Source organism: Syngnathus acus, chromosome 6 (assembly GCF_901709675.1).
Source record: "Syngnathus acus chromosome 6, fSynAcu1.2, whole genome shotgun sequence".
NCBI lineage: Eukaryota > Metazoa > Chordata > Actinopteri > Syngnathiformes > Syngnathidae > Syngnathus > Syngnathus acus.
In genome coordinates this window covers 13,908,406-13,969,353 of record NC_051092.1, presented here as the reverse complement: position 1 = coordinate 13,969,353, position 60,948 = coordinate 13,908,406, and the positions used below count along the sequence as shown (strand labels likewise).

Here is a 60,948-nt window from a genome sequence, read left to right as displayed (position 1 = left end):
CATTTTCTAATAATCCTCCATCAAGTCACTGGCTGTAATTAGAAGGCCAAATTCCAAATGTAGCTTTGGAGTAATTGGTGTTTTATGAGCCTATCACGTGTGGCGTGACGGCACCTCCAGGCGATTGAATTGTACACATCCCTCCCATTAATAAAACAGGAATGGCTGCATGCTCCGAGGCCCAATCAATCCCTCACATGAGATGTGTCACGTGCTAAAAAATATATATTTTAAGGATGCAAGCTGGAAATGAAAACCAAGCTTCCCTTATGCTTACAAGAGAAGAGATTCTCGAGTATGAGCAGCAGGCGGCTTATTTGAAGCTTTCATCTGTGCTTACTTTCTCGTCCTACTGAAACATTTATAGTGAGCAAACAGGAGAGCCATAATGCAGTAGGGAGCGTTTGATGAAGGTTTTCTTTGAGACCAGCTCGACTTTTTTTTTTCCTCCCGGACACTGAGGCATCCAATGTGTTAATTTTCTTCCTGGCTCAGATCCCGTAGTTTGTATGTAAGCTCATCTATCACAAGTTGATCCACTTCCCCTCCCCCATATCACGTTAGGGTGACAGTTTGATAGTGCTATGCTCTTCTCTGCAGTGTGTGTTCATATTGGTATCGCACACGCCAAGACAAAGGGATGAGAGGCTGATAAGATTTTTTACAAGATAGCCTTTGTGCTGGTGAAGAACTTCTGATCACAATGTGGATAAAATGTTGAAAGAAATGTGTTGTGCATCTAAAAAAGGGACAGTAGTAAGGCTACACAGGAAAAAAATCAGTACAATTTATATTTTGTTTTGGAATAATATTCTTGTGTCCAACGAACGCTAACATTTTGGTGTTTAAAGGGGAAGTCAATCGACAGATTTTATTTGCAATATTGTATGTGCCCCCCGAGTCTAAACAAGGCATTCTGATTCATGAAAAAAAGTTTATGGAATATGAATAAAGCAGCAAAATCTTCTTATTTTTATGGAGCGGACTGACAAGAAAATATTGACAACCTGCCCATACACAATGGCTTAGAATGCACGACATTACTTACCGTATGAAGTATTCCCGTCAAAGTTGACATTTTGGAAGATACCCTTACATTTGTTCAACCTAAAAAATTACAAAAATATATTAGAGTCAAATAATTATTCAGATTGCATGAAATGCAACAAATTACAATGAAACATCTCAAAATGGATAGTCGTGTTTTTTTTATGCACCAACTGCGCTTCTGCAAGCGCAGCACAGCTTACTGGACAGTCTGATGGGTACTTTGCAGAAATATTCCTTAAAAAAATTCTCCAGTAACTGTGTAAAGGAAAATAAGACTTGCTTAATGCTTCTGAGCGTGGGACACAGGTGTGAAGCGTGGCCTCCTCACACCCATTTTTGTGATCTGTCACTGCGGGGGCAAGACAAGGCCAACGTCGGAGCGGCTTAGGCACGTGCCAAGGGAGGGCTCTAAACCCGCACCAGCCCCCCCAGCCAACCCGCCCCTATTCAAAGCACCAGATGGGGGCTGGAGTAGACCTTTAATGAATGCTATCCCTCAGCAAGCACAACACCCTCCACTTGTCTCCCTGCCGTTTATTGCCACACGCTGTCACAGAACCACATAAGGGGCGGGAGGGGGTAGAAAGAGCTTTTCTCTGAGGACAGTTCATTAGGAATAATCAAATAACAAGCAATATTTCCTTCCTCTAAACGAAGTTAACTGATGCAAACGTAACACAATCATCAAGAGTGGGCATCATTATCAGCTATGGTATTGAAGCTCATTAAATTAGGGAAATCATTTAATTTTTAAAAATGGGGCAGTCACTTGGTTTGCTGTTGACTAAAAACGACATCGCAGTTGCTGAGGGCTCAGGTAACGACAAATCACGGCTCAGATTGAGAATGTCACATGACCAAAAGCAGAAGGAGCAACTGTGACATCATTTTCAGCAAGTGGCAAAATTTTCATTGGACAAAAATGGCATGTGTTTATTTTGATACACAAGATTGATAAATGTGAAGTGCAACAAATAGACAGAGGTAATCATGTTTCAACATATTGCATGAACAAGCAATTTTAAAAAAAAAAAAAGTACAATTGTCAGTTAAAAAAAATACTAAATTTTTGTATTTTTGATTTTGGTTAAAAAAAAGCTCATGAAATTTGTGACAAAATATTCCCAGTCACCAGGGTGTTTGAGATGCAGTTGATGCTGCGAGACTACTTTCACTTTTCAAAAACCTCAAGTGAAAAAAAAAAATCTAAATTGCTTGGAACCATTTCATATCATTTGAGGTGTATTTCTTTGTATCTGGGGGCTGACATTACTCATCACCATGACTACATTCCCGCTGCGCATCACGTGTGAGGCTGTAAAACAAAAAAAAGACGCTCCCAGGTAACGTGTAAATTGCCATTTGCTCTGCAGAATTACCAGTGACCTTTTGTTTGCTGCATCCACATGACAAAAATCCAATTGGGAACATTTGCATGTTTTTACAACAGAGGAGCAGGTGAGACCCCGTTTAATCATGGTGGCTTCCCCCTTTTGTCTGCCACATATGTTCCTCCTGCCTCGGAAATAAATTGCTTGTGTACACGCCGGCCGTTACTCGGTGACCCTTGTCTGTCACTGCGTGAATTGCTTTCATGGCGTGTTAAACGAGCCGTGGCTGTGTTGGCGTTTGCATGCACGCCATGTCGGGGCCTCTAATCCGCGGTGCAGCGCATACCGGGTTTTGTGCAGCTCTTTGATTGAACACACAGGATGTGCCTAATTGATCCCTTGCCACAGAGGTGCTGTAGCCCAGAAGCAGTCATGTGAATTAGTATTCAAGTCACTTGAACAGCACAGAACCAATCACGCTTGTATTGCACAACACCTTATTGGAAGTGGACTCTGTCAATGCAGAATACTCCATTGGATTCTTTAAAAAAAAATTGAGCACTGTTTTTTGTTTATTTTTTTTTAAAATCTGGTTTAATTTTCCTATTCTCTAAACTCATTTTAAACATTTTACAGAGGAGGGTAAAAAATGCAGATCGGTGGCTAATATTTTAAAATAAATAAGCAGACAACCTTGACAACATTTGTGAAACTATTGCTCAAGCTATGGGTGACACTTGTGTATTTCTGCCAGGAGATCTCCCCACACACTTAGTCCTCTGACATCAAAGTCTCCATCGGATATCCTCAAATCATTCAGTTCTCTTTCTACAGTGCTCTTCAGAGCGGGACATACTTTGAACAAGATCACAAAACGCTCAGTCACTTCCCGCAAAGACACTTTGGGACTTGTGCTGCTTTGCACCCATTCGCCATCATCTATGCAGTACTCCATATCTGCAACCCACTTTTTAAGTACACCACCGTACATGTCCCTAAATTTGGGATGCTCTTTGGCCAGGTCCTTAAGAAGAGATGTAGGCAGTGTGAGGCACATTTGTTGAAGCAGGCTGTGTTTTTGCTGGAGCCAATCCTGGAGAAAATCCACTGAGGCAGTTTGTGAATGTGCGTTTTCTGCAGTCAGCATAGCGTCAGCGAGGACCAGACACAAATGTTCTGCTTCTTTGCATCCCTGGAGGACTGAGTCAAGAAAACACTGTGCCCGGCAGGCTTCGCCGCCTCGGCTCAGCAAGGCGTGAAGGCTTTCCATCAACATGGCAGCCTGCACCTCGGCACCGGCGCCCGACTGACCCGTGAGTGGACTGAAGATTTTTTGAGCAGATTTGCATTGAATGATGCGACTGCAAAGTCCAGTGACATCCTGATACTCTCCTGGTATGACATGAGCCGGTTTTGTGGAGTCAAAGAGTATCTTCATGATGGAGAGGGGCAAATGAGGGTTACTCAGCAGTCCTGTAAGCAACAGGTGCTGGCATTGTGACAGGTCCATTAAAGAGAGCTCAGTGTAGTCAGCAAAGACAGCTCGCAACGTGCTATTAGTTTGCTGCAGTTGCAACTCCATAATCCCTCTTATTTGGGGTTTTTGGTGGAACTTGGAGACAAGGTGCTCGCAGTAGAAGGCCCAGTGGAAAGCCCGAGAAACAGACTTTCGCTCCCACAGACGCACGTCACTACTCCGCGCCGCAACCGCCAGCAACTCGACCGTACTGGATAAGTTCTTCAGCGCTGCCTCCATGCGGCGCTCTTGGCGGGCACAGGAATACCGGCGAGCAGCCTAGGTGCTCCGACTTCCACGGAGGACGTCAGAGTTATCCCCGAAATGTTCTCCTTATGACGACCAACGCCGAAGCTACGCGCGAGCTAGCACGAACGGGCTAGCTGCAATGATACCATGGTGAGTTCGAACGTCGCGTAAATCCCACACGCTTTAAAAACATTTCTGCTATTAAATACACACATGTCTGCGCGAAATACATCATTAGTTCACAGTATAGACTACATAAACTATTAAACTCACGCTCCTTTCGCCACTTTAGCCTTTAACTTGTTTTGAATGTGCCGCTGGAACTGTTGTGCGCATGCGCAAAAGAGGTGACGTATAAACTTCCAAAAATAAATGCCGCTCTTACTGCATTCGATTGGTACTGTATTGTTAGTTCTTAAATACATGAGTAACACAAATCCCACGAAAGGGTAAATTTGATATAGTTAAATACCTGGGAGTCATTTGCTGAAAGTTTTTTTTTTTTTTGAAATTATAGTCAATATTTTCACTGTACAATGGCAAAGTGTGTGTTATTTGTTAAATAAAAAGTCTCCACAATTTATCTGGTCATGACACAAATGAAATGGCACAATGAGCATGGGCTACTTTATCGAACTGTTTTATTGAATGTAATCCAGATATGGCATAATGAGACCGCCTGTTAGTGAGGGGGAGGTGGGGAGATCAAACTTCCCTCCCATCAACTGTGTGAGCGTGTGTGTAGACAGCTCGTTGTGCAGAGCTCTCTGGTCTGGTCCAGTCTGTTGAGTAACCTGTAGGAGGGTGCACGGCAGTTTAAAGCATGAAAAGTAGAAACACGCAGCTCAAAGGACGAGTGAGAGGAAGGTGAGCTCCCAGCAGCTGAACTCTGAAAGGTGAGCACTGATGATAAACTGCCTTCTTGGACACTTCATGCACTCTTTGTCTTCTGTTCACAACTTGTTTGAATTTAGCAACTGTTAGGATGAAATAAATTGTTACTTAATGACAGCTAAAAGCCGATAATTGATATTTAGTTAGAGGTTCTATAGCTGTTGGGATGTTTTTAATTAAATAGTTGACTCTTGAATTTGTGTCATGACTCATCACCCTTAAGCCTGCATCCCGACTGGCGGATTATCTGATGTGGCTTTTTGATATTTAGCAACTGGTGGTGAATAGAGATGTTTTTAATGCCAATTGCAGTTGTAAAGTGTAGCAGTTAATCCGCTGCAAATCTATTCAACTGAATTCAGGCACAGCAATAAATCATGTGCGGTGCAGGAATTTCCACATGAAGTCATCCATATGTTTTATGAACTTAAATGTTATTTATTGACAGTGTATGTGAAGCACATGGTTTAGTAAAGGCCTGATGTATCCTGTTTCAAACTGAATGAACACAGGCTAAACTGGCACATGATCCCAGATGAGGTTTTATGGCTTGTGGGCGAAACACTTATTGCAAGTTCAGCTTGTTGACTGTTAAATATAACAGGTGGTACAATTTGATACACGGCACACGTAACGTTTACATGTAAACAACACTGAACTTTTGCCCCTGTTGACAAATCTTGCTCCAGATCTCAAAAAGGAAGGATTAGAACAACACAGACACTCTTGTTTTTTTTTTTTTGTAATTGATTCAGTTGCTGAAGTTCCCATCCGTTTGCTATTCCCGCAGCAATCTACAGCTAGCCACTATATATTATGTTCCTTTCATGGCAGTCACAAGGCCTCTATTCTGAGAAATGTTTACATTTATATCTTTATATATTTGAGCAGTATTGTGCAGGTCTTCTGTTCCTAATCCCGAGTCAACATCTGGATCTGGAATCTGACTCTGGGAAGCTGTAGCTGGCAGGTTTAGTAGGATGTATGCGTACAAAAGAGTCTAGCAAGGTTGGGTATGTTTTTTGACCTGCTCTTGAGGAGGTCAGGCAACAGCGTGGTGCCAGGCCAGAACAACAATTGGTTGTTTCTTTTAAAGATATTTCCCCAGGAAGATGTGGCTCAAACCTCAATGAGATGTTGAGTCACATTTCTGAAGAACAATGCAGCTTTTGAGTTAAATGAAGACAAATCAAACGAGCTACAGTATGTCAAATGACACTATTGTGAGGTCAGTAGCATTTTTTTAATCTTTTTACACGGTGGGGTCACCAACAGTTAAGGTTATGTGCTTCGACTCACAATATCTCCAACAATAGCAATCAATGTACTAAACAGTATAGTGAACAAATATCCTGTGTAATTTAGTACAAAATAATGTCACAAGGTCAATTTGTGTCAGCTCGTGGCCGTGTAGTAATGTCGATCATCAGACTTGATCAAATTATTTTTTGTGCCCAGCCAGTTGCTGCCAGTTTCATCCACTGCCTTGCTGACTTTGATCAGATGGAGTCCCTTCTTTTTTTGTAAATGGTGCACACCAGTCATATTTGTCTAATTCATACTGTTTCCTTAGCAACTTGGGAAAAAGATCTTTAGAGCCTTTTCTTCTGCTTCGGTTTCTTCTGTTATTCTTCAATCAAACATGCTCCGTATTCCTTACAATGTCATCATGTCTGCACAGCCGCGCTACCTCCTCCTCCTACTCCAAGCCAGCAGTCTTAATGGTGGAATTCCCGACTTGAAGCCTGAGCGCCTGTGGAGTAGAATGTGAAAGATTTTCAACACTTGGCAAAGGTGGATATTGGAAGGTTGCGTTTAGTGAAGGAAATCACATTACAGGCGCAGAGGAGCAGTTAAATATGGCTTTGAATATTGATGGCAAGTGCAGTCCCTCGCCAGGCCGCATTAATAAGGCCTGCTGCCTTGTTGAGTATCTTGAAGTGACTTAAACTACACACGGTGGACTGAATGCAAGACGCTTTTTCGGTTTCCTTCTATCCAAGCAAAATGAGTCCAGCTGCGTTAATGTGCTTCTTTTATGTCATTGATGTCATCAGATGTACTAAAAACCAAACCGCTATTTGGCCCATAGGATAAAGTCTTTTGTCTGTTGTTTTCTTTGTGGGAATTACAACCCAGAATGTCAGCTGTTAGATCACAACTTTTCACCCACAAATCACATGTTAAAATCTCGTTCAGCTTTATTTTACATGACACGTGCCATTTCATTAGTAACAATCTAATGAGATCCAATCATATAATTGGGCCATTGAGACTCACTGTGTGAAATGTATTATGTGTTATGGTTACTATTTTATTGTATGTAATGGCATGACTATTGCTAAAAAAATAGAATAAAGTCAAAAGAATCCAAGCAAACGGACAGGCTGGAAGTTTCCTTTCCAGATGTTCATGCGTCCTGTCTTCTGTCTCTCACTGCTCTAGGTTATCCATAGGAAACCATGTGCAGCTCCCTAAGTCCCAAACATCCGAGCAGCCCCGGCCTGACAGACATGCAACAGTACCACCAGTGGTTGGCCAGTCGACATGAAGCCAGCTTGTTGCCTATGAAGGAAGACCTCGCCCTCTGGCTCACCAATATGCTTGGTGAGCGTGCACACTAACCACCCCACCAGTCACTATCAGGTTATGTGTAAATTCTAGGATACAAAGTTAATTGAATTAAAAATAGCTCACCTTCAAAAAGCCTTAAATCAACTGTTAAGTTGTATTACCGTATTTTCCGGGCTATAAGGCGCACCGGACTATAAGGCGCACCTTCACTGAATGGCCCATTTTAAAACTTTGTCCTTATATAAGGCGCACTGGACTATAAGGCGCACCATTAATGCATCATGTCAGATTTTTGATCCAAATCAAATCATTCTCCATTTTATCTTTTTTATTTCAACTTCAGACGCAACAAATTACTTTATAATCACAAAATAATGATCCACAGTCTTTTTGATTCATAGTCTTCAGCGGGCCACTTATGATTGATTTCATGACACAATGCTTCGGGAAAGTTTAAATTTAGGAATTTGGTCCATATATAAGGCGCACCGGACTATAAGGCGCACTGTCGGCTTTTGAGAAAATTTGAGGTTTTTAGGTGCGCCTTATATATAAGGCAATATAAGGAAAATACGGTACTTTAAATTTAAGTAAAGCTGAACCACCAATCTTGCACGAGTCCTACATAAGCTCCTATAGATTTGCCTTAATTGAACAATGGGCATCATTACAGCTCAGGGAGAATGCCGCACCTGTGGTAAGGAGTCGTGGAAGAGCAGCAGCAGGCTTGCTATTGTCTAATAAATCACTGCGTGTTCTCTGTTAAACAGCAATGCACTGACAGAACAAAAGCATGAATAACATAGTGGCTCTAATGTGATTTAAATCTGCCATGTGCTTATAGTAAACAATACGAGTAGGCTTGAGAAACGATGAGTAAACTGGGTTTGTGTCTTATATGAGACATGAAAATGTTAATTGCTGTCACGTTTATGTCTAACATAGTAAGTATGGGAAGACTGCAAAGTTGTTGTTTTCTCTCACCAGTAAGAACCACACTATGTATAAATAGTAAAATGACTGATCTAAAACAGGGAAAAGCCCTTGAGCAAAAAGAATGAATAAAAAGTGGCACCATTGCAAAAATACAAAAATTATAAGTATAGTAAGTACCGTATTTTCCGCCCTAAAAGGCGCACCTAAAAACCTAAAATTTTCTCAAAAGCCGACAGTGCGCCTTATAGGCCAGTGCGCCTTATATATGGATCAACTGATGAATTTGTTGATCCATACTGGTTGTACACAGTGCTCTGCCAAAATGTTTCAGTATGTTTTAGTACGACTAGTAAATTACAAGGTCGCATCGCTTCCCAACATTACGGCAACTGTAGTCAGGGGGCGTCACCGAATAGCTGTTGTACCCGCGAGGCTATTTCATTTAAAAATAGGCTGCTCTGTTAATGTTTCGAGTAAATCTACGGATCGATATGGAAGGGAAACATAGGTAAGTAGTACCAATGCGTTAGATCGAACTTTAGTCAGTTCCGATCATTTTATAGGAGATCGTTTGAGAAACGCGATTGTTTACACTTTGCTGAGGCTCATGGGAGATTGCGAGCTGAGGCTCGTGAGACTTTGCGGATGGCCAATGCTATAACGATAGCTGCTATACGTACCAGGCTATTTCATGTCAAAATAGGCTGCTCTGTTAATGTTTCGAGTAAATCTACGGATCGATATGGAAGGGAAACATAGGTAAGTAGTACCAATGCGTTAGATCGAACTTTAGTCAGTTCCGATCATTTTATAGGAGATCGTTTGAGAAACGCGATTGTTTACACTTTGCTGAGGCTCATGGGAGATTGCGAGGTGAGGCTCGTGAGACTTTGCGGATGGCTAATGCTATTGCGATAGCTGCTATACGTACCAGGCTATTTCATGTCAAAATAGGCTGCTCTGTTAATGTTTCGAGTAAATCTACGGATCGATATGGAAGGGAAACATAGGTAAGTAGTACAAATGCGTTGGATCGAACTTTAGTCAGTTCCGATCATTTTATAGGAGATCGTTTGAGAAACGCGATTGTTTACACTTTGCTGAGGCTCATGGGAGATTGCGAGGTGAGGCTCGTGAGACTTTGCGGATGGCTAATGCTATTGCGATAGCTGCTATACGTACCAGGCTATTTCATGTCAAAATAGGCTGCTCTGTTAATGTTTCGAGTAAATCTACGGATCGATATGGAAGGGAAACATACGTAAGTAGTACCAATGCGTTGGATCGAACTTTAGTCAGTTCCGATCATTTTATAGGAGATCGTTTGAGAAACGCGATTGTTTACACTTCGCTGAGGCTCGTGAGACTTTGCGGATGGCTAATGCTATTGCGATAGCTGCTATACGTACCAGGCTATTTCATGTCAAAATAGGCTGCTCTGTTAATGTTTCGAGTAAATCTACGGATCGATATGGAAGGGAAACATAGGTAAGTAGTACCAATGCGTTAGATCGAACTTTAGTCAGTTCTGATCATTTTATAGGAGATCGTTTGAGAAACGCGATTGTTTATAGAGGGCTCGTTGGTTATTGGCTAGTGGATGCATACCGCAACCCTAGTCAACCTCAGTTTGATGCAGTATAGCTTCTATTTATGCGCCTTATAAGCCGGTGCGCCTTATATATGGACAAAGTTTTAAAATGGGCCGTTCATTGAAGGTGCGCCTTATAACCCGGTGCGCCTTTTAGGGCGGAAAATACGGTACACATTTTTTCCATTTTATAAAAATAATTTCTGAACATAACATGTTAGCTTTTTAAAATCATTACAGTGGCTGTAGCTAAGATAGCTACATAACTAGATAGTGAGCTAGCTAGCTATTTAGCTAGATAGTGAGCTAGCTATAGATGGATAGATAGATAGATGGATAGATAGATCGATGGATGGATGGATATTAGTCATTAATGTTGCGATCAAATACATAAATAGTAATATTAGTTTCAGCTGTCTTCTCGAGGTTGAGCGCGTTTAAAGCTCCTGAAGGGGCTGTTATGGTAAGCAGAGTGTAGGTGGGAGGAGAAATATGGCGAAAAGTCTACCGTTTGAGTGGGAGGAGGACACTCGCTTGTATTGATGAGTCATGTGGTAATGGGAGGCAGAGGCATTTATAGGACGGAGGAGCCAAAATGAAATACTTCGAAGTCTATCTGGAATAAATTGTCCTCACACAGCAGGACTTGAAGGGAGCATGTGCGTATACTGTAAGTCGGGAGCTCACTGAGTATTTCTCAAGATTTGCAATCTCTTTTTCTGGGCGCAATACAACATTTGGAACTCATTAAATGCTGTGAACCCCCAGACTTCCCTGCTATAAGAAACAGAAAGGGATGAAGAAAAAAAAAAAAAATCTCCGGTTTCTTTCCACAGGCACCCCTCCTTGCCACCACCTCCTATTTCACGATGATCTCACTGAGAAAGAATGAACCACTGGGAGTCAGTTAATTGGACACCATATTTTGATTGCTAATCTGCTCTAGCTCTACTTAGTGTGCAGGTTAACTGTACAGGTACACATTTGAACTATGACCTTTGTTTTTAGCCACCCTCCTAATGAAACACCTTTTTACAAGTAGCAACATAATGAAGAACTGCAGAGCCGCACAAGCCAGGCTCAACCAGGCGTGGCGTCTCCAGAGTCGTTTCTTGCATCACAATCTCCTTCACATATTTATGATGAATTTCCCGTGCTGGATTCCCCCTAATTTTTCATTTGTGTGTCCCTTGATCAGGCCTGGAAATCACCGCTGAGAGCTTCATGGAACGCTTGGACAACGGCTTCCTCCTGTGCCAGCTGGCTGAGACGCTGCAGGAAAAGTTCAGGCAAAATAGTGGAGACCTGTCTGCTCTCAACAATAGAAAGGTAGTCAAAATTGGGGCACTGTCACTATTATTACATTAGTCTGCTAAATGCTAACAGAGATGTTAAAGACTTGAGTGAGACAGGAAACAAGATTAGGATCAATTCTGTTGAAATCCAGATTTGTGATGCTTTTTACATCTACATTGCAAACCTGTTGCTCTTCGTTGAGCTGACAAATTAACCCTCCTCACACATGTCATGAGTTAGCGCTATCTAATTGATTCAAGACCGGTCGCTGGGCAGTAGCAGTAACGTTTTGTCGACCCTCGTAATTCCAACGTCAAATATATGATACTATTAAGTTTCACTCAATATGATCAATAGAAGCTTCTTTTGTTGAACCTCTTGCTTAATAAATGTCCATATGCTCATAGGAAAACAGTGGATATCTGTAAATGATTCAATAGCAAGCAATAATTGCCTACTTAAGGGGATCCATCCAAAATGATTTAAAATAATACCCGATGCATGTTAGTCAGTGTTGATATTTGACCAGACATGTCGCGCTAGAGTGATTACACGCTTCTGTCTGAGGGAGAAAAAAACAAAAATGACCAGCTCGAGTTTCTGTTTGGAGGGCAAATGGGAAGCACAAGACTTCTTTGTTGGCGCTTCGGCACGACTTGTTGATGTCTGCAGTGGGGCCGTGGTTGTGCTGATGACGGTGCGTCTCCTGATCCCAGCACAGATGTGAGGAAATGTTTGAGGTCAAGAGCGTGGGACGACAGAAGCTCCTGCTAAAAAAGTTGATTTCCAAAGTTTGTATGAAGTTGTTGCACAGAGAGCATACTGTATCATAGTGAGTGCTTTTTATTGCTATCGCACCGAGAGCAATGAGGCATGAAGAATGAATAACATCAGCCAAGCCTCCTACAAATGGCACTCCTAAGGTTCCAGTTAAGTCGAATGATGCTTCATCAGCTCATTGTGGACTTAAATGTAATACGTCAACACACGTAAGCAAATGTCCAAGTGTGTTCAAGATGCTTTCTAAATCCCATGTTTTGTGGGACTAAGTGATTCCAGCAGAGATGATAAAGTACTTTTTTGCGGTTGCTGTCTCGCCATCCTCCCCATGTGTATTGCTTCCATTTTATGAAAAATGGATGATATGTCTTTCTTGTCATATCACCACTGTGGGGTACGCTCAATGCAACCACGTCATTATCTTGTGGATTTTATTGCTGTCTCAGGGGTTGGAGGTTGAGTATGTGCAGATGTGAAGGTAGAAGTGCTTGGGAATATGCCTACCTCCAGGAAACACCAGAGTGAGTGATGTTGTTTGATCACCTTGAGTCTGCAGAGGTACACCAAAACTGCACTCTTGGTATGGAGAGGTACTTATAGTGAGCAAAAATCTGTTTGATTTCGGGGAGAATCTGGATAAGAATGCAGTCGGAGGAAGAAAATTTATTTTCTGCTTTTGGATTTCAAGAATGATTCAATACTAGACCATTCGATACTATTCTCTGCGAAGCTGAAAATTAACTTAAACAGACAAACTGAATGTGAATTAAGCAGTAAAATGCTTTCCATATCAGGGGGGGCGGCCATTTTGTCACTTTGTGTCAACTGAAAGTGACATCACAGTTGTTCGAGCTCAGGTGACCAATCAAGGCTCGTCTATTGTTTGAGTTTGGTCATGTGACGTTTACAAGCTGAGCCACAATTGGTCGTTAATTTGTCATCCTTTTCAGTTGACAGTGGCAAAATGGCTGCCCCCTAAGATGGATAAAAACTGGTGGATTTTGCTAATTAATTCATATTCCACAAATGCAAAATGAATCAAAAACATGTTCAGACTAGTAGAGCAGCATAGAACATTTTAACATAAAGAAAATGTTTGACTTGACTTCCCCTTTAACTGCTCTTGGCAGGAAAGCAATTGAACATTAACATACGGTAGACAGTAACGTTCTCCAGACAAAAACATCTCAAGGAGAGCCTGGACAGAAAAGAAAAATACCCGCAAAGACTGCATATTTCCAGCATGATGTCATCGCACCTTTTCTCATAGCACATATCCTGTATAAAACCACAGTAAGGCGAATAAATCTCCCCAAAGAGACGACGTGGGGGATGTGGGCCATGAGCATGTCATCTGATCTCCAATCATAGCGAGCCCAGTAACGTAGCCGCACTATTCTGGCCCGCCATCTCCCATATTGATCTGTGTGAAAAAAGGTTCCCCATCCTGGTCTGAAACAAGAGCCTCGAAGCAGATGGAGAAGGAAATGGTGGCGAGAAGGGTTTTAGTACATGTTGATGTTGCACCAGTTGCCGTGGGGGTTCCATGAATGATCTTTTTGATTTGGATTTTCTAATCATCTGCTCACCTGTTCATGTGTTAACTAGGTTATTCCTTACCGGAGGATTCCATGCCGGCGGACTGCGCCGTCTGGCTCTTTCTTTGCCCGGGACAACACAGCCAACTTTCTGTCTTGGTGTCGTGAGGTTGGAGTGGGGGAAACGTGTTTGTTTGAATCTGAGGGTTTAGGTGAGTGGATGCTTAAATGGCTTTGCTTGTACCAGTGAGCAGAAACTCATGTGAAAAATATTTCTCAAAAGGAAACACGATGATTATATCGCCTCAAAACCAAACATTTCTGTGTTTAAAATGACCACATTAAAGCAATATGATCATGAATTATTAGTATTTTTTAAACTAGCATGAATCAGGGTTTAGTTTCATCACTAGTTTTAATTTTTTTAAATATAAATTGTCTTGTTTACAAGATTAAAGAAAGAGATCAAAAGACTGACCAAAACAAAGAATATTTTTGCCAGAATTAAATTTTTAGGTTCATAAATATCAAAAATAATATAAAAAAAAAAATTCTGACATGCTTACTCCTTATAGCGTAAATGAATTGAACGTACAAACAAAAGCACGGGCAGAAGAAGAGTGTCAGGAAAGTAGGGCAACACTATGGAAATGTTTTCCTCAACCTAGAGTAGGCACAGTTCTCTTTCCTGTTCGACGTGTGTGATGAAACACAATCAGATGTAAATGTGAGCCTTGAAGTATCATAAATTCCACGAATATTCACGCAATCATCATTTCTTTCCCAATAGCCGCTGGAGCGTCGCTAATCATTTTGGAAGGCCACGCTTCACACTTATTGAGCCAACCGCTCAGTGAACGTCCTCATAACACTGAGCAGCTGACAACTGTCTCTTTCTCCCCCCCCCCCCCCCTTCATTCCCCGAAAGGAATTTGTCAGTTGAACAACAAAAAGGTTTGCTACCGTGCCATGGATGTAGCGTGTGTGATGTTTTGCTGTGGTGTGAGTCACATGGCGTGGTGTGCCTCCTCAACATGACTGCTAGCTCACCTTAACCGTAGATTACACACAAAAAAAAACCACCCTGTCAGCAAAACAAAACTAAAAACGATGCTGCTGCCGCTACACTATCACTCTCATCCTTTATGTTCTTACATAAGGTCACTTTCATAATAGAGCACTTTGACAAATTGTTGTTTTTTTTTGACCCCACCATGCTTCTCACTTTCCAGTTAGCACTTTTAATTCATCTTCATTCACTGCGTGTTACTGTTAGTCAGTCTGACGACCACAAATTAACTGGTTTTTTTTTCTTCTGTAGTTCTTCATAAGCAGCCACGAGAAGTCTGCCTCTGCCTGTTAGAGTTAGGCCGGATCGCATCCAGGTACCCTTCAATTCACTATCATGTGAGTCTTTACAAAAATAGTTATTTTGTTCTTTGCCCCCGCACAGGTACAACGTGGAGCCCCCCGGCCTTATCAAACTGGAGAAAGAGATCGAACAGGAAGAGAAAGCACCTCTACCTCCTCCATCTCCAGCATCCCCAGTTCAACCCCTCCCTCCATCACCCTCATTGTCACCCACCCCGTCGCCGACTCTTCCCAAAGTCACCTCGAGCAAGAAGAGCACTGGGAAGCTGCTGGACGATGCTGTAAGTCACCACTTGTATGTTTTGGCCTCGAAAAGGCAAATATGAATAACACGTGTGTGTGTGTGTGTTACGTGTTTGACAGGTAAGACATATTGCTGACGACCCTCCCTGCAGATGTCCCAATAAATTCCACGTGGAGAGGCATTCGCAAGGCCGATACCGCGTTGGGGAAAAAACGCTCTTTATACGAGTGAGTATGTGTCATTGTCAAAAAGTACGACGTACTGCTGTTTTTTTTATGCTGCTCGACGAGTGTACAGTGTGATACTGTGACGCACACTCTGGAATGTAAGTCGGCCATTTTGCAAAGAGCCTGCTGTTCTCATTGACTGGAAATGCTATTGGGATAAATTTCCATCCTCGGCCAAGCATAATGTGACTCATTGGCTATAAAGGCAAAATAAAAGCCACGCATTCCCCAAGGTGATGACCAAATGATTCCTTTCAAAATATTTCATCACATAGTGTTCAATGACCGTCAGGATCGACTACTCATCCAGGAAATGTTACTCAACTTTCTCCCGAGTGGAGAAAGAGGAGATGCATTCTTCAGTTCGTAAAGATTTGATTCATGCATTGTCCGTCCCCTTGGGGTGATGGTTACTTGGCAACCCTCTTTACCTGAAGTCACACCTCGGAGGCTCTGCACAGATGAGTCACTCTTGGCTGTCCTCTACTGTCAGCTTATCATGCAGCAGCTTCTCAAATCAAATTGACACTTTTGCGCTAAAGAGGATGTTTGGCTTTATTTAATATTGCTCTTCACTGCCAGAAGAGCTCGACATGTCGCGTAAGCTCTGTTTCGTCATTTTCTTTTTGTATGACTGATTGAATACCTTCATCTTGATACAGGTGGCGAAGAGCTTACTCTGCCTTTATTCACCCCAGCGTACATGTAAAGTCGCTTTTATTAATGTAGCTTGGAATCAATTTGCCTTGCCTCTAAGGACTTCACATACATGGCCAGACAAAATATAATTTCTATACATGCACATATATTCTGGATATTTCAAAATTATTATATACGTCTGGAAGCTATTATTCTAAAAAGGCAGCCTTTTCCAAATATATATATATATAATTAGTGTTCGGATGTATATAATGAGCGTAGTCCCATTTATACAAAGTGCAAGCTATACAGTTTGACCTCTGTATGTCACTCAGCACTCACTAAAGATGCTTTAATCAAAATTCTGCAGACAGTTGAACAGCCAGCAGCTGCTTTTAATAATAATAATGAAAAAAAAAAGCAAATATAATGGTTAGGTTGCCATAATGTGGAGGTCAGGCCTGCAAGCCACTCTCCACTCCAAGTATAAATGAGGTGGTTGTAGTTCCACTACCTCCGAAGTCTTTGTGAGAGACGCTGTCAAATATACGCCCCGAGGACCCCTGTCCTTCGCGGTACGTGTCCCAAAGCGGCGTGATTGAAACGCCTCAGCGACACGCAGCTCCATTAAATCCACAGTCACGAAGCCCGAAGGCCCGCTGCCGCTGATTGGAAGCACCGCCCTGCCAATGGCCTCTCGATTGATTCTTTTAAGGAGCTTATAAATGCTGCATGTTGCGCCGCTGCAGGGCAACAAAGTCTTATATCGCAGACTGAGGTGACAGTCTCACTTTCAATGTAACAAGAAAGCTCAGCATGTTTGTTTTGGGAAACAAATGTTCATAATAACTTGTGTAATCTTTATTCCGAGGACATTTTGCAGAGCAGCTTGCTGTAGGTAGGTGTAATGATGTGATGTAGTTGGTGAAAATGCTTCCATAGTGACGCACAAACCTTGAAGGCCATGAACAATGCTTTTGTCTCCTCCTCTATCTCTTCTACGATGTTGCCATGGTAACCAAACGTGAAAATGTACCCTGGATATGGCAGTGGGCCACTATTTGGAAGAAATACTGAGCAGAACGAATAACATCAAGATTTTCATGAAGTGTAGAAAACGTTACCTAAATTCTAAAATGTGTTCCATGAAATTATTAGTACAGTCTATTCTCTTTATTTTGTCTTGTAGTCAGTACGATTTCTTCATGAGATGATTCTTCTTATTGCATTTAGCACATCGCTTGCTCTCCATTTTATTAGGCACGTCTGGAGGGGCCCAAAGCTCCCCTGCCTCAATTCAATCACCTACAACATCAAAGTGATGCTCATCTTCAAGCCAAATCCCTAATCAGGGAAATGCCAAGAATCCTAATATATCTAATCCTGCTCACGTGTGCTCAGATGCTGCACAACAAACATGTGATGGTGCGTGTGGGAGGAGGATGGGAGACATTCGAGAGCTACTTGCTCAAGCACGACCCGTGCCGCATGCTCCAAATCTCCCGCGTGGAAGGGAAGACGTCCCCCGTCGGTGGAAAAGGCCTCAACATCAAGGACCTGACGCCTGATAGCTACCTGGTGGTGGCGGCCAACCACCGCAGCAAAAAGTCAACACAGGAGACTGCACCATGATGAAGACTGGAGGTGCGAGACGTTCATGTAGACATTTAAAGTCAACTGGCTGTACATGGTGTACATTTCATTTCATAATATTATAACCAAGATAGTTTTTTTTCCCCCACATTATTTTTCCTTTTAGTTATGTGCCTAAATCTATAACTTCATTGGACTTTTTGAACCGATAAATACAGTTTATATTCCATGCCAGTGGACTTTCAATATTTTTTTTCCCATTAACACAAAGTTGACATGTGTACCACATTAAAACTGTGACGCTTAAGTGAATGTTGATTTACAAAGTGAAAAAGAAAAAAAAAACAGCGAAGCCCAAAGTGGTTTGTTATCCATTGTTCAGAGCACTCCCATGTTTACATATACATAGTACTACTACAAGATATGGAAACCTCATTTGTATATATTTAGTTGTTTATCCATTATTATTTTATATACTCTCGTTTTATGGACTCATTTGAGTAACAGAAGTGATTTTTTTAGCATAGAATTAGCAAATGCAGTACATGATATATAGCCACATGCTAATGTATTTATGCTAATAGCACGCTGGCACTAAGCCCATTACTGATTCAAAAGAATAAAATTAACAATTAAAAGAGGACCGCTATTGTGAGCTACTTTATATTTTTGTTTCCCCGCACCTGCTTTATTTCTTCTACTTTGCTGCCCTCTAAAGGTTAAGAAATAAAACATTATTTTCTCCTTTTGAAGATGAAAAGCTGAGCACATGAAGTTAACCTTTTATTAATAAATGCTGATTAGATTTTACAACTTGGAATATTTTCCATAAGTGTCTTTTCTGACTGACTAGGTGAGTAAAATGGTGAAACAAAAAACCCGACATGACCTCGGTAGCAACACTTGACGCATTGCAGCGTGTCACTGGTAATTTAGATTTCATATTCTGAATATACAATAAATATATGCAAAGAAAATCCAGATAGTCATATCAGAAAGGTAATTTATTGTAGCAAATTACATTGGCTTGATTATTTTTTCGACCAAAAGCCGAAAGCCTTTACAAATCAAGTCATAGCAGTGAGAAATGCACTTAGCCCAACCTTAAATACCTTCATTATAAATCCTTCAGTTCTTCACTAGATTATATATTCACATTGCAGTTTGCTGATAATTCAAGTGTATACACACATACAACTGTGCTTAATATAAACGGTTACATATGGCAGGCAACGCAGTTTGTAAGAAATTCAGCAGGTTAAGCACGTGGCTACCACATGTGAAATTCATGGCAGCAAAATGAAATTGTGCACAAAATGAAATGCAGAAGTGTAGTGTTAGCGTTCATCATAAATGTAGCTGGAGTTGGTAATGTTATTTGCAATCCTGACACTCAAAAATAACACTCTCTAGAAACATTGTTTACGTATAGTCACCTTCCTAAAATAATGGCCTAAGTCTTTTTTTTTTATTTTTTCAGAAAACAAAAAACTGAATCAAAGACTGATTATAAATCTCATTTTAGGGATACAATTGAACAATCTGTGTAGCTAAGGATGTAGCCCATTTTACCAGAGCTGGCCTTTACAATGCTTGAGGCAAAATATATTTTGTCAAATTATGACTTATGCATTTATTTTAAGGATGTGATGATAAAAACTCCAGCTTTCACCAAAAATGAATGACAAAGTCCAACCTATCATGGTTTCAAACAGTGGAATGAGTCTAAATCATGTTTGGAGAATAAAATGTACAGTGAATATGGTTATGCAAGTTATTGTGTTGATGAAACTTGTAATTAGTAAGACCCACTGGGTTGTCCAGCTAGTTTGGCAACAAGCTCTTGACATTTCTGCCCCAATCAAATCTAACGGATCAACATTGAGCACTTTGAGCCGTTTCTCTCAAACTATCATGAAAATAAAGACCATAAATAGATACGGAAAGCTGTTCAAAATATCTCGCAGAGATCCACTTTGTGGTTTTGGACCTTTTGAGTCTCGCAGGTTCAGCCCACCTGCCACTGCAAAGCGAACACAAACAGTGTTAGTGTTTAATTGTTCTTTACAGAGGATAAAGAAAACATGCCTGTGGGTATTTTTATATCGGTCTACATGTTTGCTCCACCGTTTGTGTTCAAGAATCACACCAATGCTGTTTGTCAGCCCGTTTATGGCACTTTGTAATGTTTGTTAGCGTAAAGCTAAACTGATACAGCCCAAACATTGTTATTCTCAATGAAAACAGGCACAAAATCGACTTACCCTCAAGCCGCCACCACTGCTGCTGGACATGGATGTACTCATCGCCTGTTTCTCAATCTCTTCTTGCTTTTTTCTTTTCCTTTCAACCGCTTCTGGGTTTTTAACACCCCTGTGTGCTGTCTGAAAAAGAATCAAGAATATTAAACTGCAGGTGTTGCTTTGAAGAAGAAAATGAGAAATATATATTCACGGGGCTAGGGTTGGGTCCAAATAGCGTGCTATTGTGCAAACCAACAACAAATTAAGCAATAAAGGTGCATGGCAACCAGCAAAGCGGCGAACAGTATTATTGCCAGAAAAGTATGACATTCAGAGACACTATACACAAAAGATGTGTTGCAATATGGGAGTGGGTTAAGATCCAGCATTTGGATTTATGGTAGAAAGGGTGAGGCTAGCAGTATTTATTCCGCACAGTGCCAGAGTGAGCCTTATTTTTCTCTCTCTTTCTCTTAGAGGGACCAAAGAGGACGTGGCAGATGAGGTAAGGGACAATCCAGAGTCACCTCCTTTTGTCTACTTACCTTAAGGCAGCTTTTGTGTGGGTCTTACGGATGCGCAAGTGGCTTCTCTGGACAGTAAAACATTGCTCACTCAAGACCATCTTAATTTCTTTTTTTTTTCTCTTTTAAATATATCAGTTGACTTCAAGACACATGACAGAGCTCTGCAACAAATCCCTTTTCCACCATACACACATCATGTCTGTTTAACAGTAAAAAGATTAGTAGTTCAGAAAAAAAAAAAAGATTTTCTAAAAGTGGCCTCTGTTCTAAATGATACTCTCCTGAAATACATAAATAAAGGGTCAATAACATGGTGTAACCATTATTGTCACATGCTCTTCTGGGACATCAGACTTGATATCTGTAAAACTAAGGTTTCTTGGCAGCTGAGTTTAAATATAAAGTCCTGTTTTAAGCAGAACACTCTGGAGCAAAATATAAAACATCTTCTCTGATAGTCTGCCGGCGTGGCTGCTTTAGAATGCCTGTGCACGCACATCACAGTAAAAAAAATGCGTAAGTGCAACAAGGGAGGATTTTTTCCCCCTATATGGTCCAACTCGACAGCCAGCATGTGAACAGGGGCTCCCGGCATGGAAAAGCAATGCAATAATGGAGATGGCTCAAACATTTAGTCATTTGTTAGCAAATACATTTGCGAGAAGTAGCATCCATTTTGTTGGACGTAGTAGTTGCATTTCATTGATTTCAACTTTCCAAACTTTTGTGTCGAATTAGAACACATGATTTTACCTTAGAGACTTTTGAAGAAACAAATCACTGTTGCAAAACTAAATTTCAATGAATAACCAGGTCTGTACTTTTGAGAATTGCATGCAACTTTAAAATGTCTTGTCTTTTCCAGACAAGTCTTCACTTAATAGTGTTACATGTTGCCCAAAACACCAAGACCGTCGTGAAACTGAAACGTCACATGACAGCTACACGAAGCTGGGCTTATTGCAGAGCTGTCCGTTGTGTATGAAAGAGCCAAAGAGTTTCTTTCCCACACACACATTTTTACCTCTTTTTGTCTTTTCTCTGCAGCTTCAGCCAACTGTCGCCTTCTTGTCTCCTGGAAACACGACAAAAGTATAGCTTCACAAGTAAACAAACCCAAATTTGGTTAACCGGGCTTGGCCCAGCATGTCAGTCTAACGGTAAACATTAACACGATTTCTAGATTATCTCGAGGACTACTTTGCCAATTTAATAGCACAGCAATTGTTAAAAGTTATTTCTTTTAGTTACATACTGGATCTGGAGTGTCAACAGCGTCGTCAACTGCCCCACCAAGACAGGGTAAGCACATCCCCATTCTGTACTCCCAAGCAAAAAGCAACGTTGAAAATGAGTTTTCGACTTCTATCTTCTTTGCGCTTCGTTGCTAAAACTACCAACTAACTCCTGCACTACAAACTAGACGACTCTGAAATCGGTGGTCAAAAGAGAAGTAAGAAGCAGCTTCTACTCTTAAAGGCTGTCGAGGCTACGTGCTGGGGCATGACGTTAGCTTCGGCTAACATTAGCATTCAAGCTAAAAAGCGATAACTACGAAGCACAGCCCCGACAGTGACGTATGCAACCCAGCCAGTCAATATATTCTCTTCGCATATTTTGTTTAGAGACCACGGTATTTGGAAGTTTTAGACGTCCTAATGAGCTTTGGTGACAGTTTAACCGGTTGACATATATAATTTAACCCAGTGTAAAGTGGTAAATTCAAGAACTATACGATAGAGGCATTTTCGATAGCAATATGTTATGGAACAAAATGTTAATATGTTGTTCAGAAAAGGGTGGCATATATATATTTGTCATGCTTATTGTCAATAATATTTGTTACCAATGTTGTGTGAGTGAATTCATTAGTTCATTATTGAATTGCTTTTTAACATTATGATCTTAAACACAACTCGGGTTTACGTCTAAGCTCGACTGCTTGTGCAGTAGCACCACCATGTGGCGAAAGAACAAAATGGTCAGCACGACAACCACTCAGAAATAATGGAGTGCAAACTAACTGTACGGCAGCTACTCAACAATTATGATTGACTGGCAAAAGAAAGCCAATGGGATCATGTCATATATTCACGACACAAACATTTTTTCTTTTTAATACTATACTGTACCAATGACAGCGTCCTTAATGTTTTGCTGCTGGTGGGACTTCCATCAGATACAATTGCATTAATCTAATGAAACAAAGTTATGACCTTTGCAAACGTTGATTTATTCCACTAAATCCAACCCAAGTCCACTTTTGAAAATATATTGTCCTCTTGTTGTAATTGGCTGAGAGATGGAAGAGTGACGTCCAAGCCTTTTGAGAGGGTGAGTGATGCTCCATAAAGCAGCTCCATCAAATCAGTATTCTCAAGCTTGACAGTTTAATGCTGGAGCTGATTTCACCCAACAAACGCTTCAAACTCCTCCCCTCCATGCTGGCTGCAGCGTTCCAGGTTATTTTGCAGCTCAAAGTGCGGCACTATAGGGGAAACGGCAGCCTCGTGAGATTATGCTGCCCTTACAAGGTGTACATGTGTCAATCACAAAGTTACTGATGGAGGATTTTCATTGATGACATATGGATGGGAAAGTATCTCAGGATGTTGATGGCTCCTCAGGTAAGTTGCTAATAGTTTTTACTGAATTGAACTTTGTTTCTCTTTGAAATTGTAATCCATGGATTTTTGCATTTTGTAACATATTTTTAATACTGAAGTCACTTTCCCTATGTTATAATTAAGAATAGACATAATTTGTGTATCAACAAATACATTCTTGGCTATCACTCAGTTTTCAAATAAACATGGCCGTTCTTAATTATCAACTGACTATACGTATTCAGCAGTATTATCAGTAGCCATTGTACACTGTATCATTGACAACGTCAGTGATATTATAGGCGGACTATTGTCGATAGAAAAGTATCATTAATGCCTAGACTTAAAGTTCATGACAATCCCATCACTTTACCATGCTTGCTTATTATACTTCATGTAAATATCTAAACGATAGAAGAACTTGATCTCTCTAAAAAGCATCTTCTGGACACTATGAACTTCTTGAGTTGATTGCACACCACTGAGTACAGTAAATAATTCATTCTTGTCATCGCTTAAACTTATGCTGTTAAATTGCAGAACCTTTGGAGAGAAAACAATAGATGAAATTCAATCTATTAGTTTTAATTTATTCATGAACTGAGAATGAATGTAACATACAACAGACATGCAAAATCGTCATCTTATTTTCCATGTCCATAAGAGAAAAATAGAGTGGTCATCCCAGTATATATTAAAAAAATAAAAATGGCTCCACTTAAATGTTTGCAGAATAATAAGGGACAATTTTTCATGTGTATAAATATCATTGAAGAGCCACAGAGCATGACAGCCATTGACTTTAATGAGCTGCTTTTGAATGCTTGCACGCATGCATGCAGGCAAGCAGGCTGCAACTACAATTTGTTGTTACTGTACAGATCATCGCAGCCTCAGGCACACATACGCAAAAATGTCAACACTGTGATCATGTTCTGATAGCTAATAGGACAATGTTTACATCAATGAACATCTATGAGCCCGAAGCCTCGTTTAGCTGTTTGCCATCATCAAAACGCGTGTTAACCCCTAACAGGGCATTTGTTGACCTGAAATTTATTGACCTATATCAGAGTCCTCCTCCATCATTTAAAGCCTAACTCTGCACAGAGGCGGGTTAAACCCAATATTGGTAATTTTGCAGGTAACCATAGGCAGGTGAATCTGCGTGAGGGAGGGCTGCGCCGGTGTGGGAGTATCAGAGCCAATAAAAGAATGATCCAGAGAGTTTGATGCCTGCTCCTAATAAATTTATGAATGAAATACAACGCTTTAGATCAACTGTCTACCCTTGTGTACATTACAAGGACTTGATATTATTTTCCTAGTAATTCCTTTTTCCATTTGTAATACTTTCATAGATGCACATGAAATTCAATTACTATGTCAAGATTTTTGAAGTAAGAAAGCAAATGTTTTTGATTTCAGCATGCGGCAGCAACTTAAATATACAATTATGAAATGGCATCTTAATTTTTCTGTAAAGCACTGCTAACTTTAAAAGACGCCTTCTGATTTGATAGAAATTGTTTTGGGCTTTTAGCAAGCACTAATGCAGGCTGTTTAAGAGCTGTTTAGGTGCATGCTGACTCTGAGAGGCCCTGTTGTCATGGACATGCCTTATTGAAATACATTGCTGGATGCACACACACACACGTGCATACACACACCCTTTACCTAATATTTATGTATCTGATGATAGCCTTTATTTTATTATTTAGTAGTTCTATTGTAATAATGACATTTTTCTCAGTGTATGGTCACATCATATTTTACTTTTTTTAATTTTTTTAACTCACTCGCTAGTGGAACATGATACACTTTTTCTTTAACTGAGCAGTGTTGTGACATTGCACTGTCTCTTTGAATAAATAATCAGCCAGGCAGGAAGTTCAACTAGGAAGCACCTGCTCATATATCGATCTTATCTAATGTCTCCATGCCTTCTGAAATGTTTAATGACAGTTTTTCACTCAGTGAGTGCAGTCATATTAGACTGAAACACTCTCCCTCATATTTGACCACTTGCCAAAAGATCTAGCATCTCTAGTTGCACTTTGCCAATCAGTGCTGGTGCAATAATCTTCATTAATGGCAGCCAAATCCCACAGGGTTGATGAAATATGCTTATTCAGGTGGGGGAAATGCTTTGGTGTGCCGGTAATGATTGTTGATGCTGTCATGGGCAAAATTCATTGTTCCACTAGCGTGTACACCAGCCTGTCTGCCCGCTGGCTTTTTTCTTATGGGGCGCCATCAAGGTGACGTGATGTAGGCTGCAGTCCAACCTGTGCATGGCGATTCATCAGTGAGTCATGATGTTTGGAAACAAAGGGCGGCCCGCATTGCTTCCTGTTGTTTACACCGAAGCCAACGGACATCAACCCCTTCATGAATGTAATTGTTGCCAATGATTAGAAAAAAATAAATGTATATTCCAGTGCTTTGCTTCTGATTTTAAAGTCCTGTAACATGATGGGAAGCTTTGATTATTGTGCCCATATTTGCCATGTCCAGGTTGTGCTTAGAGACAATATGATATATAATATGTGCAGGAGGATCATGTCATCAGGACACTTGCATGTGGGTACCCCTGCTGGCCAACTGGGCATGCCGCTCCTCTGCTGGCCTCAGCCAGTCAGCCTCCTGGAGCTCGTCGGCTGCCCACACCCACTCTGGAGACACCACCCAAAGCGAGCAGACCTCAGGTAAGTTTGCCCAATCAACATAAATGAGAAAATAATCGCAAAACGAAACAACAAAATAATGACAAATTAGAAGATGCATCAATTATAGCTCTCATTTCAAAATTTAGTTTTTTGTTCCACTCAAAAAAAGACATTCGAACAGGGGAGTGTGGACTTTTTCAAACCCTGAATATGAAGGTTGCAGTTACCAGATCAACCGCATGATAGCAGTGTTTACTCTTATTGAAGTCCGCTCCCCCTGCAATGCTATCATCTGACCTACATCTCAACAAGCAGGGGAAGGAAGAAATGAAATTTTTAAATGGTGCTAACCCGATAAGAGCTGCTTGATTATTTATTAAGCGGCCCAACAAGAGGAATGATGGTAGCTCTGAGTTTTAAATGGCCTGCCGTTGCAATGTTCACCATCCGCCCCTCCACAAATCGCCTTCCCTACATCTTACCAGTGGGGGAGGAGGACAGCAGATGGTATTTGCATTTATATGGCACCTGTCTGCCTCTCCTCCAAAGTGTATACGTTCTTATTATTTTAGACTAGATGTCACCAGGTTTCAGGTCCTGACTGCAGCTCTTTGTGCTTGACTTTGACATAAGACCGTGTGACCTTGGAAGCTGAAAATTCACTTGCCACTGAGGAGAAACATTAAAAAAAAAAAAAAACGAGGATAGAATTTCTGTGATGTACACTTGGGTGTGAAAGTAAATCAAAATTATAATATTCTGCATACTGAGGCACATTGATTAGCCCAGAAATAAAATGCACTCTTGTGTCTTCTGTCTTCCCTTTGGAGAAATAAGGCAAAATTGAACCACCGGCTTTAATATCCAGTTAGCAGCTGTACTGCACAACGGAAGTAATAGTTTTCCTGACGAATGGATAACAATTAGCCTCCAAGAAGGACTGCCCTGCAGCAGTGTGTCTATTGATTGTTGCACTTTTTGCCTACGGTTTGCGATGCCAGAGCAGATTTGTGCAGGACAGAATGAGCTGAAATCATGTGGCGTCTATTTGTAACGACTTTGTTACTGCTGGCCAGTCAACAATCTGACCTGTGGTGCAGCCGTTGCGTGTTACTCTGTTGTACATGTCGGCCACTTCAATCGTTGCATATTTCGATGAGAGTAAATATCAGGACTGTATCAAAATAGGGTAATATGATTACATTTTACTGAGAGGTGTTTCTAATATTTTGACCCTCTTGTTTAGCTACATGTGAAAAAAGAAGTGAAGCTTTCTGACACAAATGATGATTGCTGAAGAGGACATACTCAATATCAAATTTTTTTTTTCTTGGCTAGTATAGGTAGCCTCCACAAGTACGGATACCTTAAAATATGGCTCGTATCGGCCCAGTACTCATTGTTTGTCCATCCCTAAAATACGTCCTGCAATTAAAAGTAAAATATCTTGGGAATGACACAAGTGATAATTTGTTTAAAAATAATAAAACTAACCAATGGAAAAAGATTCATAACATTTGATAAATACAATAACCAATTACAGTATATAATCAAGTTAAAAAATATTTTGTAATATTTGTAAAAAATGTGCTTTTGAAAAAAATTATTTACAATAAAAAAGATTAAAGATTAAAGTCCCAATGATTGTCACACACACATCTGGGTGTGGTGAAATTTGTCCTCTGCATTTAACCCATCCCCATGTGATTTTAATCCATCCCCTGGGGGAGAGGGGAGCAGTGAGCAGCAGCGGTGCCGCGCTCGGGAATCATTTGGCGATCTAACCAATTTGATTATAAAAATGGAGTAATTGGCCAATTTCACCCCAAAAATTGCTTAATTAATGCCTTTAAATTCTGCTTATGCTGTGCCCACCTTGGTTCAAAGACAGTTTTTGCTATTTAGGATTTCATTACATTCTGCAGGTGTACCTAATGGCGTGTCCATTTTGGATCAGTCTGGAAAACTATTCACAGTCTGTTGGTTTTTAATCATCTGAGGCTCCGTGTTGTTTTACCTTGCCTGCACTATTGATTCATTAGCCTTTGCATGTTGGGGGTCAGTGTGACTAAAAGTCGACGATCGGTCAATACGCGGATCAATATCCTTAATTTCTCGCTTTATTAGAGAACTGTCATTCGTGTGACTTTCGTGCATCTTATTTGGAGTTTGTTAATCGAGGAGCGGAGGGGGAGACGTGTCCATCAATCCCTGAACGGCTGAACCCTTTACTCTATCCGCCCCCCCCCCCCTCCCTCCCTGCACGTCACCATGACAACAGCCGTCGATGGTTCGCCACGAGTAGCGGAGGAGGGAGGGGCGGGGGGGCGCATGCGGAGCTTAGACAGGTGTTGTTGCGCTTTGCGGATCGTCCGAGCAAGGAGCTCTCCAGGCAGGATGGAACCCGTGAGGACACCTACACAACCCCAACGTAGTTTGACACGCACGCGGCCAGTTTGCAGTTCGACTTAAGGAATTTCGTTAGGTGGGAAAAGACCAGATCGCCGCAATGGTGCACCACTCAGGCTCCATCCAGTCCTTCAAGCAGCAGAAAGGTGGGTTGCAAGTGCAGCCAATGCGTGTCCTTTGCTGCTGGATGTCTGAGCTTTTCTATACTTTTCTCCTCGTGTTCAGTACTTTTTTTTTTAATGAACATCAACTTGTAGGCTAAAACCCGCTGCTTGAAAGTCTTGCAGTTTCTTATGAAGATCCTTTCTCCACCGCACTAGTTTTATTTATAGTATATTATTGCATGATGTATAAGATACTGCAGGACAAGCTATTGAGAACATTTTGCATGGTCTAATCAGGAAACGCGTGACCTTTATGCACAATTCAATCAGTGCAAACAAATACCCACTGTGCAGCATAATCCTGAGGTCACCGCTGGGAATTACATATTCTAGGCACAAATTATTAGCATTTTTTTCTAATAACTTAAGTATGACTTGTGTTCTATCCAATGCTCGTCAAATGTCTTTACTATGAGATGCTGTATAAGTTGTTCTATAAGCAAACCTTTCTTCCAGGGACTCAAAGTTAATTTTGCTTGTTATTTTGAATATGTGATTATTTTTAAAGTCTCTTAAGCAACCAATTTGTTCCAACTATCACATCGTGTGCTCATAAGAGAGCTCAGTTTTGGAATTTAGACTAGTTACCTATAAATGTCTCAGTTGGAGATCCTAGTGCTTTGTTAGGAGTGAAAGGACATCCAACATTTTGAACTGGTGCACCTCAAGGCATAACGTGCTTAAAGGTCACTCGTTTTTTTGCTTTTGGTCATATAAAAAGCAACTGCGGTCTTCTGGTCACCAACTGACTGGTTTTGACATTTAAAAAGATTTTACAGCAGGCTGTTAAAAGTCATGCAGCCAAATGGAAACCGTATAAGTTTCCCAAAAAAAACTCCTTGGTTGATGAAAAAGTATGTGATGTTTCTAATTGTCATCATGCAGGAGGTCTGACTTGCATATTTGAATATTTCTGTGTCAAATTTGAAAGGCAGCAGAGGACCTGGAAAGCTGACTTGAACTTTCACATCCCACTCAATAGCTGAGTGAGTGCTAAGTGCCCGATTAAAATCGATGACAAAATAATTTTAGCTGACATCTAAGTAGCCATCAGATGGCAAACCGTACTCGCATAACGGCATAAACAGCATCACACAGGGGGGCATTAAAAGGCTTCTAGATGGAAATTATTTCGTAGAGATGCCTTCGATTAGATCCCTATCGTTACTCGGTCATTAAAATCTGAAGCTATCCAAGGGTGGAAAAGCATCCAGTGAGTGTTAATTTTTCACGAGGTGAAACAAATATCCTGAAGTGATGACCTTTCTACTGCAATCATATCTGAATTTTGATCACAAGCATGACGCACAGCCGTCTGCTAGATATATTTGAGTGGATTTCAACCGTTTGGCAGATGAATCATAAACTCACATTTAGTATCATCGTCAGCATAGCTGGTAATCACAAGCGATGTGCTGCTCTGTGGCTAGCAACAAAACCTACACAACACCTGCGAGTTTCGACTAAATATCCGGATCACTAATTATTCTTTATCGCCACTTTGTTTATTTTTCAACCATTTGCTTGGCAAGCCATTTTATGATTCTGAATTCAAGGATATTTAGTGTCAAAGCCAGAATGCTATTATTGTGAGTTTAGTGTCATTATAGTTTCAGTAGGTCCTGTGTGTGTGTGTCTTTGTAACTTTACACAGTGTGGAACAGGCCACCTGTGCTGTTACACAAGCAGCAGATGCTTTTGTAGCGATGTAAACGTCGCTTTGAGGACAGATTCCGATTCTACTGTTGCACATCACGCTCATGCGTGTTCATTTCTGTACAAGTAGTGACTCAACGATGAGTTGTTGTTGTTTTTTTAGCGTGTGAACAAATGATCAGTTCTAACGCTGCAGCTTTAAATAGCCGCGACTCACAAATGCTCTCACAAGCCAAATGATGTCATTAAAAACACAATCAGCCCTGGGTGCAAAGTGATGATGCTAAAAATAAGGAGGATGTTTAATCAGCACAAATGATGCAATCCAGAGGTTGTGCCAGGATTGTCTAACAGGAGCTCAAAATGACATCTGCTCTGAGGTCACCCTGCACGTGGACAGCAGACGACAGCTGCCATCAGGGACCTGAGCAAATTGTCTTTGTTCTCCGGGGAAGCTCTTGACTATTTCCTTTGTGGCTTCACCTTTGAGTAAGGTCACCATTGTTGTTACAGTTTGGTCCGGTGTTTAAGCAACTTGCGAGCCCTTTCGTCTCCACGTTTGATTGTATCCGTGCTGTCATTTTGGAGACAAAACTCTTTGAGGGCAGTTTGGATCAGGACATGCTCTCTTCTTGCCATTTTAAAAATCTCCCTGAAAGTTGATTTGGAACATGATACAGAGCAGGGGTGCATTTTAAAAACCATCTGAAATGTTAATTGCTTCATCAATTATGGATGCACTTGTGTATTGCAAATTAGCCGTCGCTGCCCCTCTCGACATGGTCTGCAAAATGAAGCTGAATATTCAAAATTATTCTGGACTTAGGTACCGATTCTATTGATCTATGTTCGTTTGATATGAAACAGGCAAGCATGATGAAACAATGCTTGGTCTCATTGCTTTGAAAACAATTATTGCCCCGTTGGCCACATACGCAAATCCAAATACGCCGCTGCAGTTGCTTTGGCCCACCTTCTCTGTGTGTATCTCTGTGTGTGTCTTTTATTGCCTGCTGTTTACAGCTGGGACCATGTTTATTCGTGTTTGATGTATTTATGATAGCAATAAGATGGTAATCACCTTGGTTGGTAGCTCGCCTTGGGATATTTCAGCTTGTGTTTTAGTAGGAGTCCAGCAGCAGCTTTAGTGTTCTGGCTCCAACTTTTAGGATTGTTTTGCAAAACTTTGCTGTTTTTGGGGTATTTTCTGCATAGATGCACTGCATACAGTTCATATAAAAAGTCTACACACCCCGGTTTCTAATTTTGAAATTTTAATAAAAATTTTACTGATACTCTCATTGTTTTTTTGTTTTTTAATACCACAAAAAAGCTATTTGAACAGGGGTGTGTAGACTTTTTATATCCACTATCAAGAAGCCAAGAGCAAGAGTTCCAATTGTACAAATCTTGATGATGGTGCCATCTTGTCTCCAAATCTAATGTCCTTGGTCTCACTTCTTTCGAGTTTTGGTGCCAACATCCCTCTTTGACCTTTCATGCAGCCCCCCAATCTGAGTCTGAATAATTCCAGACTGGTGGCTTTTTGTTTGATTCTACTAAACAACAGGCATGAAAAAGGATCCTTTGGGGTGATCTAAAATGCACTCAGGCAGGCAGAATTGCCCATCTAATGTTATACGATGCAGACTTAGTTGAAAGCCGAGACACGAAAAGTGCTTTGAGACCAATGCAGATGAATAATTAATTAATAATTACGCTTCGAATGGGAATGCTAGGCGGATAAGACTCGGAGATTCAGACATCTTTGTAGCTTTATTTAACGTTCGAAACATTCTTGTGCTTCAGTTTGCATTCCGAATGATTGAAATTTGACTATCAAAAAGAGAAATGACTCAAAAAGGCATCATCCTTTTTTTTTTTTTTGATGGCAGAAATGATCACACATAAAAGACACACAGTTTGTTTGAATGCTTCCGCACAAAAACAAGCCAAGCATATTCACAATGCTATACATTGTCATGCCCCATGCCTAAAAGAATAATCCTTTTAATCTCACATCACAAGACCGCCATGCGCAGGCTGCACAGAGAAGATCCAAATCCCGGATCACGACCTTCGTCCAGCTCCCCTCGGATGAGTGTGGTTTAGTTATTTATTTTAATGGCAGCACATAATGTTGTGTTGCCACATGTTGATTGTAAACATTGATACATTAACTCACTCCCCCCTAATCGCTTTGTTTTTATTTCCTTTTAGTATTCTTGTATTTTCAGCTCGTTCTCCGGGTATTGAAATCAGCAAACACACACACATTGAAAGCACACACAGGATTAATTTAGCCAGCCCACAGTAAGATTAAGCACTGGATTGTATTATAAACCTTTTTTATTTTTTTATTCAGTCATCTCACTCAACACACTAAGTGTATCGTGCTGTACCTCGAAACGTGTGTGTGTACATTTTTATAACCTCACAATCTGATAGTGTCTTTGTTATTTCCACAAGTTCTAAAATTTCCTTGGAGTCAATCTCACACAACAACAAACCTGTCCAATTTGTAGGACCTATTTTAGACTTTGAAGATCCTTTCGGGATCACTGAGCCTCGCCTCTGCGGGGCCATTAAGTGGTCTCAGCACTGTTGTGTCATCTCAGACATAGAGAGCCTTGTGGAATATTCCAGCACCTTGAGCCTTTGGGGAATATGCATGTGTTTATTGTGTGGGAGTTGCATGGAAATGAAATAAGTCGAACATGCACGCTTATATTATTCATGCCGATACTGAGACACTTTAGTTACAAGATGGATCTTCTTGTCTTCCATTCAGAGACACCAGGTGGCAAGCAAGCAAGCAAGCTAATGCTGCATCTGTTTCTTTCTCACCAGCATGTATAATAATTGCTGATATAATTGGCACAATATGACTGCTTATCGAATGAGAGCTTAACAACTCAAAGCTCAGCTGTTCTTTTTCATATTGCAGGAGAGCTGATTAAAGCATTTGGAGGTGAACTGTGTTAGTAAGATGCCAACTTTCCTCAAGCAGTAACATTTATTCACACCATTGCAGAGAGCGTTCAAAATCTGGTCTTTGGTTTTAATCTTTCATATTATTTGTGTTGAGTGTTATTATTCAATATGATCTCCAAGTCGGGTTTATGGAATATAAATGAGGCACACAGTGCGGATTGGCTGGTAAAAGTCTACTTCCCATCCCACAATGCTGCAATTCACTAAATTTTGAATTTCCAAATTACTACTCGTTGAATTTGAAACAGCTTCTTTGGACTGGTGGTGAACATTTGAACATCCATCATGAATGAAATGATGGATGTTGAAGATTGATGAAGTTTCTCTCTCTTTTTGTATGCTTATTTTAAGCTCCCAGTTTTCCTCATTCCATTTCTGTGCGCTGCAGAAAAAATAATCAGTATAATCAGTGGGCTCCCGGGTCCTTGTGCTCACATCCTTTGTCATGTAACAGCGCTGGGGAATCCCACTGAGATCCGTTTCAGGGGAATGAGTTACTATGCAGCTTGTAGCTGCGGCAACACCCCCGGGGATGTATCGATGCAGCCGTGCAAGGTCACGGAAAAAACTCCTCGCCGGAGGTGGAAGAACATCGTGTCCCCATTATGAAGCGAGAGCTCAGTCTCGTGAATTTATATGTCGGCTGCCCTCATGTTAATGTTTTGGTGACAGTGAGCCGCTTCCATTGCTGGACCTCCATTATGGTGATTAGCCTTTGCGCATTTTTGCTATTCATCGCTGCCCTTCAGTCTTGTCCAACAATTTTGTCATATCACACCATTGGTAATCACTTTGACCTTGAAAATAATCTCCGCTGATATAAATGTTATTCAATTTTTGCTTTCACTGCTATTAACTCAATTTATCGAGCTGAGTAATTTGATGGCAGAGAAGTGCTGACGCTGACACTTTCAATGCACCTCCATGAAGGAGGGAATCAACATCATCATCATCATTATTACAGTAGCTCATAAATAGATGGAGCATATCTGTCTATCCCCCACCTTCCCTTCTTTTAATTCCATTTTATGGTGGAAGTTCTCCCTTCTTGACATCTACTTGTTTTTATATTTTTATGCAATGCAATAATCCACAGCAGTGCAATAATCTACCTAATTATTATTATTTTTCATTACATCAATCACATTTAAATGGGAGTAGTTGGTCTGATTTGCCGCAATTAGTGTTGATCACCGCTACAGCGGCGCAGACCTTCATCTGTCAGATCCGCCATACTGCGGCCTAACTCGCCTCTTTGCAGTTACGCCACATAGGGTTTAACAAAAAAAAAATTCAATCTTCCATCCACGAACATAGAGTCAGCTCACCCGTGAAGCTAATGAGAAACAAAAAGCCAAAGAATAGTGCTAAATAGTTATTCACAGCTTTCACACCTTCTGCAAAAGCTGCAATGAGAATTTCTCCACTTTGCAAATTGTTCTTTTGGAGCATAGACCCCCACGGGGATTCAAACAATGTTGAATTAGCCCAAGCAGAATGCACGCCTTCACAGCAACTGCCCTCCTGCATTATTCATTTATTTCAGCAATAACATACTGGTGTTATTTTCTGAGAACGCAAGAAAAAAGTTGCACGCAATCGGTTTCCTTTTCTGGGCTGTGGCCATTTTTGGATTTGCCGATTATGTCTTTTCAAGCATCAGACTTGTCAGCCGCATTGGCCAGTAAACATGCAGTTTATGTGTAATGTAACGCAACCTCATATGTCGGGTTAGCCTGCAATTCTCTTTTTACGCACCTTTAATTTTCAGTGCTTGTTAACACTGTCAGAAAGTCATAATTCGTGTTTATGTTTACCACTTGGGTTGTAGTCGCTCTACTCGCATGATTTACATTGAAAAGCATTTCAAGTGTCCTGTCAGACTTGTCCGAGTATTAGCCATGCCTAATTTACGCCACCGAGTCGGGCCGTTAAACACCATTTCAGGCTAAAACTAAAGCCGACGTTATTATTTTCATAGGAAGAAATGTAGTAAATCAGATGGGATGAATTTTCTTACAAAAGGCAAAAAATCAGATGATGTCAGTTTTGATCCAAAGCAACTTAGTGTAAGAGCACTTAAGAGTCGTCAAGCTACGAATGGGCCTGTTAAGTCTTTGTGAGGGAGCTTGGGCATGGATATATTTGATTTAGCCAAGATTTATATTCCACATTTGTTCATTGAAATGGATGAGCGCTCTTTAACGTAATCCACGATGAAATTGTGGAGCACTCTCAAAACGTATTTCCCCAGTAAAATTCTGCTTCTCCAGGCATGCACACCAGCATCAGCGAGATCCTGAAGGAGAAAAGTCTAAAGCCGTCCCGCCGCAGTTTGCCCTGCCTGGCCCAGAGTCAGACCCATCCCATCAACCTCAACCACTTCCTGTCTGTGCCTCTGAGCCCGGAGCCCAAAGCCCAAGCGGAGGTTCTGAGTCAGAGCATTAGCACCTCCTGCAGCCTCCTGCCGCCGCAGACAGGTCAGTATCATCACAGACTGCCGTTACATCATCAGTGTGTGCATGTGTTCACGCTTGCCTTAGGCGTTGTCATATTCGCACTAAAAGATATGTTTACCAGATTAGAACAAGATTATGTCGCAAATTATTGAGCAGAATTTCCATCATCTATGATAATGGTCGCTAATCACATTCCGCTCACATTTTTGTCTAGCCACGTTCTCCTCCTACTGATGGTCTTATTGGTATCCAAACACTTCAACCTTGAAAATGGGCCCTTGTTAGAAGCATCTATGAAGTGCAATTTTACAATTGTTGACTTCTTCTACCCGCAATTAACTGCTACTCATTCGTAACAGGTTCATGACAAATATAATTAAAAATTATCTGCTTGCGGTGCCATCATTCTACTTGTACTTGTCTTATGCACACTATGCAATTGGCAGAACTGCAGAGGACATGAGGGGGGGAAAAAGGAAAAGACAATGATCCAATGTACGTCATATGCCGTTTCAGACGGATGAACTAGTGTGTCATAATGATGCTCCAATTACACTGCACTTCTGTATGGAAATGTTTCATGCCGAAGGAGTCTTTAATTCTTCTCGGTGTACTGCGTACAGTGTTGTAATAGTTAGAAAAAAAGTATATATATATTTATACACACACACACACACACACACACACATTATTTACAGAAGAAGATACATGCTGTTGTGCGCAAGATCCATTAACATAAAATATCTGCATTGCGCATTGGACAATCTTTTCATGTGTCTGCACATTCACTCTCCTCAAGAAATGTTCCTCGCCTTTCCACTGCAAAATCAGCTTTTTTTGTATTGTACATTAATTGAGTTAGTATTGCCTAACGTTTCCAAACGCTGTCACAAACCCGCCCTAAAAAGTAATTAAAACTAACCGTATTTGAAAATCAAGACAAATGAAATAAAAACTAACGACATTTTTTCATGTACAATTATTCCACTTTGTGCGTGTGTGTGTCCAGCAGAGGATGGTAAGGATGACTACACGGAGGAGTCGGAAGCAACTCCTCCATGTGAAACCAGAACAGACGGGTCACTTTTGCCCCGAAAAGCCAGCACACGGGCTAAGCTGGAGGCCCGCACAGATTCCGTCAAGGTAATCATGATAAAGATGTTACACATCGTGTTCTTTTTAGCATTTGGAGCTCAGGTTTACTGTCTTGGCTTTTATTGGCGCTGCAGAGCAGGAATCCATCAGATGCATCTGGACTCTTCTTCCGGGATGGGAAAAAGCGCATTGACTACATCCTGGTTTATAGAAAGTCCAGTCCGCTGGTAGAGAAGAGATGCACCTTTGAGAAGAATTTACGTGCTCAGGGCCTAATGCTGGAAAAGGAGGTGAAAACTCTTATCAAAGATAAAAATAGGCAAAAGTGCCATTCAATTCTTGCAATGTTGTATTAACCCATATTTATCACCATCTTTTTTATTTTTTCATTTTTTTAACACATTCAATACGAATGGATGGATGGATGGCTGGACGGACAGATGAATGGATGTTTACTACAAATCTTTTTCAAAATAAATACAACATTTTTGTATTTTCTATGATTCGCAAAGCCTTCCTTGACGAACAATGACATCATGTTCGTCAAAGTCCACACTCCCTGGGACACACTTTGCAAATATGCAGAGCAGATGAACATCCGGATGCCTTTCAGGTAACACAACAAGGAATTTAATTGCACCGCATATTTTCTTTCAGTGGCTGGAAGCTTCTTTAATGTGTCTCTCTTTCCCTGCGGAAGGAAAAAATCCCACTTTACAGACTGGAAAAGCAAAACCTTGGGCAGGTAAGTTGGATGCTTAAATAGTAATTTAAAAAAATATATAGGCAGGAGTTGAGGACACCCCAAATTGTGTTTTCTTATCTGCATTGAAATAATAACATAAAAGATACAAAGGATTGAAAAGTAAGCCATCGGAAATGAATTTGAGAATCCGGAGTCAAATGCATTGTTGCCGTTCCTTATTTTGTCTCAACAATGAGCTGCCTCACCACGTCAGACACTGTAAGAATGAACATGTCAAGGGCCCTTTTCACAGAACAATATTTCTGCCACTCACCCACAATAATGAGGACTTTTCCATGAAACTATCTATAATCTTTCAGTCAAACACCAACGAGTGGCATGGGCTTATTTGCATACTATTTTTAGAATGATGCAGTCGCGCTTTGAAGTGATGTTCAAGGGATGTCCAAGCTTCGCACAGGACTCCAAATTTCTGCGTCTTATCTCTGCAAGCAGACAGAAGCATTGCGGTGACGAATCAACAAACACCAACAAAGCGCCTTTGTTTTGTTTCGTCCGGCAAAATATTCCAATATAAAAAATTCTACATAACTTGAACAATTGCAAACATTTTGTGTTGGACATATATATTTTGGCCGTCCCATATTGCTGTAAAATGATTTGTATTTAACTTTTAGTACAATTTCCCAAATAGCCTCCCTTGTGTATGACTTTTGATGAAATGATGACCATTAGCTTTGGCTCGGTTGTACTAAACTGAAAACTCAGACATAAATATGCTCTGAGTGTTTACCAATGGTCTGTCACAACTCACAGGCTGAACAAATGGACCATATACAGGAGGTGGCAGCTTGCCGCATCCATATCAATACTTGTACCCGAGTACCTGCTTTCTTCACAGCGAACATAAACTCTGTGTTCACAAAGTCCCCATTTATATGTGTTAATCAATACTGGGGTGGCAGCATCGTGAAGTCATTTTACAGTGCCTCAAGTTGAATGCGAGGAAGCTCTCAAGATTGCAATATTGCAATATGAGTCTGGGCCTCAAATTAAATCAATTTGAGTTATGGAGGGATGGATTTCATCGTGGCAAGGGGTTATGTATTGATAAGCAGCAGCATGAAAACAAATGGCTCTATTAAATATTGTTTGCAAATTGTCTTCTCAAGGTTATACATTTTGCCTGCTAAGACAGTTTTGACCACCAGGGGCAGTATAATACTCACAGACCTACTACACATACTGATGGAACACAGAAGATGCGGTTGGTTTTTGCAGATGATAAAGAATATATGCAGCTGAGAATGTTTGTATGTTGACATTTGTGTTTCTAAATGAGTTGTTTTAAGATGCGTAAGTAGTGTGACAATGATGCTAGTTTAAATAGCCTGTCCAGGATGTTTAGCATTGTGTGTTAGCATTAGGCTAGCGGAATTCTGTACGACAAGTTATGCGGTTTGGTTCAATACAAAATGTGTAATTGATGTTGTTTATATACACATGGCTTCATGAAGTATAAAAACTGTTTATTAATTTTTAGTATGTTTAGTTTAAAAGGAGAAATACTGTCGTTCTATCAGCGTTTTGAGGCTATCATCAATTTTGTCTCACATTTTCTTGCTCCACTGGCAGATATTTTGGTTAAATCAAGTAAAATATTCCACATTTCTCTAATTCTTTTCCCTTTTCTAATACAATTATTTGCAGTGCATCTGTAGAGTGGATTGAGATGTTAGGGCTTGTCGGTGCCGGAGTAAAAGTTAATGATCCACTTGATAATGTCAACGTAGACAATCTTCATGTTACTAATCTGTATGGTTAATCCCCTCCTGCTGTGCTCCATCTGTGCAGCCGCTTTCATCTGAGATGTCGGCAGATCAAGAGCTGGCTTCCCAGAAATCCCATGAAGCTGGACAAGGAAGCACTGCCTGACCTGGAGGAGACCGACTGCTACACTGCCCCCTTCAGTCGAGCACGCATGCATCAGTAAGACATCATCACTCGACAACATATAATACCTAAAAATGTTCAATGTCGCGAATGGTTTGCGCAATTCATTCCCACCCAGCTTCACTATCAACAACAGAGAGAGCTTCTTTTCCAACTCGACCAGAAGCAGAATCGTCCACCATGTCCTGCAGCGCACTAAGTATGAGGATGGAAAGTTAAAAATAGGTATGATGCCGACAGCCTAATAATCAGCACAAAGTTATAAATGGTTAAAAGACCTCATGTACTTGATTTTATGGCTTTGTATTTTCATTCTGCTTGTCTTTGAATCCACAAGGCAACTTACTAAGTGCCATTAACACTTAATGAAACCTTGATCGTGTTGCACCCTGGTGAATTGGGATTGTAATTTTGGCACAGCATTATTTACAACACCATTCAAAACAAAATTGACTGTTCACTCCACTGATATTTAGTCAAGTTATTTTCTTAACCGCATGCTGATGTCCGCTGCTATAAATCAAAGCATTGTCACTTTTACGAGTCCGATCCAGACCAATCAGCATCAAGCGCCTTCTGGCAGTTTTTCAGGGTCACTCAGCACTTAATTTGATGTGCACTCATGCCTATGACATTCTGCCTTTAGGTATTTAATTAACAATGCTGATCAATAATGTGGGCCCATATGTCTTTTTGAAAATCTCAAACATTCCTACATTACGTGACAAGCTCCTGCGTTGACGCTAATGCCTTTCTTACGTGACAGCCAGCTGTGCTATGAAGAGCTTCTATGGAAGCCACATGAATTTTTAAATAAAGTCGAACCACTCTCCAATGAGACATTCAACCCATTTGCTTGCTTTCCATTGAGGCGGGTGTCAGCATTCACTGCATAAATGTGATTCACACAGTACAGTATCCCGAAAGGTCGTATTCCTTCCTGGATTTTACAACGTGCATAAACGACGACACAGGTTCAAATAAAACCTATTTAAGACTTGCTGATAAATTGCTGATAAGTAGGTTTGTTAAAATACTCTGCAGATGTTCAATTGTGGAATTGATTGAAACTGTAATCGGCAGGTATCAACCGATTATTGGGCAACAACACGTACGAGGCTGCCTTCCCTCCACACGAGGTGAGAAGATCAGGATTTTTGCTGACAGGTGTTTACAAACTCATTATGGGTTCTGCATTCTCCTCAGGGTGGATACAAAAGCCGACATCCCATCAAGACACATGGTGCCCAGAACCACAGGCACCTTCTTTATGAGCGCTGGGCTCGTTGGGGGATCTGGTACAAATACCAACCTCTGGACCTCATCAGGTGCTCTGCCATTGGTTGAAGTTTCCCTCGCTAATTAGAAGCCACAGTTTGGCTTTAAATACATTGAAGGAGTGAGACATAAAGAGTAACCTAGTTTTCCTGTGCACGCTGCCTCGTGTCGTGTGAACGTATTCATTTATCAGACACTGCAGGTTTTCAAAGTGCCTCAGTCAACTCATTGCGGATGAGAATGAGACCTACATTCTTTCCATTTGCATCACGCACATCAAACATGAGTGGTTTCTTTTTAACCTGCCTCCTCCACAAAGGGCTTCATGACTTGGTTTAAAATGGAAACAAGTGCTAAAAACAGAACAGTATCTCTTGGTAGGAACCAGATTTGATAACTTTAAAAAGGCAGAACAAGCGAATGATTTTTGAGAGCAAATCAATAACGATAATTAAAATCAATACATTTTTTGTTGTTGACTGAAACAGTATTTATTTTACAAATTTCAAAAATCTACTCAATAAAACAAGACTACTGTATCTATTTTCTATCCGAACCAATACATTTAAACATTTGTCAGAAAGAGCAAGGGAAAAAAAAATTAACCTGCCAGCCAATATGTGGATTGGGTCTTTGCATTAAGGTGGCTGCATTAGAGTGCCTCGTTGTCACAATGAAGAAAAGCCCGGCAAGATTACAACCACTGGAGGCTTTGAGCAAAACTCACAAGCATCTGAAATATTTCACAATAACATTAATGTACTCTGATTTTAAATAGTCAGTGGCTTGTACCCATTTAAAAACATAATTAAAACAGCACAAGCTTTTAGACAATGTAGCAGGAAGCTAATTAGCATTATTGGCTCTTATTATATGGCTCGACACATCCTCCTCACATGACACCCTGAAACATGCTCGATGACGTGCCGTTTTCTCTTGTCTGTCGCTTTCAGACGCTACTTCGGAGAGAAAATCGGTCTTTACTTTGCGTGGTTGGGCTGGTACACCGGCATGCTGATCCCCGCTGCTCTGGTTGGCGTCTTTGTCTTCCTCTACGGACTCTTCACCATGGACTCCAGCCAAGTCAGGTCAGATGACACCGCCTGGGGTTACGACAAAGAGCGTGCATACTGTTCATACATTAGGGCATGAAGCTTAAGGAACTGCTTGTCCCTTCAGCAAAGAAATTTGCGAAGCAACCACAATCACGATGTGTCCAATGTGTGAGGAGACCTGCAAGCCGTGGAGGCTGAGTGACAGCTGCGTTTATGCAAAGGTTTGCTATTTTGTCTTCACACAGCTTTGTTGAGTGACAATTCTAAAATTACATCCAGAAAAATACATTTGGTGCCATCAGGTGCACTTTGCAGGGAATCTTCAAAGTAGTCACACTTTGTATGATGACCTTGTTATGAAATGGGGTTACATTGTTTTTTTTCCTCAAAATTCTACACACAACTCCCCATAAAGACAAAATCTAAAAGTTTTTTCTTTTTCTTCTTTCTGTGGCACTAGGGGAGATTTATACAAATGTATTCAAACTAGAAATATAAGAATGTGAAGACTTTCCAATTGCCCAGTAGGTATTATGGCAAATGTGACCTCTTTGACCTCTAGAGGCGCCATAAAATTGGGAAAATATTCCCATTCGATAAATATCCATCGATTTTTCTATACTGCTTGTCCCAGTTATACTAAGGCTAATTATTACTATTAACGGTTAAAATGAAACACAAGGATGTCATTTAAAAAAAAAAAAAAATTCGCCCTGGATTTCACATTGGGTAAGGCTGTAAGTATTCATCTGTTTCCAATAGCCTGTTTGGACCAAACCATTGTCTCGCTGACGGGGGGGTGTTACAGTCAATTAACTTTTCACTAATATTGTGAGACTGCAATGCGCTACAAGAACCGACCCTCCTATTTGTCTTAATTATGACATGAGACAGGCAAAAATAAATCACTATGATGCAATGCGGTTTCACACCACTGAAAATATTCACATTGCTCACAAAGAAACGAAAACTGTACTACCATTACAGCACTTTATTCATCAGTGTCAATAATACAACTGAGCTTTATTTTCCTCGTAAACGCCATATTTTTATGCAACCCTTCTATTAAATGTCATTAAACGAAGTAGGATTAATGTTGTGTCTGCTGAGTGTAAATCTTAATGTTGCTTGACAAGCTCCCATGTTTCACGGCAACCTTTGTTGTGTGTCAAGGTGACCCATCTGTTTGATAACGGTGGCACCGTTTTCTTCGCTATCTTCATGGCTATCTGGGGTAGGTCTAATCGATTTTACATTGGCATGCATGCATTCACTGAATATTTGCAATCCGCTGTGTAAATATGATGTTCTGTATGTACACAGTACACAAGTGATGATGGTATATTCCAGCTTTGCCAGCTATGGCCTCATTGTGTGGTGGACTGTAAATGGTTCTGCAGCTCCTGGCCCTCATCCATCTTTCTGCCAATGTGAAAAATAATAACCTGTGCCCGCAGAGAACACTTGGCACATAATGTTCTATGTTTGGGCTCAATGAAGGCAGCAGAGCGCTGGAGAGCCCAGAGAGGTTCCAGCTTGCTGACTGTGGTCCGTAGCTCAGAATTCAGCATGAGGGCTTTTGGCAGAGTGGACCAAAAGTAGGTAGGGCTGCACCACTGAGTGCACTTGAGGTCTTAGTATGTGTGTCGGTGTCTGGAAAACATTGTTTTGCCCAGGGGAACCGATGTAGTGCACTTTTGTGTCTCTTAAATAAGTGGCGTTCTTTTTTCTCCTTATTTGTTTGCATAGGCTGCTGGTCACGTTGACAGAGGGACAAAAATATTTATCTTATCATCACTGGTTTAGTACGCTTGTGCTACCTCTTTTACCATCAGAGGACTGAAGACGTGTGTGTCGTAATGACTGCTTTGCATTTGGGATGTGCTCTTTGATTGCACCCGTAATTAGCAGTCAGACTAATGTTGCACCTCAAAGCTAATCAATAATGTGATGGATCCCCGCAGCCACTGTCTTCTTGGAATTCTGGAAACGGAGGAGAGCCGAACTGACTTACGACTGGGATCTCATTGACTGGGAGGAGGAGGAGGCACGTATAGATCCCCTCCCACCTTGTGGTCAACCTTTTATGATTTGGTCTTCATTTTTGTGCTGTGCCTGGTTTAAATATGACACCGCCATTGTGTTCTGCTAAAAGCATCTGCAGTTCAATAGTTCATAAACGGAATGTGTGTCGTTCATCAGGAGGAGCTCCGGCCCCAGTTTGAAGCCAAATATTCCAGAGTGGAGCGGGTCAATCCCGTATCTGGAAAGCCCGAGCCTTTCCAGCCTCTCTCAGACAAGCTCAGCCGGCTCATGGTATCTGTGTCCGGAATATTCTTCATGGTAAACCCTTTGATCTCTCAATAATCTTCTCATTGGGGCTTTTCGTGAGTGTGTTATTCTGTGTGCTGCCTCTGGAGTGGTTTTGATGCGCCAGCTGTGGCATTACAACACCCCCTGCTGGACTAAATTTCATGGCACAATTATTATTATTTTATTATTGTATAATTTTATAACTATTATTTATTATTTTATCATTTTATTATTTTATTATTTTATGATTTTATGATTTTATGATTTTATTATTTTATTATTTTATTATTTTATTATTTTATTATTTTATTATTTTATTTACATCATCAACATCCAACTTTGAAGCTATTATTTTCCCTTTTAGCACAAATAAAAATCAACTTGAAATATCGGTGATCGGCCTCCTTGACATTTAATCATCAGTATCAGCATTGAAAAATAAATGGTTTTATCTCAAATTTGAAGCGCACTAACATTTTCTTAAAATGTCCTCCGCTCAGATTTCGCTGGTCCTGACAGCCGTGTTTGCCGTGGTAGTTTTCCGTCTGATTGCCATGGAGAAGTTTGCATCATTCAACTGGCATTTTGTAAAGAAGAACTGGCAGTTTGCCACCTCTGGCACTGGCGTCTGCATCAACTTCATGATCATCATGTCTCTCAACGTGGTGGGTGTTCAGACAGACACATCATCTGCTGTGTTTGCAGATCAAACGCCAGCAAATGTTCCTTGAAACGTTTATTTTATTTACTTTATTCCCGGAAATGCCACACCCGCGGCCAGAAAGTCTCATTTTTCCTCCTGCTTCTTTGCCACTGATTGTTTCCTTGCTAATGTTTGTCAGGTGTATGAAAAAGTGGCCTATCTGCTGACAAATTTAGGTGAGCACAAGACAATCACTAACATTATTCCAGCTCTTGACCCAGATTGTTGACAAGCCTTTATGTCCCCCTGCAGAACATCCAAGGACAGAATCTGAATGGGAGAACAGTTTTGCTCTCAAGATGTTCCTCTTCCAATTCGTAAACTTGAACAGTTCCACCTTTTACATTGCATTCTTCTTGGGAAGGTAGGCCATGAATCACATTTGCTGTTTTTACAGTGGATCACGCAAAGTGTTGACTTTCCAAACCCCTTGTCAGTAAATCTGCAAAAACAGAATCCAGACTTAATTTTGTCGTTCAATTATTCTGGCCCATATTTCACCCAAAAGTAAATTTGTGCCTATATTAAGCCAAGAATATTTCAGTGTTTGTTCTTTTTGTTACTTTTTTGTTTTTTATTTTTCATTATAAATGGCTCAGTAAAGGTTAGGAACCTGACCGGCATTTTAGTCATTTCATAAAATCATTTTCCATTTCTGTGGAAAATGGATTTCCTCTATGTGCTGTCACACAAACGTCTAGAAATGTTTCAAACATGTGTTTTTATTTGACCTAATTGAGTGGCCGTCCCTCCCGCTCGAGAGTTCATTAGTTTTCCTCTTATTGAATTTTTCAACTAATTCTCGATTTGTTTAGGTTTGCCGGCAGGCCTGGAAAATACAATAAACTCTTTAATCGGTGGCGACTGGAGGAGGTGAGTGCAAGGACACGTCATCTCAAGTGGGTGATTATTTGAGCTGTGATAAAGCCCCCATAATTTCCTTTTTTTAAAGATTTCCTTAAAACGACTGTCTCATTTGCTTTGACTAAAAGAAATCATCCAACCATTAAATAAGCACCTAATTAAAATGATGTGGTGATCTGGAATACTAGGCATGAAATTGTAATCTAATAATGTTTCTTGTCATCTAGTTGATTCTTCTTTTTCTTTCAGTGTCACCCGAGTGGCTGTTTGATTGATCTGTGCCTGCAAATGGGCGTCATTATGTTCTTCAAACAAATCTGGAATAACTTCATGGAGCTTGGTTATCCGTAAGTATTATTTCATTGCAAATATTTTTTTTCCTTATTATTTTGATTGAATTTTACATCCTGTTGTGTTTTTCTCCTCCTCCCCCATAACACATGCTGAGACTTTTGACTGCATTGTAATAGTTATCGAGTTGAGTCACTGTGTGCACCTGTGGTTCTCTTAGTTTGCTGCAGAACTGGTGGTCTCGTAGGAAGATGAAGAAAGGTGGTGGCGCTGCAGGGCAGAATGTGGAGAATAAAAGTCAGCTACCTCAGTGGGATAAAGACTGGAATCTGCAGCCCATGAACGCACACGGTCTCGTGGACGAGTACCTAGAAATGGGTGAATCATTGTGCAACTGTGTTGATGAACAAGGCAAACTAAATGTGTGTTTGTGTTCCATAGGATGGGAAGACAACCTAGTTGGCACCTACTAATCATTGACAAAAAATTGATCATCTATTATAGAATCAAATACGTCATGCTCGGCAGTCCGCCCGTCACTTTGCAGACGTGTTTTGCTCGTCAAACATGGCTGGAACAGTTTTGCTTTGAGCAACCAATTAGAGGATATTATTGTGGGCCGGCTCGCTGGCACTCTGCGGTGAATTTAAAATCGAAATGCTTCAAGAAATAGTCTTTGTGCCAATATCATTCAAGTTACATTGGACGATGGCCTTGAGTTTGACATGGCAGAGCAAAAAAATAATAATTCGGGGGAAAGAAGAATCATTCATGTGCATATAGTGCAGCCAAGAGAAATTTAACAAAATGGAATTGTAAATGTGGGTCAGTGCTTCTTATAGGCCAGCAAACAAGACTTTCTGGGCCTGACAGTAACACATAACAGAAGCAGACAAAAGGATTTACCAGGTCTATTAACTTGAAAAAAAAATAAAAATTAAAAGAATTTGAATCTGACTAGTTTCCTGGCTTTCCAAAAATTGTCAAAGTATTATTGAGCAAACTATCATTTCCTCTCAGTCCTCCAGTTTGGCTTCACTACCATCTTCGTAGCAGCGTTTCCGTTGGCTCCGCTCCTGGCTTTGCTCAACAACATCATCGAGATCCGTCTGGACGCTTACAAATTTGTCACCCAGTGGAGGAGACCCATGCCTGCCCGGGCCACAGACATCGGTGAGTCTGATACTTCTGTGTAAAATTCTCTAAACATAGCTCAATATGCACCCAATTCCAAAGGGGTCATCTTAAATTTAATCTCCTAACTCTGTTCACGCTCAGTCTGGCATATTTATATTAATGGAAGACAGAGACGTGGAAACAATTTAGGAATCTATGTACGTATGTATACACACCGAAGGTCCATTTGGAAGTCTCTTAAACGCTGTAAATAAGAACATGTCATCATATTACAAACATCGAAATAGAGCCAACATCACATTGACATTTTAGTCATTTGTGGCTTCTTAGTATTTGTGCATTTTGGAAGTTACGCTCTGTAACTGTAAATAGAAATTATTATAATTTTTTTTAGGCCGGTGCCAAATCCGATATTTGACAGAATAAAATTCTAATAACCGATTAAAAGTGTGCACAACCAATAATGAATTCACAGTTAGTACACACTGCCGGTTGATCAAGCATGTTTGATGTTTCCCCGTTGTAAAATATTGATGGCATTTGATCAGGTATCTGGCACGGGATCCTTGAAGGTATCGGCGTGCTCGCTGTCATCACCAACGCCTTTGTCATCGCCATCACCTCAGACTACATCCCTCGATTTGTATATGCCTTCAAATATGGCCCCTGCATGGACAGGGCGTACCGCCATGACGACAAGTAAGAAGGATGTGAATTGCACCAGTGGCTTAGCTTCACGTGTGCTAAACATCTCCTTTGCCTCTGCAGGTGTTTGCGAGGGTACATGAATAGCAGCCTTTCTGTTTTTGATATGAGTGTGCTGAATAACAGCAGCGAGCCGGAATACTGTTGGTATCGAGACTACAGAGCCCCACCCTGGAGCAAGGTGCCCTACGAGTTCACTCTGCAGTTCTGGCACGTCCTGGCTGCCAGACTGGCCTTCATCATTGTCTTTGAGGTACGTCTACTCTTCGCTTTATTAATCAAGCCCTCCTCATACTGGTGACTGTTTTTCTCAGCACCTGGTGTTTGGCATCAAGTCCTTCATTGCGTACCTCATTCCGGACATGCCCAAGGACCTTTGTGACCGAATGCGCAGAGAAAAGTACCTCATGCAGGAGATGATGTACGAGGCGGAGCTGGAGCACCTGCAGAAGGAGCGCAAGAAGAACGGACTGCGTTATCACCACGAGTGGCCTTAACTTTTCAACCCCCTCTCACGTGTCCAGCCAACGTCTATTTCACCTTCGGCAGATTCACCAAAGACTTCCCATGTGACACCCCCGCCACTTTAAAGCTGCTTCATCGCGAATACTCCCTCCCTCGCCATCTGTTGCCGAGTTGGCGCCGCCCTCGTGTTCCGACACCCTTCCCGATCCATCACCTGGCTTCCTGCGGCAGCATCTCCCGCCACCCCCCTCCCCCTCCTCCTCCCTTCTGCTGCATCTCGTGGCCTCACTACCACTGTAATGTTTACTATGCAGGAGAAGGGCTGCAGCGGTTCACTTGGTCAGCCATCTTGCACCCTTCTCTTTCCGTGTGGCAGCTAGCACCTCGTCTGCTTAGACTCGCTGCATGTTTTTCGTTTTCTTCGCCGAGCGTTAGCAGTTCCTGCTCGTTTCCAAACGGGACGGACGAGGTTCCTGCAAAGCGACTGTAAACGGCCCTCTAAGCATGCTGAATACTCTTTGTGGCAAGATGTAAAAAAGCAACAGCACTCATCATGGAGAATTGTCTACAGCAGCCTAGAAAGTGCATGGTAGTGTTGTTGTTGTATCCCTACTCGGTGCCTGGTTTGTTTGTTTGTTGTGCTAATGCCTACCGAGCTCGACTGCCTTGAGTTTGCAGGATGTGAATTTTTAGCGATATGATTGTGCCTACAGTTGTGCGTCGACATCACGTGTGCCTGTTTGTGCTGCACGTGCGCTTTCAAGTGCAACAAGTCTTCTCTTAACGCGTTCTGCTCCTGAGCGTTTTTTGTTTTGGACGAGAGTCACACACTTAGGTAGCCGCTGTGGTCTAATGGCTCTGAAACAACAACGTCCGTTGAAACGTAACTGCGACGTATGCACGCAGGAGCCGCAAATCTGCTTTTCCCCTCGTTCTACGCTCATGGCCTGTTTTTCATTTGTTATTGGAAGGGCTGGAGTATGGTTGAAACTTGGATCGTTTTGGACATACCTGTGGCTTGGATGTTCACTGCACAAAGAACATCGATCCGCTGCCACAGGAAAAAAAAAAAGAAAAGCACTTAGACATTTCTTCTCGAGTAAAGAATGCCAGCCAAGTGCAGTTTTAACTCCGCTGTGATGCTAATTGTTTCGAAATTTGGTCGGTTCAAAGGAAAGCCGCCTGGCATTGTCTTTGCTCATTCATGACTTGGAAAATCAGAGTGGCACATTTTGAGGCCAAACCACATGCACTCAATTACAACGTAAAATATACTGTCAAATTTCCAGTCAAAATACGTCCGGATACTTACTTTCTTTTTTTTTTTAACTCTTTTGTTTTAATCTGGAAGGGGAAAAAAAGATTTTAATGTTATCACAGATGCAAGAACAAACACCAGGCCAGTCCAACAATATTATTGTTGCTTTAAATCCTTTTCTATCCCGCTATTATTTCTTGTGTTATGGGTAATAACTTTCCATTTTGATTGGAAACAAGACAAGTATATTTGTTTGACCTTTACCTCAAAGTGTGGAATGAAAGCTGCATTGAAATGGTCAAAAAAGAGATATTTTTAAGACCTCAGTTTGCGTTCTAAATTTTCCACATTTACACGAAACAAACAAAGAATAAAAATAAAATATTCTATCACTGATGTTGGGGGAAAAAAATTCTACGATTCATTTTTTCTAAGTAATCCAATTATGTTGCCATTCTATGTGTATATATGGTTCAGGATTTATTTATTCATTTTTCTGTTAATTTATTTTTGCTGTTTGTACTCACTCACCAATGTCTTGTTTGCATTTCTCAGGTGTCCTCTGAATGCTTGCTGATGATTGTTTTCAATCACATTTTCTACAAAACAATCAAATGGTGAATATGCAATGATGCATCCACCTACATGATGTGTTTTGGGTTTAGTGAGGTAATCCTAATCATGCATATTCATTCTGACATTTAATCACCTCTAAAAAACATTGACAAAAAACAGATTGCTTTCATTGTATTCTATCAGAAAATGTCATTTAAAATATTTTTCCCGCTAGTGACTGACTAATTGTTCGGAAGCTACTTCGGGTTCCCTGCTATGTGAAGATTGAAAATCTATGCATGTTGTAATTCTTGTACAGTCCAATTTGCATGGTTTAGTGCCTCCTTTTGGCAGCGCTAACATCAATAAGTTTATCTTAAACATATCACAAACACATTTCAGTACTGAGGATTTTAGAAAGCCCGGGCCAGACACGTATTTCGTGGAGGAAGTGAATTTTATACAATGTGGCTATTTTCTAGATTTAAAAAAAAAAAACTATGATTTTCAGTTATTCTAACTGTTCAAGAATAAGTTTGGTAAATTGAAACCATCTTAAATTAATTGTTTATATTGGTTTTCTGTCTCCCCCCAAACAATCATGGCTGAGCTCCCTAACACAAGTATGAAGTCGGCACAGTGAAAGAAACGTTTTCCTAATGCCTCCTACTGCTGTTGGCAATAGCACAATGTGAGTATTGTAATGATTCGTAATAACAGCTTGACATTGCACTCTCTGAAAACTTGGAGTGGAATTTATTTGAGAAGTGGATGCACAGAAACAAAAGTATTAGGGCAGACATTTTGTTGAGCGGTGACTTGAGTGTATTAGTAACATGGTTTACTTGGTTCTTGTTTACATGTAAAAAAAAAAGATCTATATAAATATTGAAATGTAGAAAAAAACAATGTAAAATAAGAAAATTTGGATATCACTCTTTTCTGTAATAAATCATGGATTGTATCTTTTAAATTTCAATCTGTTGTGTTTATTCCTCTAGTATTGTGTTACTTGCCTGCCCGTGCAAAATTTTGACTTTTTAATTCAATTTCTTGAAGACTCACAAAAATGCTGCCATTTAATAACACTGAAGCTTAATTATATTTGAGGTGTCCATCCGTGGAGGTGTACAAATTGGCGTCGATTAAAACGATTGTTGTCGGGTCTTGGCTGAGGTCGTTGTTCTACCCTGAGACGTTCTAGCTAGTCTATTTATTAAGTGCTGCGTCTGCACAAGAAGTTTTGCCGATTCTGTTTATGGAGCAAAATGATTTATTCCTTTGCTCCCTCTACAATTACAAACCAAGATTCCACTTTTTCCCCCCATATACCATACCCTGTTGAAATAGTGTTTTTCTATGGCAAAACTACTCCTTGAGAAACAAAATAACAGCTTTTACCGGCCAGGCGGGTCTCAAGTCCTGGACAAATGCACTGACAATGTTTTCAGCTTGGAACAACATGTTTATTCTTTTATTTACTCACAAAGTGTTTGTGCAGAGCAGTGTCGGTTTACCTGCTGGCACAAAAAGACACATCAGCGTTGTTAATGAAATCTTATCCTCCCACTCAGCCAGAACAGCAAAAATGGAGTGCCATGGGGAAACTTTAATACTTTAAAGCCCTTTCCATTTGAAAATGACAACTTGGACTAAAACAAGCAAAGAAATGAAGACATATATCAAGAATTTAAATCCACAGTGTGACTGCAAAATCCCAAGTAATCTCCAACATATCCATTAGACTCTAAGAAAATTAGAAGCTGACTACTCGGCTGGAAAATGCTGTGTGATGTGTCTGCAAGTGTGAATGATGATAAAAAACAAAAAAGCAATTTTGAATTGCTCATTGGAATGAATTTACAGATGAAACGAAACAAAATACACTGCTTAAAAAAAGTGCACCACGTTTTTCTTTTCAATGCTATTGTAAATTGTCTGAATTTTCCTCATTTTTTTCATAGCTGTAACCTTGGTGTCACACACACACACACACACACACACCACTTTCCCTTTCATGCACCGACAAGTTACGAGGTCATGGTCGCTGTAAATATGATTGATACTACAGTACGCACATGGTACACATAAAGCGAGTCGCTTAGCAAGGGAATCATGGAGCCCATAATGGTCGTGGCTATAAATTCAGCCAAACACACACGTGAACTGGCCAAGATGGCCAGTATGAGAGACAAAAGTCTAAAAATCATCAGAGGGCGATGTTCTTGGGAGTGCTTTTATTGCTCCCAAATGGTAAAATATGTTTCGCATTAACACACCCAATGTGATCACCGACTAGTGAAATTCCATGAAAATGAATTAAAAGTTTCAAATAACATCACTCCTGGAACGATTTCTCAAATTAGACACGTTGATTTTGTCAACAGAGCACAACAAAGACTCGAGGTTGCTGTCAGGATTCTTAATCCGATACAAAATGAAGTGAAAAACTTGCTAGTAAATGTTGACAAGATGATATTAGCAGGATTGCAAAATGTCAAAGAAATTCATTGAGTAGTCTAACTCTGGTTATAAAATGTTTTTTGTGGTTTTTCTTTTACTACATTTATTCCAAGTAAGACCGCGGCGGTGTTTAAGTATTTGTCCAGTTTTATTAGAACTGGAAATTATTCAGGGCCGATGAGGCTTTCTCTGCTGGCCTCAGCACTAACAGGAGCACTGACCTACATTTACAAGCTAAAGTCTAAGATTTGTTCTATGAAATAATATTCAGGGCCAGTATCATACTGTCATGCAGACATAAGCGAAATAGTTTCTCTCAACTTCTGTTAGTGATTTGGTAATCTGCAGTTGTAATAGTCATTCTTCGTAAAGGATAAAAACTGTATTCTCATGAATGTTATTTTATTTTCGGTCTACATGTTTTGCTGCACCGTTTGTGTTCAAATATCCATTTGAAGTGTTTTATCACGACCATTCAGATGCTAGCCTATCTATATTGTTTGCCACGATGTTAGCATTAAGCTAGCAGTCTTTAAAAGAAAATGTTATGTGAATGTTTTAAATACATCTCGTTATTTAGCTTGAAAGTAAGCTTCAACTGGGAATCAAATAAACATTTTGAATGTTTGTTGAAAATGCTAAAGTGCTGCTTGATTTGAAACTCATGTTGTTAAATTGATTTTTTTTTTTGTATAGTATTGACGGTGTCTATAATTGCAACGTGAGTGAGACATTAAGAGGTTGATTAAGGCCCAGGTTCTAAATGCAGCACTGGAACTGGGCAATGTTTCTTCATTAAAAGCATCGAGCAGCACTGCAGGCTTTTTTTGATGGAGAGCATGCACCCAGCGCTTATTAGGTCATGCTTTCCGCGAGCACCTTGGCAGGATTGATGTTGTTCACGCGGCATAGAAATAAAGCGCAGCATAGCGAGGTAATCATGGAGCTTACTGTGCTCGTAGCGATAAATCCAGTTGAACTACAGAGGACGAGGAAGTCACAACTCAAGCCCAGAAATTCTCCAGGGTTTCCATAATAGTATTCAGACCAAAGCTGTTGTTTGGCCCCATAGAACGTCGGGTCTGCTTTTGTACTTTAAGATTGTCGAGTTCAGCTGTAAAAGCTCATTTAGATCAGAGCTAAGCTTGAAAACAATGTCAGCTTGCATGAAAAGCGTCGCAGCAGCAGTTTTGTCAGACCAGGTCAACACCACCAGGAATTTTCTGAGTGGAAAGGATCTCCTCACTCGTCTCCTGGCTGGCTTCTGTTTACTTTATTTTAAAGTGCCTGCTCTTTCCCCAAATAGTTTCTTTTCGCCATTTCCCAGACACCTTTGTGAAGCAAGCACTTGGTCTTTTTTTTTTCTTCACACCAATAAAGCACAAACCATAAACTGCCAGTTCTGTACATTTTCACATCATAATGTTAGCACAGCAGCTCTGTGGGGGGAAAAAGCTGAGCTGAGTAAAAGAGAAGTGAGATTCACTTTCTGTATGTTGTAAGGACCCAAGGACGAAGAAAGGTCAGTTGCAGCATGCGTAGGAGTGATTTATTCAATGGTGTAAAAATCGATCACGTGCAGTTGAGATGCTTAAATCATCTGCTTTTTGTAAACTCTGCAATAGAAGCCGCATCAAATTTGTGCACTGCTTGTTTTTGACTGTGTGGGTTTCATCATTCAGCTCAAATGAAAGCGCAGTTTGAGGTACAAAAATAAGAGCGTTGAATCACGACAGGGGAGAGACAACACAAATGTGCACATCGAGTGCGCTGAATTAAAAGGAAATCAAATGATTCGCTATAAGTGGCCTTAATTAAGGTCAGCTGTGACCACTCCCACAGCGGCGCATCCTGCCCTCTTCATGCTCATCTGTGAAATTCAATAAGTAGTTCTTAATCTGAATCAGAATTGGCATTCTAGTGTAAATCCAACCAACTACTCACAGCTTGGATAGTAAGCATACTGTGCGCTAAAATATTGTGTATTCCATCCAAATCAAATCTTTGTTGACACGTAACAAGCATTAGGTCACCACTGAGTCAGCGGCATGACTCCCACACACCCTGCAGCCTTTCAGCCCTTCGCCTCCCACGGATCGACACGGTGAGGAAAACCCTTTGCCGCCGGCTCAAAGCTATTTGTCCAACTACACAGTAAACACACACACGCATAATATTAGACATGAGTCATTAGTAATATATCCGTTTCTGGCTACTCCCTGTGTGGAAAAGCCTATTCTTTATATAGATGACACTAATGACAGTTGTCAAAAAACAAATTCATCCATACATTTTCTGTAGTGCTTAACCTCATTGGGGTAAATTGAGGCCTATTGCAGCCTTTGGGCGAGGTATTCGCACGTTTGACAATTAAAAGCTATTCCCAATGTTTGCTAACGAATTCACTCAAAAAGTGGCTAAATCAGCTTAGAATACAAATTGAAATGAAATTCCAAAATGTTTTCATTTCTGCTCATTTCCTGCTCATTTTTTTAATTCGGAAACCCACTTCCTGTAAGTCTTTCTTTGTGCCTGAGCTTTACACACCTCATCACCCAACTCAATGATTTTCACCCGACAAGGGTCAGATCAGGACTTCCTGTTGCAGTACTCGACAGCATTTTGTTTGTCTCCCACCCGCCTTGTTTATTGACCATGGAAAGTGTTGGGCTTGGATTTTTTTGTTTTTTTGGATCTTGGACTACTAATGTTTCCAATAAATATCTGATTACTGGCTTTGGACCTGGCTTGGAAGCTGGATTTGGATATGGATTGTAGACTACTAGTACCCCAACCTGGTGCAAGATACTCTCCTGTCTGCCTCAAGTGTCTCCTGCAGTCCACCTTCATTATCTGGTCGTTGCATCGGACTCACCTGTGCTGTTTTCATCTCAGCCATTGAGGCCATTAAAAGTAAGTAGTCACTGTGATGCCCTGAGTGTGTTTGATTTTTTTTTTTTTTTTTGGAGCACAACTTTTACCGATCTTTATCCATCCATCCATCTTCTTCCGCTTATCCGTGGTCGGGTCGTGGGGGCAGCAGCTTTCGGAGGGACTCCCAGACTTCCCTCTCCCCAGCCACTTCATCACTTCATCCAGCTCATCCCGGGGGATCCCAAGGCGTTCCCAGGCATAGTCTCTCCAGCGTGTCCTGGGTCGTCCCCGGGGTCTCCTACCGGTGGGACATGCCCGGAACACCTCCCCAGGGAGGCGTCCAGGAGGCATCCCGATGAGATGCCCGAGCCACCTCATCTGGCTCCTCTCAAAGTCAAAGTCAAAGTCAAAGTCAGCTTTATTGTCAATCCCTTCATATGTCAAGACACACAAAGAAACCGAAATTCCGTTTCCTCTATCCCACGGTGACGAGACATACAAGTAGACGACACAAAATAAAAACAAGAAGGCACAAACAATAAATAATAAATAATAAATAATAAATAAATAAAATGAGCGATGAATAAATAATAAACCAATAACCCAATAAATAAGAGGAGCAAAACCGAGCCAGTGTGCATACAGCAGACAGTAAAGAACAGGACGCTACGCAGCAAGGGGGAGCGAGTTCAGGATCCTAACAGCCTGGAGGATGAAGCTGTTGGAGAGTCTGGTGGTGCGGGAGCGCAGGCTCCTGTACCGCCTCCCAGAGGGCAGAAGATCAAACAAAGAGTGAGCGGGGTGACTCACATCACTCACAATCTTGGTCGCCTTGCGGGTGAGATGGGAGGTGTAAATGCCCTTCAAGGAGGGGAGAGAAGCACCAATAGTCTTACCAGCCGTTTTCACTATGCGCTGCAGGGCCTTCAAGTCGTAGTCAGTGCAGCTGCCACCCCAAACAGCAATACAGCTGGAGAGGACGCTCTCAATGGCGCCGCGGTAAAATGTAGTCATGACGGCCGGAGGAGCGCCCGCTCGCCTGAGTTTCCGAAGGAGGTACAGGCGGCGCTGGGCCTTCTTCGCCAGTGATGCGGTGTTGGTGGACCAGGAGAGATCCTCACTGATGTGCACCCCCAGGAACCTGGCGCTGCTCACGCTCTCCACCACAGCACCGTCGATGGTCAGCGGCAGGTGTTGGGCGTGACCCTTCCGGAAGTCAACAACAATCTCCTTGGTCTTGTCGACGTTCAGCAGGAGGTTGTTGTCCCTGCACCACGTGGCCAGAAGGTCAACCTCCAGCCTGTATTGAGTCTCGTCTCCCTTGGTGATGAGACCCACCAGAGTCGCGTCGTCAGCAAACTTCACTATGCGGTTGTCGCTGTAGGTGGCAGTGCAGTCATGCGTCAGGAGGGTGAAGAGCAGCGGACTGAGCACGCAGCCTTGGGGGGCCCCTGTGGAGTAGCGACTCTACTCCGAGTCTCTCCCGGATGACCAAGCTTCTCACCCTATCTCTAAGGGAGAGCCCGGACATCCTGCGGAGAAAACTAATTTCGGCCACTTGTATCCGGGATCTCGTTCTTTCGGTCACGACCCATAGCTCGTGACCATAGGTGAGGGTAGGAGCGTAAATCGACCGGTAAATTGAGAGCTTTGCCTTTTGGCTCAGCTCTCTCTTTACCACGATGGACCGGTACAGAGTCCGCATTACTGCCGACGCTGCACCGATCCGCCTGTCGATCTCGCGCTCCATCCTCCCCTTACTCGTGAACAAGACCCCAAGATACTTGAACTCCTCCACTTGGGGCAGGATCTCATCCCCAATCCGGAGAGGGCATTCCACCCTTTTCCGACCGAGGACCATGGACTCGGATTTGGAGGTGCTGACCCTCATCCCGACCGCTTCACACTCGACTGCGAACCGCTCCAGTGAGAGCTGGAGATCACGGCCTGAAGAAGCCAACAGCACAATGTCTTCTGCAAAAAGCAGAGACGCGATGCTGAGGTCCCCAAACCGGACCCCCTCAATGCCTCGGCTGCGCCTAGAAATTCTGTCCATAAAAATTATAAACAGAATCGGTGACAAAGGGCAGCCTTGGCGGAGTCCAACCCTCACTGGGAACGAATCCGACTTACTGCCGGAAATGCGGACCAAACTCTGGCATCTGTGATACAGGGACCGAACCGCCCTTATCAGTTGGCTCGGCACCCCGTACTCCCAAAGCACCCTCCACAGAACCTCCCGAGGGACACGGTCGAACGCCTTCTCCAAGTCCACAAAACACATGTGGACTGGTTGGGCGAACTCCCATGCACCCTCGAGGATCCTGCCGAGGGTGTAGAGCTGGTCTACTGTTCCACGGCCAGGACGAAAGCCACACTGCTCCTCCTGAATCCCAGGTTCGACCTCCCGACGGACCCTCCTCTCCAGCACCCCTGAATAGACCTTACCAGGGAGGCTGAGGAGTGTATTTCCCCTGTAATTGGAACAGACCCTCCGGTCCCCCTTCTTAAAGAGGGGAACCACCACCCCAGTCTGCCAATCCAGAGGCACTGTCTCCGATGTCCACGCAATGTGGTAGAGGCGTGTCAGCCATGACAGCCCCACAACATCCAGAGCCTTTAAGAACTCCAGGCGGATCTCATCGACCCCCGGGGCCTTGCCACAGAGGAGTTTTTTAACTACCTCAGTGACTTCGACCCCAGAGATTGGAGAGTCCGCCTCAGAGTATCCAGGCCCTGCTTCTACAATGGAAGGCATGTAGGTGGAATTGAGGAGGTCTTCGAAGTATTCTCCCCACCGACTCACGACGTCCCGAGTCGAGGTCAGCAGCATGCCTCCCCCGGGACGTGGGAAAAGCTCTGCCGGAGGTGGGAGTTGAAGCTCTTCCTGACAGGGGATTCTGCCAGACGTTCCCAGCAGACCCTCACAGAGCGTTTGGGTCTGCCAGGTCGGACCGGCATCTTCCCCCACCATCGGAGCCAACCCACCACCAGGTGGTGATCAGTTGACAGCTCCGCCCCTCTCTTCGCCCGAGTGTCCAAAACATGCGGCCGCAAATCCGATGACACGACTACAAAGTCGATCATCGAACTGCGGCCTAGGGTGTCCTGGTGCCAAGTGCACACATGGACACCCTTATGTTTGAACATGGTGTTCATTATAGAAAATCCGTGTCGAGCACAGAAGTTCAATAATAGAACACCGCTCGGGTTCAGATCGGGGGGGCCGTTCCTCCCAATCGCGCCCTTCCAGGTCTCACTGTCATTGCCCACGTGAGCATTGAAGTCACCCAGTAGAACAATGGAATCCCCAGAATGAGCGCTCTCCAGCACTTCCTCCAGTGACCCCAAGAAGGGTGGGTACTCTGAGCTGCTGTTTGGTGCAAACAACAGTCAGGACCCGTCCCCCCACCCGAAGTCGGAGGGAAGCTACCCTCTCGTTCACCGGGGTGAACCCCAATGTGCAGGCGCCCAGCTGGGGGGCAATAAGTATACCCACACCTGCTCGACGCCTCTCACCGTGGGCAACTCCAGAGTGGAAGAGAGTCCAGCCCCTCTCGAGAGGGCTAGTACCGGAACCCAAACTGTGTGTGGAGGACTATGGCTAGTCGGAACCTTTCTGCCTTGCACACCAGTTCGGGCTCCTTTCCAGCCAGAGAGGTGACATTCCATGTCCCAAGAGCCAGCTTCTGCAGCCCGGGATCGGACCGCCAAGGTCCCTGCCTTTGGCCGCCGCCCAGCTCACAATGCACCCGACCCCTTTGGCCCCTCCCACAGGTGGTGAGCCCATGGAAAGGGGGACCCACGTTTCCTTTTCGGGCTGTGCCCGGCCGGGCCCCATGGGCGAAGGCCCGGCCACCAGACGTTCGCCTTCGAGCCCCACCTCCAGGCCTGGCTACCGATCTTTACTGATTTGAAAAAGCAATGACCCTCTGTAGTCCAAATGGCACAATAGTTGACAAATCTGTAACTTTCGGAAAGCAACAGAAAATAAACGCTTTTTAAATCGGTCAAAGCATTTCTCACAGTTCATGCAGTTTCAAAGTTATAATTCAAAGCTATGACAAGCTCAAGACTCATTAGCCAAAAAGCTCCTCTCTTCTCTCCTAAACTTTTATTTTTCAAGCTTATTGCTTTTGAACTACAGCCGACAACTTTACTGTTTCTGCTGCTCACTGTTTTCAGGCCCAAAGAAAATAAACCTCGCAGACAAAACTATTTGGTGAAAGACTCCAGTTAACGGAGAATTGTTGTCACTCCCTTGCTTTTACAACCTGTGTCTTTACTCACGGTGACTAAAGGGCAAAAAAACATGGCTGTGTTCCATGACGTAATTGAACACATGTGGACCAATGACTCGGCCTACTGACACGCTGACATGAAACACTCTCACTTTCCGCTTCCCTCCCGTGAAGTTCAAACGCTGTTCAAATCCAGTATCTAAAGTTCATCAGCTGCACCATGTCAAATAATTGTCTGTTTGGCCTTTATTTCCTGGCTGTGTCTTTTTTTTTTTTACATCCATTTCCTGTTTTGAGTCTTTTAATCCAGACTTTTTTTCCTTGATAGCTTCATCAAAGAAAAGCTTTGGTGTTCTCATGGGTGATTTTTCTATCTTCTTTCTAACCCAGCCATCCTCTTGCATTCTGACCTATTTATTTGTTATTGTCACGCACGGAGATAAGAGAAGCTGAAGTTTCTGTACTCCCTGGCTCCTCAGTTATGAGGGAGAAAATCTCAAAATCGAGAGTTGGACTTTGGCAGTAAGAAAAATATGTTTGACATTATGGAGGCTGGAGTCTACGAAACAAAAGAGTATAGTGTATTTTTTTTTTTTTTTTGTCAGGAGTAAGCTGTGTCTTGAATGTTAATTTCCCTGTGGGTGGTTGCTTTTAATGTGTTCTTTTTTCTGATTTTTTGCTTTTTCTGTGAGTTCAGGATAAGAACATTAGAGAAGGCATCCCTCCTCATAGTTTCCAGGATCAGCGTTGGAATCTGCTCTGGCCTTCATTTGTAAAGTTTGCATGTGCTCCCTGGGGTTTTGTGGGTTGTCTCCAGGAACTTTGACTTCCTCCCACATTCCAAAATCCTAAAAATTAGGTTCAGTGAATATTCTAAACTTTGTGTGACTGAAGTGTCATTGGTTGGCGGTCAGTATGGAAAAGAGAATCTTGAAAAAAATTGCAACAAGACTAATCTTTGCATTATATCACCATATTTTGTTACCAAAGTGTTTATAATATTTATACATGTAAGCTTTCACTTAAGCAGTGCTTCTTATTTCAATTTCCGTTGCAGTATTATTTCCTATGGGAGAACTGGTTATAAATCCAAAGAATGAGCGTGTCGGACCTTTCCGGTTCAACAGTCAAATGCTGCACGCTAGACTGATAGCAGCACAACGGCAACAATGTGGACGGCTTTGTGTTTACAGCTGACCATATGTTTCCACTTGCTGTTGACATGTATAGAGACCACCCTGTGATGATGTAATTATCCAGGCCAGGATATGCAGCAGATTGGATCGTACACCCCCCCCCCCCCTCGGGGTGTGTCTCTGATATGATCACATGACGAATCACTGGGGTACTACTTTTACTTATGTTGCAGGCCCGTGGCGGTGATCCACTATAATTAAAGCCATCCTCAACACTATTCAAAACTGCTCCTGTGTGAA

At 41.7% G+C, this 60,948-nt stretch overlaps 4 protein-coding genes across 11 annotated transcripts; 2 read left to right on the top strand and 2 right to left on the bottom strand.

Moving 5' to 3' along the window:
• Positions 1-1,250: 1,250 nt before the first annotated feature.
• On the bottom strand, positions 1,251-4,157 carry fancf (FA complementation group F). The gene has a single exon (XM_037253698.1). It carries the CDS (start codon positions 4,135-4,137, stop codon positions 3,106-3,108), a length of 1,032 nt encoding a protein of 343 aa, XP_037109593.1. The 5' UTR covers positions 4,138-4,157; the 3' UTR covers positions 1,251-3,105.
• Positions 4,158-4,212: 55 nt separating this feature from the next.
• LOC119124061 (growth arrest-specific protein 2) lies at positions 4,213-18,649 on the top strand. 2 transcript variants are annotated; one of them, XM_037253700.1, is made up of 8 exons: positions 4,213-4,296; positions 7,486-7,647; positions 11,340-11,470; positions 13,826-13,967; positions 15,077-15,140; positions 15,209-15,407; positions 15,490-15,597; positions 17,638-18,649. In XM_037253700.1, the coding sequence occupies exons 2-8, from the start codon at positions 7,503-7,505 to the stop codon at positions 17,866-17,868; spliced, it is 1,020 nt and encodes a 339-aa protein (XP_037109595.1). In that variant the 5' UTR covers positions 4,213-4,296; positions 7,486-7,502; the 3' UTR covers positions 17,869-18,649. The 2 variants fall into 2 exon arrangements, with proteins under 2 accessions (XP_037109595.1, XP_037109594.1); XM_037253699.1 differs by lacking the exon at positions 4,213-4,296 and adding an exon at positions 4,888-5,042.
• A 166-nt stretch (positions 18,650-18,815) lies between these two features.
• On the bottom strand, positions 18,816-22,130 carry LOC119124100 (small VCP interacting protein). The gene is made up of 4 exons (XM_037253779.1): positions 21,855-22,130; positions 21,624-21,674; positions 20,094-20,213; positions 18,816-19,852 (listed from the first exon to the last, which is right to left on the bottom strand). The coding sequence occupies exons 1-4, from the start codon at positions 21,915-21,917 to the stop codon at positions 19,838-19,840; spliced, it is 249 nt and encodes an 82-aa protein (XP_037109674.1). The 5' UTR covers positions 21,918-22,130; the 3' UTR covers positions 18,816-19,837.
• Positions 22,131-22,404: 274 nt separating this feature from the next.
• Positions 22,405-50,913, top strand: ano3 (anoctamin 3). Of its 7 annotated transcripts, XM_037253509.1 has the most exons (27): positions 22,405-22,933; positions 23,054-23,226; positions 25,761-25,913; positions 35,371-35,577; positions 36,566-36,699; positions 36,786-36,941; positions 37,164-37,264; positions 37,349-37,396; positions 39,212-39,346; positions 39,429-39,535; positions 40,394-40,449; positions 40,517-40,638; positions 41,542-41,676; positions 41,768-41,864; positions 42,817-42,877; positions 43,608-43,690; positions 43,846-43,986; positions 44,457-44,621; positions 44,799-44,835; positions 44,912-45,023; positions 45,475-45,532; positions 45,773-45,870; positions 46,035-46,192; positions 46,835-46,987; positions 47,500-47,650; positions 47,720-47,909; positions 47,971-50,913. In XM_037253509.1, exons 2-27 carry the CDS (start codon positions 23,187-23,189, stop codon positions 48,151-48,153), a joined length of 3,081 nt encoding a protein of 1,026 aa, XP_037109404.1. In that variant the 5' UTR covers positions 22,405-22,933; positions 23,054-23,186; the 3' UTR covers positions 48,154-50,913. The 7 variants fall into 7 exon arrangements, with proteins under 7 accessions (XP_037109404.1, XP_037109406.1, XP_037109405.1 ...); XM_037253511.1 differs by having other exon boundaries at positions 22,405-23,226; positions 36,569-36,699; XM_037253510.1 differs by having other exon boundaries at positions 22,405-23,226; positions 37,352-37,396.
• The last annotated feature ends 10,035 nt before the right edge of the window (positions 50,914-60,948 follow it).

Excerpts from the sequence above, each read along its gene's own strand:
- fancf (XM_037253698.1), bottom strand. The coding sequence starts at position 4,137 with ATGGAGGCAGCGCTGAAGAACTTATCCAGTACGGTCGAGTTGCTGGCG.
- LOC119124061 (XM_037253700.1), top strand. The coding sequence starts at position 7,503 with ATGTGCAGCTCCCTAAGTCCCAAACATCCGAGCAGCCCCGGCCTGACA. Across the intron at positions 11,471-13,825 it reads CTGCTCTCAACAATAGAAAG|GTTATTCCTTACCGGAGGAT; the intron begins GTAGTCAAAATT and ends TGTGTTAACTAG. Across the intron at positions 15,408-15,489 it reads GGAAGCTGCTGGACGATGCT|GTAAGACATATTGCTGACGA; the intron begins GTAAGTCACCAC and ends CGTGTTTGACAG.
- LOC119124100 (XM_037253779.1), bottom strand. The coding sequence starts at position 21,917 with ATGGGGATGTGCTTACCCTGTCTTGGTGGGGCAGTTGACGACGCTGTT. Across the intron at positions 21,675-21,854 it reads CTGTTGACACTCCAGATCCA|GAGACAAGAAGGCGACAGTT; the intron begins GTATGTAACTAA and ends TCGTGTTTCCAG. Across the intron at positions 20,214-21,623 it reads CAGAGAAAAGACAAAAAGAG|ACAGCACACAGGGGTGTTAA; the intron begins GTAAAAATGTGT and ends ATTCTTTTTCAG.
- ano3 (XM_037253509.1), top strand. The coding sequence starts at position 23,187 with ATGGATGGGAAAGTATCTCAGGATGTTGATGGCTCCTCAG. Across the intron at positions 41,677-41,767 it reads ATGGACTCCAGCCAAGTCAG|CAAAGAAATTTGCGAAGCAA; the intron begins GTCAGATGACAC and ends TTGTCCCTTCAG. Across the intron at positions 47,910-47,970 it reads CCTTCATCATTGTCTTTGAG|CACCTGGTGTTTGGCATCAA; the intron begins GTACGTCTACTC and ends TGTTTTTCTCAG.